Source organism: Gossypium hirsutum, chromosome A03 (genome assembly GCF_007990345.1).
Source record: "Gossypium hirsutum isolate 1008001.06 chromosome A03, Gossypium_hirsutum_v2.1, whole genome shotgun sequence".
NCBI classification, from domain to species: Eukaryota; Viridiplantae; Streptophyta; class Magnoliopsida; order Malvales; family Malvaceae; genus Gossypium; species Gossypium hirsutum.
The window spans coordinates 108,092,325-108,162,030 of NC_053426.1; the positions used below are offsets into that span (position 1 = coordinate 108,092,325).

The window sequence follows — 69,706 nt, forward strand, 5'->3', positions numbered from 1 at the left end:
CCAAATTCCGTAACTGTTCCTACTGTAGCAGCTCCAAAGAGGAGTTCTACGAAGGCTAGTGTGGCCATCAGTGTTCCAATTTTCAACAAGTCAGATGTCATACCTGTGATTGTGCCTAGAAATGATGCTAGGTTGGATCAGGCTGCTGAATCAAGAAAAGAAGTTGGAATATCTGGGAGAAGTGTGGAGCAGGCTGCTGATTCAAGAAACGAAGTTGGAATAACTGGGAGAAATTTAGAGCCAAGTCAACTTGCTGCTGAATCTAGAAAAGAAGTTGGAATAGCTGGGAAGAGTTTAGAGCCAAGCCAACCGGCTGCTGAATCTAGAAAAGAAGCTGGAATAGTTGGGAGAACTTTGGAGCAGGGAGCTGATTCCAGAAAAGAACTTGGTATTGTTGGAAGAACCATGCCATTTTCTTTGCAGTCAAAGACAAATAGTTTTCGGAAGTTTCAAAATTTCAAGGAAGACATGGACCAGCCAGCTATCTCTGCTGCCTCTGAAACTACAGGTTCTAAGGCTTCTGAATTCAACAGTGTGCTGGACAGGAGTATTTTTTCTGCTGTAAGAGGCCCTATTCAAGGAATATCTGCTGCTGAAAGGAATATGAGGGAAGATAGGTGCATTGGCTCTGGCAAGAGTGAACCAAACTCAGCAGCAGAGTTGCCTTCAAGCTACCGGGATGAAAATCGTATATTTCTAAAATTCTTAATTTACAGTTCTGCCTTTGATCATTTCTTGCGTAGTTAGCTGCTTGTTCTTCCTGAATTTTTAGATCTGCTATAGTGTTTGCTTCTGACCTGAAAACTTTTATCATTAGGTGGTCAATTAGATTTTAACTGAAAATATTTCTATTGAAATTCTCATTAAAGGACTGCTTAATAGCAACCTTGAGTTTTCTTGAGACTTAATAGGAACAACTGAAAGAGTGAGATGGAAGAACAATTAGCTGCCACTGGAGGGGGATAGAACAATGTAGTCTCATTGGTATTTAATATGAATATGAAAAGTAACCATCAGGTTATTTCTAGTTGTTCCAGCAGAATGTTTTTTAACTAAAGAATTTACCATTTAAGAGGAATCTCTCTCACAGTGGAAACCTGTTAACTGAAGAACTATACTTATATTTGTATTTCTTCAATTCTCTGGGTAACTATATTCATATTACATTTTTAAGGCTGACAAGGTGCAGTGATGGGGAAGTAGTCTTATGAGTCTATGTCTTAGGTTGTTTTACCCTTGGGATAGCATATTTGGCCTTGATGAACTTTAATTTGGCTTAGCTACGAGGCATGCTGACTTGAACTTCAGTTTCTGGTATGGAATAGATTGATCTTGACTTGGCTATTGGATAATTGTTGGGGTGTGTTGTCACATTACATTACGTTCATTCTTGACTTGTTTGGTTTTTAAATTGTCTGGCCTGGGCCGGCTGTTTTGCATTTCTCTAGTTAGAATGTTGAACTATTCATGCTGAAGTTTAATTCTTTGTTTCAGATGATGCACATGTGCAAAAAACACATAGAGATACATATCCTTTAGAAAGCCTAAAAGGAGGTATATCTATTGATTGCTCGTTGATATTATAAACAATTCTATGAAGGACTGAACTCATTGTACTTGGTCAATTCTTCAGGAAGAACACGTCCAGTAGTCTTAAATATTGAGAAAAGAGGGAGATCTTCTAATTATGATGGACCTATTATGAGTGTCTCTCCGAAGAATGCATCAATGGCAAACATGCCTTCTGTCAATGTGGTAAAAACAGATCAAATCTTGAATTTACTTTGGTTCCCTTTTCTAATATGTTCTCAAAGTTCCTGTCAATGGTAACTTATGCATTCATGTTATTACTTTTTAAAGTATAAACAAAGAGGATACGCTGCATCTGTGGAAAAAGAAATGCCTTCTGCCAGTGATGGGGATGCTGTTGCAGATCTAATGGAGCAACATGACCAATTCATTAGTTCCATGCAATCTCGTTTAGCTAAGTTACAGGTGATCCCTAAGAACATAGAAGGCATGCTAATGGTTTCTTTTTTTATGTGTTTGTTGTTCACTTTATAGTACAATGTCTGCAATATGGTCAACTTTTCATTGAAGATTTCTGAGCCTTGCTTTTATTGGTTATAGGCTGTTCATCGGTATTGGGAAAGAAAAGACATAAAGGGGGCAATTGGTGCAATTGAAAAGATGGCTGATCATGCTGTAAGCACTTTATGTTTGTTAATTCATCTATCCCGTGTTTAACTTTCATGTGACTGAAACATATTTAAGAGCCACTTCCTTCTCTTTATGATGGAAATTGCAGGTGCTTGCTGATGTGATGAGCATTGCCATTGAGAAAATGGACATCGTCACATTGGACATTTGCACTTGTCTTCTGCCACTTCTGTCTGGTCTTCTTGGTAGTGATATGGATAGGTAAGAACAGTATCATAATCTTTTCATTTTTGTAGTCAATAGGCTTGGGATTTTTGTTATACATTTGTTCAGGAAAAATCAATTGCTTTCAGTAGTATTTCGATTTACTTATGCTATTTTTGGTAGGAGTATTATTTTTTCAACCTTATTACATGAGTTAGTAATAAACTAACGCCACTTGGTAACTTTTAGCCAATCACATGAATTGTTTTGAGCAAAGGAAAGGAATTTTTTTTACTTATTTCGAAGAGGTTTTATTATTTACTGAGGTTTTACTCGTACTTCTAAGTTTAAGTTTACATTTACACTAATTATTCTTTATGTTATGACACTATTTTAATACTTATGTAATAATTAAGCTTTTCCTTGTGTTAATGTTATGTTTGGTAGGAGTATTATTTTTTCACTATTTTTTAGTATATGAGTTAGCAATAAACTAATTTCAATTTGTAGTTTTTAGCCATTCACCTGACTTGTTTTGGGAAAAAAGGAGGAAAATCTTTTGCATATTTTGAAAAGGTTTTAGTATTTACCAGAGTTTTTACTCATCTTTTTAATTTTAAGTTTAAATTTGTACTAACCATTTTTTTATGTGTATGTATTTTAATACATATATAATAAATAAGTTTTTTTTCTCATGTTATTACATGAGTAACTAAACAAGTCATAAATAACTAGACGAGGCATTAATGTGGTAAAAATGATATATTCCCTTTGTTCCACTAACTTTGTCATATTCTGATTTTTAGTGGTCAAAATGTTTTAACTTCGACCTCTTATTTTTTAAAATTTATTATGGATAATAAAAATTTTAAAAATATACTATATAAAATTTCAATAAAGTAGTTTTGAATATATTTTTGTATAAAATTTAATTAATTAAAATATTTAAAATAATTGAGGTCAAAGTTTAAAAAGTTTGGCCTAAAAAATGTCAACTTTGACTGGGACAAAGGGAGTAGCATTTTAGTTTCTTGGTTCCATAAACTTTTGATGGTGTTAGTTCCATCTACCTATAAAGTTTAACTGCGAGTCTTGCAGGCATTTGAGCATCTGTCTGGACATGCTGCTTAAGCTGGTCAGGGTATTTGGTTCCATGATATATTCAACCATATCTGCTTCTACACCTGTTGGTGTAGACATCGAGGCAGAACAGAGGTGTCTCTGCTTACTTCCTAACTTCAAATTTAATGTTTGAATATTCAGTTGTTGGACTATTAACCGAAATTGCATGCTGCTGATTGTCCTAGGTTTGAGCGTTGCAACCTCTGCTTTATAGAACTCGAAAAAGTAAAACGCTGTCTGCCCACTCTTTCCAGGTGACTACTATGGTGGTTAATTAATGGGGTTTAATCATATGCAACTGTTCTATACCGTTTGACTTATTTCCCGCGATATTTTCTTATTTGTTTGTTTGTTCTCCGTAGAAGAGGGGGATCAGTTGCAAAATCTGCCCAGGAATTGAACCTAGCACTTCAAGAAGTATCATGACTGAAATCAACATATTGAATACACGCACTAACTTATTCTGTGCTTTCAACGGGATCGAATTCTGTAAGTTGCCTTGGAAAGCACGATTCGGCATGTATGTGCCGGCCAAGCTGCAACCACTACTTAGATGCATCTAGTCTCATCAAGTCCTGCTGCACCTTGTACATGTTAAATACTGGTCTAAGTGGAGACCTTTTAACTGGTAAGTAAAGCTGATTCTACTCGCATTGATTGATTAAGTGGGAAGACTTGAAGGCTAATTGTGTTTGATTACTTTGCTGCTGGTTTCTGCAAAGTTTGTTTTTTTTTTTTTTTCAAACTCAGTGAATACCATTGCCAACCACTGTCTCACACATTCTAACCCAATATGATGAACATCAATTTGTACCTTATGACTCTCGTATGTAATATATATTTATATTGTTATGAATATACACGTGTCCAAAAGATGGGACTGCAGATATTTGGGTTATCTGAATTCTATTGAAAGCTTTTAGTTCGGTTAGGCTGTCATAATTTTGTCTTCAGACAAGGCTTGAGTTGTAATTTGCTTCAGATATTTGGGAAGGTCTTGAAAATGAAACCAGGTATAGTAAATCTAACCGCCTTTCTCAGTTTGTGTAATGCTTTTCATGTCAACGGAGTTTCTGTTTCCAACGTAAAAAAAATAACAGCTCTTCTCACCTCAAGTTGAGCTTAAGCAAAATTGACCGTCTCATCTCTGTATGGAAATCAAGTTGGTCCCTTTCAAAATTTGGTGCTTGTACTTAATGAATATTAAAAAGTTAGTACAACTGTTAATGGTTGATTTTTACTAATTTGTGGTATAAAAATTGTTAAGAGTTATTGAATTTTTGCTAATTATTTTCATATAAATTATTTAGCTGTTAAGAAAATAGGAGAGTCAAACTTAATAAATTTCTTTTAAGTCCCATTCAAGCACCTATGCAGGTCTGAATACCATTAAATAATTTGTTTTGCTATTTTTTAATTTTACTAAACATCCTTAAATATCTTTCTCAAATTCTAAAACAATTTCTAGACTATCAAGGTTATATCAATAAAGTTCTTTCATTACTAAATTTATTAATGTAACTATGACATGTCAAATTTTATATGGTATAATTTAAAATAAAAATTTGAAAGAAAAGTAGAATGCTACTGTGTAATTTTTATAAGTTAAAACTAAAAAAAAAAAAGAGTGAATAATAAAGCTTTTGTAAAAGCTGCGATAACTTTAAAATCAAGACTTTTAAGACGTCTATTTTTATGATATTCATTTTTTTTAATTTTTAATTTTAAATTACGCCACATAAGATTTAACATCACTAATCAGTTAACGATTTTAATAATGGAAAAACTTTATTTATATAATCTTAAAAGTTTAAGGATGTAATTAGAATTTTTTAAAATTTGAAGATTAATAATTTAGAATGAATGTTTATATGGTTGAGTTTAACTCTCAAAACTAAATGAAATATTTTATAATTATATTTAAATAAAATATATTTATTAAATGGTAAGTTAAATTTGAGTCAACTTGGTTTAGAGATTACCTTCTCCAAGACCAACCCAAACGAGCCGCACTTACTAACCGGACCATTGAATACATTTTAGGGTAAATTACCTCTAAGGTCATTAAATTTTTAGTAAATTTACGTTTTGATTATTCAACTTCAAAGAGTTAGAAAATGGTCATTGAACTATTCCAAAGTTTTCATATAAGTCACTAAACTATTTGAAACTTTTTATTTAAGTCAGCGAGATGTTAATTTTTTTAAAGAAAATTCAACTAGCGAGCTCCAAGCGATGATTCGACTATCGATATAGTGGATTAGTAACCATCAACAAGCAAAAGAATAAACCTTAGATCCAAGTCAATTTGACAACTAGTATCAAAGATCAGAGAATAAAACTATTTGGATTTTGGTTCAATGACTCGTGATGTTCAAAGTTGTTTTATAAAAGGAAAAAAAATTGAACTATAGAACAAAAAAGGAGTAAAAGCTTTTGATTGGTGCAGGCAATGCAAATAAAGAATGTTATACAATAACAGTTTTAACACCCCAGTGACTTAAATGAATACTTATGAATAGTTCTATAACAATTTTGTAATTTTTTAAAGTTGAGTGATTAAAACGTAAACTTGCTAATAATTTAGTAACCCTAGGTATACTTTATTCTAAAATTTATTAGATCAAAATATCATGTTAGGAAATATCTTTTTTTTTTTTAAATTGTTTAATTCAGATTGGTTGGCTTGAAAATTAACTAGGAACTAATTTAAAGAAAATTATTAAATTGATTGATTTAAAAATTGAATAAAAAATAGAATGAACCAAAATTTTAATATATTATTACTTTTTTATAAATTTAACCGACTAAATAAACCGATCGAATAATTTAAACCAATTAAATCGATAAATTAATATATTGAATTATTCGAATCTTCGATCGGATTCCACAAAACTTTATTATAAACAAGTGAAAATAGAAAGAGGGTCCAAGGATGGACCATAGACGGAGTGAAGAATCAGCCTCCAAATGGCACATACCTCTTAAGCCACAAGTCTCTTTCATCCTCATGATTTTAAGAGGCCAAGAGGGAACAACACTTCATACCGGCTTCCGTCATCATCAAAACAAACGCATATATGAACCTATTTAGTGATGTCAGCATTAGTAGAGCTGATTCTTATAGAGTTGTCCATGGATACTAATTCACCTAGCTTATTTTTTATTCAGGATTTGATATATTTTCTAAATAAATTTTATTTTTTATTTAAATTTATTTTTCGGATTTATATCTTTATTCAAATAGTTTCCGAGCTAGTGTTTAGCATTAATGGTGATGTAATAAATCTTTTTTTTTACAAATGGAAAGGAAATATATCAAAAATGGAAAAATAGCATTTCTGGATAAGGCTTTGGATTTTGAATATTTAATTTTCCATTTTATCTATTTCTATTTCAATTTTAAAATTCATTAATCCAAATAAAAAACAATACGTTAAATAACATGCTTATAAATAACCATAATTCCACCTTAAAATAAAATTTAAATTTTTCTTCAACCATTTTCATCAGGATCTGATTCAGGTGCTGTTTTTTTTATTTAAATTTTTTAAAGGCATCACGTTTTTTTTTTCTTTTTTAATCCGTGACTCTTTGTTTTTATGAATCAAAACTGAGTTTGTTTGTCTCTGTTTGCAAAAACCAGAACCGTCCAATTGCTAAATTCTAAAATCAGTAGGTTTCGAGTCACCTCGTTTAACTCAATTTTGTTGTCATCCATTAAAGCTCGATACAAGGTTAATTCGTGGATTAAAAGAGGAAAAAGTACAGATCGCAAAGGATCGAAGAGAGAAGGTGGAGAAGAAATCAAATGTTGTTTGTACGGTTTGGCATTAGAGAAATTTATATATGTTTTTAAGTGATATAATTAACGAGTTTGGCATATATACGAACAGCTGGTGTGTTTTCATTAACTAAACCCGTTATCGCTACTGCAAATTGAGCACATATTCATCGATTCGACAATGTCGGTGTTCTCTCCTTGGGATTTGCCGTTGCCGTATGCTTCAAACCACTCGAATCTTCAATGCTTTCTTCGTTGCATCACTCCCGTTGTTCCTACTCGATTGCTACCTAAGGTACTAAAATGCTTTCAATTTCCCTCTCTCTTATATGTATATTATTCTCACTAAATTCAAGAAAAAGTAATATAATAATCATCGTCAATGTATTTTAAATTCTTTTTAATTAAATAATTAAATTCTTGATTTTGACTGTTAATAGAATTTAATAATTAAATTAATGTAATACAAAAATATAATTCTTTTGGAAATTTGGTTGTTAATGTTAATCGACAGAAATGTAATGAAGATTCAAATGGTGGCTATTTGGAAACAAATGAGAAAGAAAGAGATGAAGAAGGGTACAGTTTGAGTGAGGTTTGGGAGTCATATAGGGAGTGGAGTGCTTATGGTGTTGATGTCCCGATTGTGTTGAACAATGGCGACTGTGTCGTTCAGTACTATTCTCCTTCATTATCAGCTATGCAAATATACACTTTCAAACCCTTTTCTTCCTCATTCAGGTCTCTCTTTTTTTTCTTTATTTTTTAGTTTTGTTATTATTCCTTGTTTGTTCCATGTGTAAATTTGCGAATTTAGTACTTATATTTTAATTGATCAATTTTAATTTTTATATTATTGAAATTCAATTCTAAGTTAAAATTAGGTCAAATTCTACTATTAGTCCTATATTATTAAGTATATGTTCTCTACCTTGATATTTTTAATCTTTAAATTTTTGTACTTTTCAAGTTTTAAAATGTCATTCAACTGTCAAAGGTAATTGTTAAATTTATTAACTCAATAATTTGTGAAATTATATAAAAATAGCAAATCAAACATTGTATTACACATGTAAATATGCTTGTTGTGTATGATTTTTGAAATATCATAATTTAATGGCTATTACTCCTGTAAATTTTAAATTTGGAAAACTACATGATTAAAAGTAGCGAAATTAGAGTAGTTACTAAATTCACAATTTATACAGAGTTCAGGGACTAATAGCAAATTTGACCTTTTATATGACTAATTTTGTTGCTTTTTTTCTTTCTCGCATCTCATCACTTTTGGCTAACTGTAGAGGGCTGGGAAACATGGTGAAACCTGAAAACGTCTCTTCTTGTAATGATGATGATGATGATGATGATGGCGGCAGCAGGAGCGAAATTTACAACTCCCCAGCTTCAAGCAATGACTCGTGTTTGAGTTCCGAGGCCGCTTGGGACGAGGATTCCACTCAAACAAATACAATGGATCAATGTGGCTACTTGTACTATCAATGCAATGAGATGGCGAGTCCTTATGATCGAGTTCCCCTTCAAGTAAAGGTGAGTCCGAAGTTTTTTTTCATTAACCAATTCCCATTTTTTTGAAATCAATGAAAGGTTAGTGTTGAGAGCTTCTTTGAAACAGATGAATGAGTTGGGCAAACATTATCCGGGTTTATTTGATCTTCGGAGCACCGAAATTTCACCTTATAGTTGGATGGCTATAGCTTGGTATGTTCCATTCTTCTCCTTTCCTTTTTGGATCATTGATTTAAGATATATGTTATTTTGATAATGTTAAAAGTATACCTTCAAAATATATTCGGTCATAAATATGAGCTATAATCTAATTACTAGACTTATTCGAAGGTATAGATAAATAATTATTGATCTTTGACCAATTCGATCCAACTTAAATTATTTTTATTTTTATTTAATTTTGAAAATAAATATATGAATTTTTATATAAAAAAACATTTTAATTTGTTTTTATATCAAATAAGCAATAAGTTCTAGTGGCAAAAAGGTGTTTGGAAAAAAAAAAGTTAAATCAAAATTGAATAGAGGCTTGCTTGTCCCATGTATAAGAGAGATTCCCATCTGATTTTATTAGACTAGATTTGTCTAAAGGTCAGGAAGTCCTCTTAATCCAGCTTAACCTAGCTTTGATCCATCTTAAATTACTATTTATTAATTAAAATTTTATATTTATTTGTAAAAATATTAGTAAAACAGTTTTTAAATTTTTTAATATAAAAGATGAATAATGAAATTAATTCAACAAGTTGAGCAAACTAAAAAAGGCCTAGGTGAAAAATTGAGATGTGGTTAACTTTATCCATGAACCGTCCAAGTTTTGAGTATATTCGAATGCGAGATATATACTCGTATTTATGAATCTAGTGAAGTCTAAAAATGGTTTGCTTATGTTTGATTAGGTATCCAGTGTATCAAATTCCAATGGCAACTAATGTGAAAGAACTGTCGGCATGTTTCCTTACTTACCATCCATTGTCAGGTATATATAATCAAAGCAACTGCTATATAATTAATCCAATATTTTTTGTTGTTGTTGTTAATTTCAATCTTGTCTGGTATGATTTTTTTTTTGATTTGGGGTTTTGATCAGGTTCAAGAACAGGCAGCAACAAAGAAGAAATTTCACTCCCTCCATTTGCAGTGGTTACTTTCAAGCTGTTTGGAACATTGTGGATCAACCCTGAAACATCAGACAAGGACACCATTATATGTCAACAAACAGCTGCTAGCAATTGGTTGAGACAACTTCAATTCCAGCACCATGACTTCAACTTCTTCATGTCTCGTCAGTTCCAAAATCCCTAATGTTAATCCTAGTCGTAGTTTTTTTTTTTTTTTTACAAAGGAGGCCACAGTTCGAGAGATCGATTAAGAATTGCATTTATCAGCATTTTAGGCATTTTCGCAGTTTTGTTTTACCAGTAATCTTGGGGTCAGTAACAATGGATAAATGGGGTTTGGATTCTGTATGTATAATATATATATATGCATATAGATGGTGAAAGGTTATTACTGTTTTAAGTGAAAAACATTTTCAGTTCAATACCAATGAAACAATATCTTTCTATTGAACTACAAGCATCCATTGATAGCAGCAGTACCAGTTTCATATAGGAATCATCACTTTAAAAGGTTGATAATGGAGGGAACAAAATGCAGGATTCATGATTTCACATCTACATCCTAGAGTCTATCAGTGTTTACATGAGTCGCAACCGAAGACGTATCTAACCTTCTAGATTTTTGACAAATCTGGATCGATGTTTGGTTCAGATTTTGAAGTACTTGTAGCCATAGTCAGGGTTTGTCATACCCTCTTCCCAATCACCCATCTGGCGACCACCGAAAACTATCTGTTGAATGCCTAAATAACTGTCATAAAAGAAAAAAAGGGACCAGTGTAAACGTATTCACCATGAAATTTGATATATATATTCTTTTACGTATTAGTATCATTTAAACTTACTCTGCACTTATCACTGTCATGCAGTTGAGGAGAACATCAATGGATAAGAAATCCGAGGTACCAAGGTCTACCCTGTAATGTCATCGTGTAAATTAGTCATATTATTCCATGAGAAAGAGCTATAAGAAGCTGAAATGAAAACTGCAGATTGAACATCAGAAATCATACCAAACACGGCCCCAGTTGTCTTGAAACTCCACGTCACTGATATCATGGAACGATGATGGCATCACATTAAAACCCTTATCTGCATCATAGAGGGGATCATACTCCATTGAAGCATTTCCCACCTGTCATCAATATGAATCAAGAAGCTTATTTTCTCTTATGCACAGTAAGACCCGGTCAAAGTTAAGAAAATGGAGAGCAAAGGCAACCATTGCCAAACCTGCAAATTAGAGGAATTAAAGGCACCCAAGCGTCCCATGACATACCATGACTGAATAACCTGCATGTATATCAAATTCAGTGAACATAAATTGTTTGTACGTAACAGATAATACACAAAACAAGAGCAAATACAAAAAGGATTCTTCTAAAATTAAATAAATTCAGCACCAATTTGCCAGAAGAAGGAATCAGAAGGAGAATGAGACTTTGCTTACACTGCCAATGAGATTGACTTCTCGGTCGGAAGGTGATCCATATAACTCGAACCATATATAGGAATCAAGTGGATTAAAACTGAAGAGCCGTCAAAATTGAAAGTTAGAGAAACATCAGCTACTTCATACAACTATGAAACTAAGGGGAAAATTAGTTTAATCATACAGCAAGAGCTTATTGCTCTAAGAAGTTCATTTCTAACTATATTTTACTATCATGGATAAACTAATAGTGTAGAAGGCATACTCTCGGAAGGTGACTTTAAAAGCAAGCAAAGAGCCCGTCTTTTTCTTGTTAAAATCTCTACCCTTTTTCCTAACACGCTCTTCAATCTACAAAACATAAACCAGAAAACTCATTAGAATATCAGATTATAGATGATTAAGCTGAGGAAATGAAAAAAGGGAATAGGAAAAGGGTGTTGACGGACTCGTTTCCTCATTTGCTCAGGGTCACCAATGCTATCACCAAGAACCGCTCGTAGTTCCTCATCGTCTTTGCAAGCGTTTTCGAGTACCCTGTTTTTAATGCCAAAAAAGAGAAAACAAAAAAAATAAATTCACAGAGGCAATAAGTCGAACAGGTAGAATGCATGGTATATGTAAATAAAAGAAGACGAGAGAGACGAGTACTTGGCCCATGATGGATAATTGTGAAGCCTGTCGAACTCTCGTTTCCTCTTCTCTTCACGTATCTTGAGAAGTCTCCTCCCTCTCGCTGTCGTTCCCGACCCTTTAACGTCGCTTGTGCTTGAAACGCTAACAGTCGAATTGCTATCCTCAGCTTCTGCAGCAGCTCGGGTTCGAAGAATGGGTGTTTTGTTTTTGTCGTCGTCGTTGTTTAGAATCGGATATGAAGGAAAAGAAGAAATAGGAAATGACTGCCTGGCTAAAACTTGACGAAGAAGATGATGATGGGTTTCAAATTTACTTGCATTTGGATTGCAAAAAAACCCTTTCACTGCCACGCTCATCTTTCAATCACCGTTGCAAAGTTTCTCCAGTGTTAATCGATCATTGCGGATAATGAAAAAGATTTTCGGCCTTTTCACTGTAAATATAATAAAATCAGCATATTTTCGTGATTTTACGAAACAAAGGCGCAGCCCAATGAGATTTCATTAAAAGAATCTGACCCGCTTAACCAGGCCCGTCTATTCATTTTACTTTTTTACTTCATAAATAGGTTCATTATAGGTTAAATTCTGCTATTAGTGTATATACTTTGTGAAAGTTGTTGATTTAGTCCCTTTACTTTTCTAATTTGTCAATATTAGTCCCTATACTTTGAAAATTTTGAAAATTTAGTCCTAACCCCAATATTAGCAGTTAAATCCTTTTGGTTAAATTCAATTACTGGTATTATACTATGTGTACAATTGTAGATTTAATACATATTTTTTAATTGAATCATTCTAAGTCCCTATACTTTTCGAATTTTAAAACTTTAGTTTTAACGCAAACGACTACCGTTAATCCATTAATTAAATTTTTAGTGAATAATATAAATAAATAACAAGCCGATATGACATTACACATATAATATGTTTGTCACATCATATTTTGAAAATAGCAATATTTAACGAATTTAATAGTTATTTTTTGGTGAGAACTAAAATTTAAAATTTAAGAAGTACAAAAACTAAAAACTACCAAATTAAAATACAAAGATTAAATCTTCAACTTTTCATAAAGTATAAGGACTAATAACAAATTTTAACCTAATTATATTACATACATCAACTTTTAAGTTTAACTATATGTAAAAATAATTTAATCATTAAATATATTAAAAATAAAAAACATATTCAGTACACTGCAAGGGCTAAGGTGATGACAAGTGTGCAATAGGATAGATTAAAATATTTAAAAATATATCTATAATATATATAAGCACGAGTTTAGAAATTTTTTGGACTTGACGAGAGTATCTTCTTTTTCCATCATATTACTAAATTAATTTTAAAAATAACTATAATTTAATTTAGACTTGTTAGTACAAAAGTTGTTCTAATTTTAAAATTAAAATAGAGTTATTAATTAAATAAAGTTCTAAGCATAAAATATAGGAAAATTTGTGATAATTATAATTTATATTACAATTATTAGTAACAAATTTTGAGGAAAAAATTGGATTAATTTATTTTTTTTTAAAAATTGTGCTAATTTTATTTATATAAAATAGTGTTATTACTTAAGAATTCTAAGCATCTTAATTATCATTTAACTAATATAAGGGTAATTAATTAATATTACGGTGTGTTTGATAAACCATTTCATTCCATTGAAAATGAAAATGAAAAAAAAATTCAACATTTAATATTTTAAATGTGTTTGGTAATTGTTTTAATTTTTTACATAATACAAAATTTTCAACAAAAAAATGTTGAATTAAAAAAGTAGTAAGGCAACTACTTATCACTTAATCTAGAAAATATTAAATTGATTTTATTTCATTAAAAATTGAAATAATTTTTTTTTTAAAAATAAGATATTAAATTACCATAATTATTTTAATAATATTAACATTAGACATAAATATTTTTTAAAAAATCAATATTTACTTTTAACAAACAACATAATTATATTTTCTACTTATATTTTTTATTTATTATGAAATTGTGATAGCAGAGGGTCAACCTTTAGGTGACAAGGACTCTGTCAGTCCCCAAAGAAGATGAGAAAACCCGGTTGGATTATGCCTTCTAATTCAATCTCAAGGCATTAGATTAGTTCCCAGTGTTCTTATATGTAACATTTAACAACATTTAATAATTATCAAAAGATCAATGGACACTTATGAGTTCCAAAATCCTGTAGATTTATCCCCAATATGAGTACATAAAGCTAGGGTGAACCACAGTCTAAATGTTCAGCTTAGAACAGATACATATAATAACACAAAAAGCTGGCCAACGATACAAGAGAGAGGAAGAAACAAGAAAAGGATGATAATTGATCCCGAGTGCCTAATCACGAGCCTCGAAGTTGACAAAAGTCGAAGAAGCCGGAACCAAGTGCTCCTCCACTACAAATTAAGAGTAAACAAATTAACATGCAAAGTGGCAATGATATTCAACAGGTTTACAGAAAGCAAAAGAGTCAGGCATCCGTAGGTGCCAGTCAGAGTAATATAGATTGCAAGTTTTGAGTGTTATGTAAGGTCTCAGCAGATGCCTAATCTGGTCAATTAGGACACACAAAGCACTCATGATAAGCATCCAGAATAATAATAATAAACCAATCGATGACTTTAATCACGTCACATTTCTGTTTCTTATCTTTACTCGAGGCAATAGACTATGGTAAAACAATCTACTAAAAACGTGGTCTAGTAGCAAGATAATAAAACCCTGGGTTGAGATTCGATAGTACCATTTTCTGAACTTGCTCTATATGCATGCAACAAGTACGTATTTTTCCGTATTTTGAATTCACATCATAGAATGCCTCGGAAAACAAAATGGTATATACAAGGGCTCAAAGACATACCTGGATTTTAGTTTGACTGAGATGGAATCATTCCTGTTTTTCTTGCATACGCAAAGATTCCTCCAGCTTCAATGACTGGCCCTGCGTCCCCAATGGACTTCAATTTATACTCTTTCCCTGTGGAATGGTTGATCAAACGACTCTCCCCCAACTCGATTGTCACCACATCCCCAGTCTTGCATTCCTCGCATATTCTTGCTTCTGATTCTAATGGATAAACTTCCCCGGTTGCAACAGAATTCCTAAAAAATATCCTAGCATAAGATTCAGCCACGACCGCCTTTGCCCCTGCAGCCCCAAGTGCAACCGGTGCATGCTCACGAGAGGACCCGCAGCCAAAGTTAGCACCACCGATCACGATCTAGTATTTTGTTTTAGTCTCATTTGGTTCAATAAAACGAGTAGTATATGATGAAGGGAGGCCGATAAGAGCGTATGAGCCCAATTTCTCATACTCAGCCGGGTTTGAGGGAACCAATGTAAGGTATTCAGCAGGGATTATTTGATCAGTGTCGATATTATCCCCGACCACATAACAAAGGCCATGGAAGGTTTTTGTTGAGGTGTCCAGAACAGAAGCAGGTGTTGAGGTGGCATGTCTTGTGAAACTGATCGCATGTGCCGCATGTGGGGCGAAAGTGGAACAGAGGGGTTTGACAGTCAAAGGGGAAAAGGTGGGGACTTTGATGGAGGAAGCGAATAGAGAAGGAGATAAAACTGAGGTTTTTGATGCTGAGAAAGTGAAGGCAGATGAGTACGAAATGCGAGTCAAAGAGGCAGCCATTACTTGAATGAGTGGTGTTAATACAGTCTAATTCTAATTGCGTTTTTTCCTGAGAGCTATGCGTGATCCCAACTTCAAATTTCACCAAGTAACATAAAGCAATTTGTAAAGTATTCTGCAAGGCAATGAGATCGTGTAACAACTTAAAGCATACATACATACGTACAAATGTATAAATACCCAAAAGCATGCTCATGCAGTCATATCTACATATATATTCAAAAAGTTTCGCATCTAAAAAAATATCAACAAAATATTGTACTGGAATAATAAACCGGAATAGTTTAGCATTTATCTTCATTTTGCGAAAGGAAAAGCTACGATAATCACTTAAAAGATCAAGTGACATTAAAACAGTGAGGTTCTTCCCAATCATACTCTCTAGTGCGGTCGTGCTCGAAAGAGAACAGGCCTAAATGGCACCCTGAATAAAAGTGGACGCAACGACATAGCCTAAGGCTAAGGATTGATCATCCAAGAGATTCAGACAACTCCAGAGACAGAACATAAGAAACAGGAAATGGAATTATGTTAAACCAGAAATCATGAAAATTGTCTTCAAAACGCAAATTCAAACAAGCTATTTACTATCCGGAGTTCCAAACGCAGAATTCATGTTATATTATCATTACCCAAATTGCTCAAACAACCCAAATCTTCATATAACGCTAACCCTAGTAAAACTACCCAAACTTGAAAAAAAAAACCATTTTAACAAAGATTTCAACGATATTAAACCACCAGAAAAGAAGGGGAAAAGAAAAAGGAGATATAGCAAAGTGAAAGAGAAGGGAGAGTAAAGGAAATACCTATGATCAGGCGGTAATGCCGAGGGTAGCTTGACGGCAGATATGAGTTCAGCGGTGAAGTCTGTAAATGGCGGCTCTCATCAATGTTCCCGTTGAGTTTTTTTTTTTTTCCTGACGAGTGAGTGGATGCTTGCTGTATAGTAAAAACCACCACATAGAGGTGGGTAAAATAGGAAAAACAACTTCGTTTTACGGTTACGGAAATTTTAAAAGGTCAAATGCGACATTAGTCCTTTTATTATGCGTTATTTGTGGATTTATCTGTAATATTCTAATTTTATCAATTTTAGTCCTTTACTTTTATTTTTTTAATTTTCAAGTTTCAATCTTCAATCAAATAGTAGTTTTTAAATTTGTTAGGTCAAATTTTACTATTACTTTCTTACTAGGGGTAAGTTGTGGACTTAGTCAATACTCTCCAATTTGATTATTTTTAGTTTTGAATATTAAGTGAAAATAGCAAGCAACATGACACTAGATATGATAATACGTTTGCAGTATAAATTTTGAAAATAACATAATTTGACAGTTATCATTTGACTTAAGATTGAAATTTCAAAATTCTAAAAAATACAAAAATAAAAAATATCAAATTAAAGTACATGAGCTAAACCAGTAACCTGTGGCAAAACTAGGGGGCTGGTAGGGGCCTTGGCCCCCTAAAATGAATTTTTTTCATACTGCCCCTTTAAAATTTTAAAAATTTTAAATTATTAAAGATAAAATTACAATTCAGCCCCATTAAGAATATAAAAAATTGATTTAATCCTTTGGCAATTATAAAGATATAATTTATTAAAATGGTGAAATTATATTTTTTTCTATTGTAAAAATTACAATTTAAATTCGACCCTACAAAAATATTCTAATTTCGTCCCTGCTCACAACTTATAGATAATACAATAACTACCAACATGAGAATTTGACCTTTAAAAAACAAAACAGTCCAAATTAAAAGAAAAAGGAAACCTTCAATGATCTTCTAGTTTAACTAATATTATCAATGTTATTAGAACTGGATTGAATCAACCATTCGAACTGAGAATTGGTGGGTGTACTAATCTGAACAGGAACATTAAATCCGATTCTGAGCAAGCTGTTCAGAATCGATATTGAAACAGGAACAAGTATTAATTGAACCAATCAAAAAATTGATTTTTTAATCCAATTTATTAACTCAAACTCATCAAAACTAACCAAAACCAATAAAATCTAATTAAAATACAATTCAAAAAAAAATATTGCCCAAATAAATAAAACCCAACCTAAAAAGTATAAATAAAAGTTAAATATATATTAAAATTGTTATTTATTTGTTTTATATTTTTCTAGAATTTCTTTTTTTTAAATGTATAATTTTGAATTATCATATACTTCTCTCTCATTCTTTCGCCTCTCATTATTTCAATTTAAACAGAATTATTTTTATGTTTTAAGATAGAAAATAATGATCTTTTTTATTTTCTTTCTTATCATTTTCTTTTCTACTAAGTACATCCAAATTTTTTTTCCCACTTTTCACTCTCTCTCTCTTAACTTTTATACAAAACTCTAATTTTTTTACTCAACTTCAAATAATTATACCAAATCTTAAACCCTAAATTTAAGTGGAACTTTTAAATTTCAAAATGAATTTATTGTGATTACAATAAAAATATAAATCTTTAAATGCAACTAACATAAATCAAGCAGGTAATTCAGCTATAAAATCGAAACAATATTTTATTATAACAACTAAATTTGTAGTATAACTGATTTTTTTAAGTTTTATTTTTATATTTTAAAATAAAATTTCCTTTATAAAAAAGTGTGGATCATACCGATTATATGAGGGATCTTATTTGGATTCTATCGTAAACCAATCAATATGAATATGGATGGGTAATTTGTCAGTAAATTTGTATTTAGTTAATATAATTACTATCATAAACGAATTTAACTTAAATATTTTGAATTGTTGACAATCTGTGTAGATGTCATATTGGTATGATGCTATTACTATTGTATCATCGCAAAGGCACACACAAGCATGCAAATGTGTGGAGCGCGTGCACGATACTTACATGCTTTTATATCTATAAGTGGCATTAACTTGATCGAGTTTTATGATAATTTAAGTTGCTTCAGGATATTTTAGGAGAGCCAAATAATCCTGTTACGCTTGATATAATTGATTTACGTAAGAAGAAAGAATACTATTGACTCGAGGTTTGTCGAGAATAGATCGAATTAGGACGCACATCTTAAACATATCGTTAGGGGTGCTAAATGAAATTTTCTTTAGCCACAGTGACCAAATTAAAAGAATTTTTTTTTATGACCAAAACGAAAACCTCTTGAAAATTGGACGATCAACTTATAAATAAATAAATAAAATGAAAAACGTCACGCCCAGAGTCTCGTAGCGACTCCTCCAGCAACAGCAGAAAATGAGATGAGATGAGATGAGGATTGAGATGGCCCACTAACTCATCCATAACACAATCTCTAGTTTCCATTTGTAGCCATTATTATCCCTTTTTCCCCATTCATATTCGTACTGTTACTACTACTGCTATTTCACTCGCTCTATTAATTATCCAACCCAGCATCCAAAGCAACCCTTCTTTGCTCCTTTGCTCGCCTCACTGGGTTTTAAGGATTCCACCCTCCAATCAAGGTTTTAAATCTAATTTTACTAATTTTTTTCTTCACTCTTTTTTTTTTTTTGTAAATACTAATTTCTAACACTTTCTTTTTTTTGGTTTGGTGCTAATTCAGCTATTTCCCTATGGCTTCCAATTTGCAGAAGGAATCCACTTCTTCCGGTGAGCTTAATTATTACTATTATGATGATGATGATTTGGCTTGGAATCTGTTCTGAGATTCAGTACTAATTTGGGTTTTTTATTGATTGGGCTTTTGAGTTAAAACTAAAATAGTCGCTACTCTCATCGTTATCGTCAATACTGCCTTCTGATTGCATTTTTTTTTTGTTTCTTTTTTAGTACTTAATTTAGGTCTTGAATTTATTGAGTTATCAAATCAAATATGAAATAGCTACCTGCCTTTCCTCGTTATTGTCAACGCTGCCTTTTTAATTGTGTTATTCCTGTTGAGTACTATGCTTAGGTCTTGTAACTGAATTAAGGATTGCTTAATTTCGTTTTGTTGGAGTTCAATTTCTGGATTTCTGTATGACTTCATTTAAGAGTTAGTACTTTATATTTCTTTTTTGTCTTTGTTAGACGAGAAATCGACTTTGACAACGGAGAGCAAAAGTTCTAACCCAGAAACATCCACCGCCGAGAACAAAACTTCTTCCACTGGGGCGTCCCAACCAGCACAGGCTGGAGCTTCCCCTACCACTATGCCTGGGTTTGTGCCACCCAATCCTTTTGATTTCTCAGCCATGAGTGGCCTTCTTAATGTAAGCTTCTCTCTGTTTTTATTTCAATTCTTATTTGCATTATTATGAACTGTTTATTTGAATGAATTAATCCAATAGGCTTTCATTTGATTGCCTTTTGATTATCATAGCTCATCTTACAGTTTATGGCCGTGGAAATACTGCAGTAGTAGTCCAGTCCAGCATCTCTGTAGTGTATTAAGGCTGGCAGCTGGAAGAATAGAACAGTGTCCACTGATAAATTTAGGAACTTCCATAAATCTTTTGAATTAATCTATAATTTCACTTGTACAAGGGATGTTAAACTTTGTTGGATCTTCCTTTATCGGCCTCAACACAATTGCACCATCACATGTTCAAGTCATTTTGGGTAATTTTGAGTTTTGGTTGTTTTAGTTTCATGTAATTTTGGGGCAGATTAAGATGAGAATAAAATTCACAATTAAATTTTAATGAAAAAGTTGGTAATTACTATTTTATAGTATTAAGTTAGTATTAATGTTGGTTCAGATCAAGTTTTGTTGGTTTTATGGGCTGAATGCAATATATCTAGAATGGAGTGTAAGGAAGAGGTGGCAAACAGGCAGGCTTAAGTTGGGCCATCTGGCTTTGAGTAATTTCGGGCTTAGGTTTCTTTAGTTTGTCTGGTTTGGATTCAAACAAATTGATTATTAATTTTTTATCAAAATGCCATTAATTTAACTTTTTGCATTGAATTTAGATTAATGCAGGTTTGGATTATGTTAGTTCGGGCTTTGGTTTGTTCAAGGCTCAGATTTCTTTGGATTCAGTTTTTTACTGTTTGGTCAATTTGGGTCTAGGCAGGTTCTGAAGTTTGTTATTCTTGTGATTGATTCGGGTTGATATTAATCTCATGCATATGTGTGTTTGTGTGTGTGTTTGTGTAATATATCATATACATTCCAATTTGGTTCCCTAATAACTTTTCTTTAAGCCTCAACCTCAACACATTTTAATTTTATGGCTTATGCATGTTAATTATCTTGGTTTGTTACTTTGTTAGGATCCAAGCATCAAGGAACTAGCTGAGCAGATAGCTAAAGATCCTTCATTCACCCAAATGGCAGAACAGCTCACTAAGACATTTCAAGGGGCAGCAACTGAAGATAGTATGCCGCAGTTTGATCCACAGCAGTACTATTCAACTATGCAACAGGTTATGCAGAACCCCCAGTTTATGACCATGGCTGAGCGCCTTGGTAATGCACTAATGCAGGTGCGGGTTTGGTTGCAACTTTAAGCGGATTCACAGTTCTTTTAGTGTTTTGCCCTTGTATTAGATTACATGAAATCACATTGAAAGACGAAGCTTTTGTTTTGTCTTTCTTTAGGATCCAGCTATGTCTAGCATGCTTGACAGTTTCACTAATCCTCAAGACAAAGACCAGATTGAGCAAAGGATGGCACTTATCAAAGAAGATCCATCACTGAAGCATATTCTAGATGAAATAGAGACTGGTGGTCCTGCAGCAATGATGAAGTGGGTGATTAGTAGCCTCATAATTTTATTAGCTTATGAGCATAACATTTTCATCATTAGAATGAGTGTAGGATGCGTGTCTTAAACAATTTGTTCACTAAAAGTTTTCTTATTTAGGTACTGGAATGATAAAGATGTTCTGAAGAAGTTGGGTGAAGCAATGGGTCTTGCAGTTTCAGGGGATGCAGCCACTTCTGCCGACAACTCTGCAGCAGATGAAGGTGATGAAGTAGGAAATGAGGATGAATCGATTGTACACAATTGTGCTAGTGTTGGTGATGTTGAGGTATGGCAAAAATGAATTGTTTGTATGGCAAAAATGAATTGTTTGTATGTTTGTTCTTGCCCTTTGACTGATAATCTAAAAAGTTTGATTCTATTCATGATTTAGGGTCTGAAAGCTGCACTAGCCTCTGATGCAGACAAGGATGAAGAAGATTCAGAGGGAAGAACAGCATTGCATTTTGCATGTGGATATGGCGAGGTATAATCATTTTATAACTGCATCTCTCTTTTCCTCCCCTGCTCTCTCTACTGTTGCATTACCCAAGAATTGGAAAGTTGGATTAGATTTAATCACTAATTACCTAAAAGCATGCGTCCCTAACGCTTATTATTGTCTTGTTATATCATAATTCATAAATAATAACCTCAGTCCTCTATGCACTAAGGACCTTGTCTTAATTGCCTCGTTGAAGGCAAGTTTTGGGATGGACAAATATTGAAAGTTGAAACAGATCTTGGATGGCCTACTTATAGAATGTTGAAAGCAGTTGGAAATAGTAGGGCTTGGATCCTTAAAGCATATTCTTTTGCCTATAGCATCCCATCTTGGGATCCATGTGGTGGAAAAAAAGGTTTATATTGTTATTAAACATCAATATCAGGAATTAGCGTATAATGGAATATGCCATAGCTACTAAGGTATACGCTTGCTTCTTGGTTCAGCGTTTACTAATGACCATCTACTGGGCATATCGATTTCGCTTTTTGTGTAACAATAATCCCTTTATTAAAACAATAGGAGTATCATGTTTTTGATATAATTTCAGGTGAAATGTGCCCAAGTCCTTATTGAAGCTGGAGCAAAAGTGGATGCTTTGGACAAGAATAAGAATACTGCACTTCATTATGCAGCTGGTTATGGAAGGAAAGACTGTGTGGCCCTTTTACTTGAGAACGGTGCTGCTGTGTAAGTAAACAACTTGTTGGCTAACCATCGATGCTGACTCTTATAGGGTATTTTTGCCTTTCAATGAAAGTAATTTCTTGTTTCATTGCTGCAGCACACTCCAAAACATGGATGGAAAGACTGCCATAGATGTGGCCAAGCTCAACAACCAGCATGAGGTGCTTAAGTTACTGGAGAAGGATGCTTTCCTGTGAGTTGGAGTGTCGGCAACAGCCATGTGTATTGTTTGGGTCCTAGCATGTGATAGACCATTAGACAAAAACAAATTTGCTTTCATTTCGTATGCGGGTTATGATCACACAGTCACAGCTCGACTAGTTGTCCATGCTGTCTGGTTGCTACATATAGCATTTTTTTTCCTCTCTAAATATTAGTGTTATAATTGATTTCTAAAATAGTTTATATGTGGGAATGTTTCATGTGGACCACCGATCTCACTTTTCCATTTATCACCATTGACAGCTGTGCAGTCTTTTTAATGATTAAAGAAAAGATTGTTAACGGTAACCTTTGTTTCTGCCAAATGTCTAATTCGTTTAAAAACTTAGTATTAACAATAAATCCAAAATAATTCTGATTAATATTCAATTAATCCAACAGATTTGACATTTCAACCGTTTTCTTAATTATTATGTAATTTTTAAAAATTTAATCAAAATACAAAACACAAGTATTTATAATTTTAGTCAATTAATTAAACTGAATTAAAATTTAATAAATTAATCGTTAAAAAAAAAAGAGAAAGGTTTAGGTAGTTGATATAATAATTATGTAAAAGGAATGTATTGGGCTAAATTTAACACACAATAATAGTCATGAGTTAATTGTGGTAATTACATTAATGTATGTATTAGTGGGTGTTTAATTATAATAAGCCACCGACTGACCGACATGTTGTGTGGCTAGCTAGCCACGTGCTTGGGTGTTATAGTATCTCTTAGATTGGGCTGCGCCCACGAATTTGTACAATTAAAAGGTAAGTGTTGACTATTTGGGATGAAAGCCAGGTAATAGAAAAACCATAAAAATAGAAATTGTGGTTCTCTTAGTTGCCTCGCTTTTGCCGTGTCCAACTTTATAAGGATTTTCATTTTTAAATTTCGAAGAAGATTACTTTAATAATAATTTATAAGATTTTTAAAGTAAAATCTCGAGTTACAACTTTATAAATAAATAAAAAATTATTATTTGAAGAATTTTGCCTTTTCTTTAAATATCAATCAATGTAAATGTAAATAGAGTTAGAAATATTATTGAAGTAAAGTAGACTTCATCATAAGTTGAGTTATCTGTTTGATTTTTAAGGTTCGTTTGAAAAGTAGAGGACTTTTAGTAAAAATATATAGACAAAAAATAAGACTTGTTTGGACAATAGGTTTACCCTCGAGTAAGATCTTTTTGACCCGACTCAACCCAAATTTGATAAAAATTCTGTTGTTATTTACTGTCGTTTTTTTACTATTATGTTGTTGATTGTTACAATTTTGCTATTATAAAATTATTATTTTGCTATTATTTTAGATGTATTTATTTGTTAAGTTATAACAATATTAGTGTTATTTAAATATAAAAAAATTATATGTATTTTTAATTTGTTAAGAAACATTTATTTTAATATTTTTAATCTATTTGATATATTATATTTTTAAATTTATTGTTTTATAAAAATAATTTAAAAAATTAATATGAATTAGTCAGACTTGAGTTTAGCATTTTTATCTAACTAAATTTAGATAAAATTTTAAATTCATTTTTCGAGATAGTTCTAAAAAATGAGTTTAATTTTTTGCACTAATCCAATCGAATTCCGACCTGACTTATGATAAGCTTTCCTTAACCCACTTAATTTTGAGAAATTATTATTCCAACCCTTACAAATTTTTAAACGTAATCCTTAGTCTTTCTTTATATATATTTAAAATTTTAAAAAGAATTTAATTCCAAGACTTATTACTGGTTACTGTAAAATAAAAAAGGTAAAGAAAGGGACAAAGAGCGGGAGTTATAGAAAGACCAATTCACATTAAAAAATTGGCATTGACTGGCTAGCTGGCTTTTTCATTTCAATGAAGTGCATATCAAGTTTAGGATGAGAAATTGTGCTCTTTGCCTCGCTTAAATATTCTTTATATATGTTTGCACGTGTAAACCACTCCCCATGCCTTACCATACGCGCTTTTAACCTTTTTTTTTTAATTATAATAACAGATAAAATTCAAATAATATATACTATTAATATGATTCAAATTTAAATTACATTTAAAATAATAAATACCCTTAATCATTAAACCATCACATTAAATACGAGCTATAACTATTTCACTTAACATCTCGTACACAACCACACAAAACTCTCCGTCCATACGTCCAATTAATTCAACATTAAATTAAAAGTAAAAAACTATAAAATTCATTTATTTATATATTATTTAACCACTAAAACTACACCTTTTGTTAATAAAGAAAGGTGATTTGAACCGGTTTGTGGTCCCCTCTCTTTCTTAATGATTATTGAACTAAAAAGAAAGAGAGAATAATAAATAATTTAAGGATAAATTACACTAATAGTTATTTTTGTTTGATTCAGAGTACATTTTAGTTATTTATATTTAAAATGTTCTGTTTTAGCCACTTACGTTATCGTTTTATTACGAAGTAGTCACTCTACCATTAAACTCCGTTATCTCTCTAACGGCAGTGTTACGTGGCAATCCAAATGGGTTTTAAATACCAACTTGGATGTCTTATGTGGCAATCCAAATTAAATTTGTTTAATTAAAAACATATTTTCATCCCAGCAACTAGAAATTCAAGTTAGTATTTAAAACTCATTTGGACTGTCACGTAAAACTGTCGTTAGGGAGATAACAGAGATTAGCGGTAGAGTAATCACTTTATAACAAAACGATAACATAAGTGACTAAATCATAACATTTTAAACATAAATGACTAAAATGTAATTTGAGTCAAACAAAAATAACTATTTTTGTAGTTTAACCATAATTTAATTATTTTAATTTATTTTGCCGTATGTTGCAATAGCATTACCTTACCCTCATGAATTTCATGAACGGTGCCGTTGTTGTCGTTATCTCACCTTTAATAAAAACATTTTGTCTTCTTAACGTAAATCGTTGAAATTTCCTTTTTTCTCTCCATTTTATATATTTTCCATTTCAAAAACTAAAATATTAGTAAATTAAAAATTATATATATATTTAATTTTGTAAAGGTATAATAATAAATTTAACCCTAGTTATTTATATATTTTATAATTTAACTTTTTCACTAAATTTCATTATTAATCTTTTACAAAGATTTAAATTTTTTTTTATAAAAATGAAAGTAGTAACTAAAGTATTAAATTTTAACAATATTGACGTGACAATCTGCGTGGTAATTTTATATGTTACGTTAATAAATAATTTAAAAACTAAAAGAAATTTTAGAAAAAATAGAAAGCTCGTAAAAATTTTAAAAAATATAATATTTAAAAAAACAATATTTTAGTTGATATTTCTATTTTAAAAAATAATAGTCAACTCTCTTTAAAATATTAATGGTTAAAATTGACTCATTTACGAGGTTGAGAGTCAAATTTAAATTAAAAAAATAAAGATAAAATTAATAAAATATATAAACATTATGGGCTAAATCTAACATTACACCTTTTTCAAAATTTTGTGCTTATTCCAATTTGAATTTTTGGATACACTTTAACCTTTTTTCACCGGTTAAATTAAGTTACTATTTTGTGTAAATATACAAATAAATTGAAGTTTTAGATTTGTAAATAATATATATAGAGTGTAGGACTTTATTTATATATCAGTTTGGGATCGGTGTTGTGCCGGAGGAGTGAGAGAGTGCTCGGTGGAGTTTTGAGATCTGTTCTTGGAATCCATCCGAGCGCGAAGCTTCAGTTTTTGAACTCAGAAAATGGATTCACTGAAGAAACAATCATCAGCCGTATCCGATGTGGGAGCTTGGGCTATGAACGTTGTCAGTTCCGTTGGCCTTATTATGGCCAACAAGCAGCTCATGTCCCCTGCCGGTTATGCCTTCGTCTTTGGTCAGTTCCGCTTCTTCTTCTTCAACTTCCTTTACTTTTCAACCCAATTGTTGTTATATCCTTAACATTTTGCCTTTGTTCGTCTCAGATCTGGAATCTTTTCTACTTTCTCAGCCTCAATTTCCCCCCTTCTTCTCACCATTCACTGCTTTCGGAGTTTTCTTTTTCTTGTTGTTTTAAATCTCTGGCAGATCCCTTGGAATTTCTCAATTTTTGATTCTGGGTAAAAATGGATTTGTTGTTTACTGGAAAGAAAAAAAAAAGTAGCTGAAGTTCAATTTTGCTTGCATTTCAAGGTTCTTGAAATTTAATTACTTCAGATTGGCTCCATTGATCTTTTTTTTCTTTTGTTTTCTAGCGTTGGTTTGTTTTAACTTCGGCCATGGATTATAGGACTGTAAATGCAGATCTTCCCATACTTTGCTGCCTTAGTATGTAGGAACTAGTGGGTTGCTTATTGTTAACCTACTCCATCTCCTTTCATCACGATTGTGCATCCAGATCTTACAATCTTACATGTTTAAATTCCAGATCAATATGTTTTTTAAGTAATTCACGGAGAATCAAGTCCATGTTTCTGCTTTTTTAATCTTCTTTAGTTTGATCCCTTAAAATGGTTTGAAAGTTTGATGGGTGATGAGAACTTGAAAGTTATCTCTTTGTATTCTACCTCAAAGTTCAAATTTGATCTCTCACATTGAAATTAATTGATATGCTTCACCCAAATTTACCAAAAATATCCGGGAGTTCCATTTGTTTTCTTTTTTTATATTTGGCAAACTGGACTGGTTTAAATCTGAAAATATTTCTTGCATTTACAGCGACTACATTAACTGGATTCCACTTTTCTATGACTGCCTTAATTGGTTTGGTATCAAATGCCACGGGTAACTCAACAAGAAAAAAAGTTCCTTTATGGGAGCTTCTTTGGTTCTCAGTCGTTGCCAATACTTCAATCACCGGGATGAACTTGAGCCTTATGCTGAATTCAGTTGGATTTTATCAGGTAAATGAAATGCATTGCGATATAGATTTCATATATTCTGGCCTGTCATTGTCATTGTCATTGTCATTGCGATATAGGTTTCGAAGCTAATCCTAATGTTTATCACTATGATACAGATTTCAAAGCTAAGTATGATTCCAGTTGTTTGTGTGATGGAATGGATACTACACAGCAAACACTATTCGGACAAAGTCAAGATTTCTGTCCTTGTCGTGGTGGTTGGTGTTGGTGTTTGTACAGTCACTGATGTAAAAGTTAATGCTCAAGGATTTATTTGTGCCTGTGTCGCTGTCCTGTCTACCTCCTTACAGCAAATTGTAAGCATTCCTCAATTCTCCAATTTTTTTTTTTTCGGCTTGAGAGCTTTTTTAGTTTGTTCCTTCAGTCACCTTACGATGCATAAGCCTTCAAATCATCATTACAATTTATGTCTAATAAATGCAGATATTTGGAAACCTTGTTTTTCATTTTAGTTTGGTTATTTAAAACATCGATAGCATGCGTCAACTGCTCTTATGCCATCATGTCTGTTTCCTGCTGCAGCTGTAGCGATCTAGATTCTAGACCCTTCTATGTAACTCATATGAGAAGAACATTAGATGCTTAAGTTCATTCCAATCTACAACCTCCAAGGGTCTGGCTAGCATGCATGCCATTTGAGCTAACATTCAATTGGCAGTTGAGTGATTATGTTAGAGACCTGTAGGCTATGGCTTGAACAATAAGTAGCAACTTACAGAGAATTGGATTATATTTATCAAGCATTTAGTTAATTTGATTCGTACCCTTTAAGGTTTTATCAATTTAGATATATTTAATAACCAGTTTCAGATCCTTTCTAGCCATTTATCAACCATGCTTTTGTTGGAACAGTCAATTGGCTCCCTACAAACGAAGTACTCGATAGGCTCATTTGAATTGCTCAGTCAAACAGCTCCAATCCAAGCTCTGTCTCTTTTGTTGTTCGGTCCCTTTGTTGATTACTACCTCACTGGCAAATTACTAGCAAGTTACAAGTTCTCCTCAGCTGCATTTGTAAGTACCTCGTCTCACCAAAGCACTGCAAAGCCATTTTTGCACAAACACACACATATATATATGCAGAAACACTTTATGGTACTAAAGACTTGTGAGGAAAAATACTGATGGTTGGGTACAATGTGCAGTTTTTCATACTACTATCGTGCTCGTTAGCGGTATTTTGCAATATAAGTCAGTATCTTTGCATCGGACGATTCTCCGCCACATCTTTCCAAGTCCTAGGCCACATGAAAACGGTTTGTGTATTGATATTGGGATGGCTACTCTTTGATTCGGAGCTGACACTGAAAAATATACTCGGGATGGCGATTGCCATCCTCGGCATGGTAGTCTACAGTTGGGCTGTTGAAGCTGATAAACAAACGGAATCCAAGGTTTCACCACTCCCCAAGGAAGCTTCTGAAGAAAATGTTGAATTGTTAAAACAACAGCAGCAATCGGACGGTTCTCCGCTCAAGGACGTTGAGCTTGGCAAATATCAGCCTTAGATTTGTATGTTCTTCATTTTTTTGTTTCTTTTTTAAATATTGATTTGTTTAATGTTTTAAGCACTTGGAATTGGCTGTACAAATTTTAAAAGTTTACTAATTTTTTTCCTACTTTTTTTTTTATAATATTTCATTGTAGTAAAGTCATTCCAGGATAAGATATTTTCTGATTGAAAAAAGAAAGAAAAGAAATTGTTATCTTGTGTGATGATTTATTAGTTTATATTTAATTCTAAATTAAATTAAATTATAAATTGTTAATAAAAATGGTAAGATAAGCGGGGAAAAAAAGTAATTAAAGGTTTTTTGATGACGTCAGTATCGTGGGGTGACAAAACTCGTATTACGTGATAAAACTGTAATGAAGTAGCCATTCTTTTTCTTTTTTTCACCTCATCTGTATGGATCACGTGATCTTTAAATGAGTGGAAGCATCAGTTATTTACTTGTACCCAATGATGGATGGCCAGTTCAAAGAAAACCGAATAAAAAAATCAAATTAATCGAATAGAATTATTCGATTTTTTTATTTTATTTGAATAAATAGTTTTAATTTTGAGTTTGAGCTAAATTTTATAATTTAAATAACTCAAATAATATAAGTAACAGGTTTGTGTAAATATCTCTTCGGTTCTTATTAATTTTGAAAATTAGTAAATTTATTTCCTCAACCAAAAATTTTTAAAAAATCAAAATCATTTTAAAATTTCAAAATTTATCTTTTTAAAAAAATTAATCTAAAGAATATATAAAGAAATTTCAAATTTTTTTCTAAAATAATAATTTTGGATACTTAAATAAGTTAATTTATGATTCAAGTTTATCATACTAAAATATTTTTTTCTTCTTCTTTTTTTACTTATTCTGCTTCGAAATTTATTTTAAATATATATAGTTTTAAATTTATGTGCTCCTACATAGAATTAGTTATACTGTAACAAGATTTTAATTTGATATGTTTACTTTTTTAATTTAACTCGAATAATTTCACTCGAATCGATTAAAAAAATCAAATAGAGTTAAGATGATAAAATAAAATTCGTCAACTCGATTAACTCGAAATTTTTTCACTCGATTCAATTTGATTAAACATTCATCCCTAATGACGAGATTAATTATTGTTACCGACAGTTAATAACTTAATTTTAACTATTTTTATTAACTAATTGTATGCATATATAGATTAGGGTTTTGTCAACTTTCCAAAAATAAATAAACGCCAAAATGATTCCATCCTTCTAGAAAAGCATTTTAGCATTTGCTCAAATACCATGCCTTTTAAATTCCTTCTACAACATGTCTATATCACGGATGATGATAAAACCATTTAGCAATCTTTGTATCATCTTATGGTTTATTTGTTGGGAAATGTAAAATTAATCCTTATACATTAAATAAAACATTAAAATAGTTCTATTAAAACTGCCTTTAAAGGTTTGCTTTGGATTTATATAGATAAGTAATAATAATAAATTTAATTCTTATTATTTAAATTTTTATTCAATTTGGTCCTTACTCTTTTATTTGTAGATTAACTAAACTAACCCTCAACTTTTCATTGTATGCATGGCAATATTTTTTCTTATATGCCATATTCGAAAATAATTAATTAATTAGAAAATTATAAAAATTACTAGAATAAAAAAATTTCAAAAATTATAAAGAATTGTAAAAGTTAAAAAATTAAATTGAAAAAAAAAAACAACAACAACAGCTCTTATATCCTCTCTTTTTAAAGCTCTATAAAGAGTAGAGGTGGCAATCAGGGGAGTAAGAGTGAGTTAGGATCAGGTTATTTCGAGTTTGAGTTTTTTTGGGTTCGAATCCTTTTGGGTTCAAGATTCTTTATGTTTAGGTTTTTTTAGGTTTGGATTTTTTTCAAGTTTGAGCTTTTCTGAATTCAGGTTATCTTAAGTTCAATTTCGGGTTTGTTTTACATTCAATATAATTATACGTTTTAAGTATAAAAATTCTAAAATACATCAAACTTTCATGTATTCATATTTCATGACATAAATGATATGTTTTAAGTACAAAAATTTAAATTTAAAATTTTTTAACTATAAAAAATTTATTTGTTCGAACTAACAAACTCTAATTTTTTCCTTTTGATAACATAAAAGTTTAAACTCTAATGTAGGTTGTCCATGGGTTGGGCTAACCGCCCAGGTTCTAAGGCTCGCTCAAAAATGTAAAATGGTTTGGATAAAAATTTTATGCCTGAAAAATTGGCATAAGTAAAAAATAAGTCCGTTTAAAATATGAGTTGGACTTGGGGTTGAACATTCAAAGCTCGAACCCAACCTATTTTTAAGTTTACAATACTTTATATTACGTTATTTTTATATATTATGTAATTTATAAGAATAAACATATACTAAATATATAATACAATTCTAATGTAAACATTAAAATAACGTTAAGATGAATATAAAAAAATTTCATTAAATAAAAAATTATTAAATATTAAAAAAATAAAATATAAATATTTTTAAAAAAAAATTAAAATATATAGGTGGACCTAAAATGGGCTTGGATTAGTCTTTTGTAAGTATAGACAAATTTAGATAAAATTTTAAGCCCATATCAAGCTGGACTTAGACAAATATAAAGTATATCAATATCATGCTTAAATTCGACCCATCCATAAACACCTCTAAATACAGCCTTTAATTTTTATAATTTCTCTAATAGTTTCATTAATAGTTGAAACAAAATATGTTAGTTGATGATATATAAATATATCTTAGATGTAAATCATCTGAATTAATAATTAAATTATTAAATATAAGTTTATATTCCAAAAATTAGAAGCTAAATACAACCCGAAGTAATTAAAGAAAAGAACATCAAAATTATTTACTAATATCACAGAGCTTTTGGTGTTTGTGTAACAGTGGTAATTTCATTTTCTTAAAAAATCATTTCATTTGGGTAAGTATTTGGTACACTAGTAGTATATTTTTTTTATTTGAAAAATATTTTTAAAAAATTTACATGTGTCTTTTTTTAAATATTTATTTTTTTAATACTTTAATATACTCCTATAAAACACTTATCAATTCCTAATCCTATTTGTAGAATTTAAAAACTTTACTTGACAATTTACTAATAATTAAAGCTTTTATAAAAATATTTAATTGTTTAATTATTTTTTATTACTAAATTCAAATTTTTTTTTTAAGTCGTGTTGTTGAGCTCAGACCTATTTTGCCTCTGGAAAATGCCGACACCCAAAACTATTTGAACCCAATTTCTTTTTGGCCATTGTATTTGCACCATGTTTAATGTATTCAATATTATGAACATAAGTTTTTTTATTCTCAACGTACAACTTATTGACAAAAAAAAAAGGAAAATAAAAAATAAAAAGAATATCATACTAAAATTGGTAAAAATGTCAAGAGAGATATTTATACTAAGTGTTAAATTGTATTTTATTTTTTATTAAAAATAAATAAATTAATCTCCATATATTATATCAAAGAGTAAATTGATCATTTTTTTTAAATTTCATTTATTTTTACCCTTAAAAATCGGTATGGTTGATAAAATAGCTAAATAGTAACACCTATTATGTCACGTGTACTTTATACTAACATACATTGACTATTTTTAAACTATAAAAATATATAAAATTTTTAACAAAAAAAATCAATTTATTCTTTGATCTAATGTATAAAAATTATTTTACTCATTTTTTTAATAAAAGGACAAAATGTAATCTAATACAAGAACCTTTATGATACGCTTACCTACTAAAATGTAAATTTTAATATGAAAAATTAAGATGATAGTAAAAATTAATATGATTATTTAAAAAATGAATTTCTATTATTTTATAATTATTTCTTGAATTTTATAAAAAAATAATTTTATTTATATTTTCTTTATAAAATTTGAATTATTTACTCATGTCTGTGACTTTCCCAATGAATTGTTGAAGGCCCAATAAATTAAATAAAAGTGTAAAAATAATTTATTAGTAGATTTTAAATGTAAAACATTAAATGATAATTTAATGGGTAAGATATTAACAAAAAAATTATTTTGCTCTTTTAACGTATAAAGATCAAATTGTTCATCTTTTTAATATAAAAACCGAGATATAATTTAAAATCCGCTATAGTACTTTAACCTGCATTTACCATAATAGTAAATAGCAAACCAACAAGGTAGTATACATAAACTGTCAAATTCAGGATATATTTCTAACACAAGTATGTTACAATTTTCTTTTCTTTGTTTTTTATGTTCACTAGGAGACCTTTAAATATGTACTTTCAACAAAAATAGAAAAGAAAAAAAAGTAAGCCAAAGCAACAGAGTGCTGCTACTAATCTAAAACCTTTTTGATACAGCTTAAAAGAGGCTTAGAATATATATATAAATCAAAATCGTTTTGGGTTTTCATAGACTTGTATAAAATTGGACTGATCCATTAACATAATATCTTATAATGTTTGATAAAATGCAAATGCAGAGATGATTTTTGCTTAGGACTTTGGATAGTTTTCTCACTCAACTTTCACAGTTGGTACATCAATAGGCATTGGACTGACATCTACACCCTGCAAAAAACACAGAACCAAGACAACTTTTCAAAGCTGTAATATCGGTTTCTGAATGTGGTTGTGCTATATATGACGTGCTTGGACTCAGACTCGGACTCGGGTATGCCTCAAGTATGAGTATGTGTGATATAGGTACAATCAATATTCTTTTCTAAGTTTTGTCATATGATATATGGGTGTTACAGGCGGACACTACATAGGATACAAGGGAAAAAGAGTGTTTTCATCCTGGTGCTATTATGTTTTTAGAAAGTTCGTATTTGTACTTACAGTTTCATTGGTTGCAGTATCAAATCCTCTAGTTTGTTCAATAGTTCCTATTTGAACCTCCTAAGAGAATATAAGCAATAATAAATATTTTTTTCGCAAAATAAATGAATCACGTCATAAATGCCCTAAATCACACAATAAAAAAAGATAGCCAATATCATACCATAGAGCATACTGGATCTTTCGTCTCTGGTTCGATCACTTCTCTCTTTACTCTACTTGGAATGATGAGCTTACTGAATAATTGTGATGAGTGAACCGCAAAGACGAAAATAGAACATAATCAGAACCAGTAAGGGGTGCAAAACATGGAGAGAAAAAAGAAAGGAAAGATAAATACCGGTCCTCATCAATATCCATGTCCGAATCAGAGTTCCATCTCTCATCTCCATCATCCTGATCTTCATCAGCCTGAATATTATATTATGATTCAAAAAGTAAACAAGTATAAGAACAAAGTTGATACGAGACTAATATGTAGCTTCGGGTAAATGCAAGAAATGTATCAATGCAAACTACCACCAGTTGCATTACACGGGGAGAATATGATTTCTGCTCCAAAAATACGTATAGCACATAATTTTTCCTCTTATCTATCTTTAGGATAAGATTAATCCGTAATAGATATTTATTATTTAACAATCAAGGAACCAAAAGGGAAAAAAAGATTTACCGAGTAAAATGTGCAATGCCAACCATGGACACATAAAAGCACATGCAATTATGGAAAAAAAAAAAAACAAAAATGAAAGCTTGAACGGAAAATGTTGTAAATTTCCGGGGTAGATACTGGATGCAAAAAAAAGGTAGGGCAAAATTCAAGAAGTAGCGGCAGAACACACCTCAGTAAGCTCGGTGTCAGGTTGTCGTTCTTGAAACTGGACACTTGGTGCATGCTCAAGCTTTGAGAGATTGTCAAGTAGTTTCTTGCGTATTTCTAGGAGTAACTGGCGTGAATTCTTGTTTTCCATGTTACTAGGGGAAACGTGAAGAGTATAATCAGGACCAAAATACTCGTAATACTCGTGTTGAGGCATCTTGTCGTCAACTTCAACTCCAAGTGCAACTCCTGTCTGCTCACATTGACATTGATATAAATAAAGTAGTCCATCACAAACAAATTACAAATAGTTCTTCCGTGTTTCAAAAAGCATAATATGGTCAAAGGAGAAAAAATGAACCAATTTAAGTACCGTGTCATGAAATATACAATAAAGTTCTTTAGAAATGTGTATATGACTTGAGAAGCAGAAAGGACGGTTGGCATACAATAAATTTAACACTGGTGTCTTATACCTTCCAAAGAAATAATTACCCCTTATCATTTCAAAATCCGAAAACTATAAAGGTTTTCTTTTTAAAAACAGGGATTAAGAAGAATAAAAACAATTAAGCACTATGATTTGGACATCTTTGAACTTAAACAGCATGGAGAAGGGAAGAAAGTAAAGGGTAAGGGGAGGGGGAGAGACATGTTGATTGTTGACCTAAAGGTCACCTTTACTGTGTATTAATATTTGATAAAAATCAGCAGACCAATCCTTTAAACCGATTAGTATATACTAATCACTTGAAAATGTGATAGGTCAGCTACCTCATAGCACCAACAGCGAGCAACATTCCGAATGGTATAGCCACCACCGCCTAGAAGCAACAATGGAACGTTGAATGATCTCATAAATTTAACGCACTCTGCATGGCCCTTGATTGAAAGATTGAAACACCCCAACCGATCTCCAGAAAGCGAGTCAGCACCACATTGAAGGACCACAGCCCCAGGCCTAAAAACTTCCATAACTTTACTGATAATTGGCTTAAACAAGTACTGATAACCCTCATCATCAATTCCATCATCCAAAGGAACGTTGAGGGAATAGTATTTCCCTTTGGAATATCCAATATCACGTATATCACCTGTACCAGGAAAATAATCCCCAAATTTATGAAATGAAACGGTCATGACCCTGTCAGTTGTATAGAATGCTTCCTCCACACCATCTCCATGGTGGATATCAATATCAACGTATAGAACACGCTGTAACAAAGAGAAAGGAAAAGCATTATCAATGACAGACAATTTGACATAAAATTGTTACTAGTGCAAAAACATAAATCTGTAAACCCTAGGAGGAAATGCAAGAAATGAATAATTAAGCATTTATATTTATTATTCTGTGCCTACTATAGCATCCCTCTTCAATGGTTGCCAGTTATCAACAGCAAATCTAAGTTGCAATTAATACAATATTGCAAGACAAATTGCAAAAAAGGCAACACATATCACATTGGCCTGGATAAGATTGGTACAAGCGGATTGTTTTCACGCATGAAGAGTTCACTCATGTACCAAAAGAAAAAGCCTAAATCAGTGAAGAAAAGCTAGATAGATAATAAGGAATTACGGTACTGAATACGTACCTGATGCTGCTTAAGAAGTTCCAGAATTGCAAGGACAATATCATTGACATAGCAAAACCCTGAAGCCTCGCACTTCTTTGCATGATGCAAGCCACCAGCCCAATTAATGGCAATGTCACAGAAACCATGGTTTAGTTTAACAGCACCACCAATAGACCCACCTGCATATGTTTGACAGAAAGAGAAAAGGCCATCGAAGACAGGACAATCCTCACCAACATTAAAGCGCTTGAGCTGCCTGAGCTGATCCTGTTGTGTTTCAGGGGTTACATTGTGGAGAAAGTTCACATAATCATCAGCATGGAAGCGGCAAAGATCCCGATCCCTGGCAGGGACAGGCTTGTGAACTTGCATATGCTGAAGCAGCCCATAGTGTGCTAAAAGGGCATGAGTCATTCGAATCCTGTGAGGCTTCATAGGATGACCTTGTCCATAATAGTAGTTCCCCACCTCAGGGTCATAGAAATAGAGCACCTTCCTCTTCACCCCATCAGGCCCCGAAGGTAACGAATTCCCTCCAGTTTCCATCAAATAATGAGGCTTCGAATGTTTGATTGAATCTAAGTTTACTCTCTTATATTCTTTTTCTTCTGCTCTCATGAAAAATCCTAATTAGATTTACTGATAAATCCACAAACTACACTCAATTGACATCTCAAAGACAAAGAATTGAAGAAGAACTAGGCTCATTCAACTCCATTCAAGCATATAAACATGTAAAGGGTCACAAAATAAGAACCCAAACAATTACGAGATATACCAGGGAAGAATAAAAGAAAACTAAATTTACTAACTTTTCACCAAAAACAATTAAAATGAACAACGAATTACAGAACAACGAAACAAAGTTTGCTTCGTAAATCACAATCCAATCGGATTAAACTCACATATATAATCATCACGATGAACATTGATGAACGAAACAAGCATATTTACAAACTGAACAAAGAGCAGAACAAAGCCATCCAAAGTTTCAAACAAACAAAAGCACATCAAGGAAGGGAAAAAAAAAGCAAACTGGGAAATAAATTACAGTTACAAAAAATAAACAAAATCGATAGGCTTTCACAATATAACTTGGAACCAAAGAAATCAACCATTTTTAAAACGAAACCCAGAACGTAAAGAACGTTATTTTTACCTGCAAAATAGAAATTAAAAGGGTTTTTTTCTTTACCTACGTTGATTCAGAACAACGTTTGCGGTTTATGAATGGTTTAAGCACAAAGAAAATGAAAAGCAAATCAATGTGCAGCAGTAGGGAGATTTTGACGAAGGCAGCAATGGCTGTTTAAAGTTAGATGGTTTTTATTTATTTCATGCTGAACGGTCCAAGATAAAACGGTTCGAAAAGGATTAGGATGTAATTTCTAGAAAGTTGGAACCAAAAAATATCAAGGATTATTTTTGTTTCATTTATTGGTCCTTCCCATATTCTCTCTCTAGGGCTAACCAGATTTTTAAATAAAAATGCATATATTAGGTTTCTTTTTCTAATAATTTAATTATAAGTTCTGATAATATCTATTTTTGACATAATATCTAGAATTATACTCATAAATAGATATAAGTAGTAATATTTGGGGATCTATGAGGATAAAGGTCAAGGGTCGAAGGCCCGTATAGAAGTTTACTTTCTTTATTTGATTATAATAATATATTTAAACTTATAAATAGACGTATTCGTCTCTCCTCTTGTATTCATTCGAATTCGATATAATGAATTTTCTCAAAAAAGTTTTCACATAAAATTTTGTGTATTCTATTTTTCTCTCTTTCTTTGCGATTCATTATCATTTTCAACATTATAATTTTTACAATAACAATATACAATTTTAGTATATGCTTTTTTTTGAACTTTTTATATTCGTTTTATGGTGTATGTTTAGGGCTCATAATTGCCCCTCCCAACAATATAATCTCAAAAGTAAAAGAAGTATCAAATTCAAGTTGTTTGACTCAAAAAGAAAAGATTTAGATATGACCTCAAAGGAAGAAACTAAATAAATTTAAAAAATAACAAAGGAAATAAGAAAAAATTTTAAAAACAAAAAATTCAAAATTCAAAATAATAACTAAATAGCGAAAAGATAAATTAAAGCAAAGTGAAAGATAAAACGAAAAATTAAGAAACAAACTCCTTGAGTTAAAAACTTTATTAATAAAAACAATTGTATCCTTAATAAACAAACAATTAAGAAGCCTTTATATAGGCTAGCTAAGTACATTTAAATAAAACTCTAAAATATATTAAAACTCTAATTACTATGAACAACAAGTAATTGTAAACAAAAGTTTATTGTTAACATAAAATTCCTAAATAACTTAAATTACTTAATAATTGTAAAAAATTCATAATAAAATAATAAAATAATAAGAGCTGATAAATGCAATATTGAACTCATATATAATAAAAATTAAACCCAAAACTCGAACCCAATATGATTTAACTTGAGTTAAAAGCCCGAAACTCGTAATTCTCGTCATAATTTTGTCCAAAAATTCTGCTCGCGCACTCTTCACTAAAACAGTCATAACATGAGTTCCCGAATTTAAAATCAAGTGATTCAAAGTTCGTTTAGAAGATAAAAGATAGATCTTCAAACTCCATGAAGACATATCAACCCAGAAATGCCTAAATTCTATCTAAAAAGTTGTCGCAAGTTTGTTGATTTCTCAAACTTGAAAAATGGAATTTAATAAATATCACCCAATTCGTGCATGTATCACTATATGCCTTACCATTACACTCAACACTTATCACTATATATTAAATTTCTTTTTTTTTAAAAAAAAATTGATTTGATTTTACCACCAAAATTTCAATTGAAAAATAAAAAATGTCAAAAAAAAGATGTTCATTTATACATAAGTTGATTTATTTGAAAAAAATATATGGTTAATTTGATTCAATTACCGATTTGTATATATGTGGTATATTTAAATGAGAAAAAAATATTTAGTACATTATCGATAAAATTTTTAAACTCTAGAAGTAGAATTAATGGGTTGATAAGTGTCTTATAGGGGTAGTAATTTATTAAAAATATATATTTAAAAAGACACATGTCAATCTTTAAAAACTCTTGTAGAATAAAAGAAAGTACAGTATCAGTGTACCAAATATATAACAACTATAATGTATATAAATTTTATTATTGGTTTTAGTTTTTCTTTTCTCTTTTTTTTTTTTGTCGTGGTTGTTCGTTTTATAGTTTATGTTTAGAGTTTTTAAGTTTTTAGTTATCTCTCCCAACAATGTCGTCTTCAAAATTCGAATTTAATTTACGGTAGTGTTACACCCAACACTTGTTAGGAATTTGATTTTATTTTTTTTAAAATTTTTTAAATGCAAATATGTGAAGTAATAAGAGGTACCACTATTCAAGGCATGACACCTAGGAACATGTATATAGGCTGATAACTGGATTGTGAACACTTTGTGCATCCACTCTGATAGCTGGTACTGCACTAATGATGTCGGAGTAGGCATAAAATGAAAACCAATAACCCTCCTGTTGTGCTCTCAATAGCCCTGTCACGTTTCATAAATTTGTTTGGTTTATTCTATTCTCATCTTTCTTGTTTCCACGCTATGCATATCAAATATGGCAATGCCCGATGGCTTCAATTAAATAACGACAACCATAGCATGTGCTTATTTGCAGTACACAAAAAGGAAAAAAAAACAATGGTCTCTGTTGATAGCGCAAGTGAGCTCATGGTCTCTGTGTTTTTTTTTTGTTCAAATTTTGGAAACTTAAAAAGGAAAAATGAAAAACATAGAGAATTAACGATATATACATAGAGAACAGTTATATCCTACCATGCCTATTATCTCTTGTTTTTCCCCACTCATGCATGCAAAGGTGAAGCTTCTTACTTGCTACAAGAAAATCCACGCCCTGCAATGGAGTCAATATGCTAAGTAATTCCTTCAAAGTGCTTAGCCTCAACTTATCAGCCTCCTGCAATATATTCGCCATAGAGCTCTCGTGTTCATCCAATGCATGATCTACTTCCCCACTAGTTTCACCCACTCGGCTCATTCTTTTAGCAACAATGGCAATCGGCTGGTCTGCAATGTTCTCTTGCAGCCCCGCCAACTTATTCGAAAGCTTCTCTTCTTCCTTAATCGTCTTCATGTGCAAATCGTTTATCATTCTCAGCTGTGTAGCCGAAATCTGCCCAAGGTTTCCTCTAGCTAAGCCTTGGATGATTTCACTGAGCTGAAACTCCACTTGTGATCCACAGAGAGCATAAGTGAGTCGAATGTACATTGAAGGTCTACAACCAGCTACCCAGAGCAACGCTTTCTCCAAGGCAGTGTTCCATGAAGGTGAAAACAAGCCAGAAATATCCAGGCGAGATAGTTGAGCTCTCTTGTCGATATACTCTTGGAAACTGTTGATAGACTTCTCGGTTAGTTGAGTACAACTGGTCTCCGTTAAATCGTCTCCACCATTTTCTTTCTGGTTAAGAGCTTGGAGAAGTTGGTTGAGTTCTTGTTCTTGAATAGCCATCCATTCGTGAAAACAACGTTGCAGGATTTGATCATCGCTAGCCATATCTCAACGCTAAATTGAAGCATATGAAGCAGCTTTTTTGGGTTTGTAGCTAATATGTTTAAGCGGTGAGCATATAACAACACAATTAACATGTGAAAGGGATCCAAAAGCTTACAAAAGAATGAACAGAGGGGATGTAAGTGTAGATTTCTGTGTGTTTCTTTAGAATCTCTTTTTTTTTTCCTTTTCTTTTTCACATGGTGAAAAAAGACAAAGTTTTCATTCCTGTTTTTTATTATTATATTTTGCATTTTGCGTCGGTTATTCATTGTATTTGATACTTGGAGGTTTTTGTGGTAGTGATGGTCCAATGTGCGTTTCAAAATGTAGCAAGATTCCACGATGAACCAAATGGTTGTCATCGCTATAAAAAAAATACTAGTAATTGACGAGCTGTTCCATGTGATGTGAGTGAACCGGGAAACCTTTAATCACCCTCTACCCATATAACATCATTAACTTAATTATGATATATATGACGATTTTAACTAAGCTATTATAGCCACGAAGACGTAAATTTGAAAGCGTATAAATTTTTTTTTTCTTTAATGGTAGTAGATTTTAAAATCAGCATATTTAATTTTTAACACGTGTAAGGGTACACATATATAATTAAATATGATTATGAATTAGGCTAGAATAATACAAAATTTTAGAATAATTTTTTAAGCTCAAATTCAGCTCAAAAAATAAGTTTATAATCTTACCCAAACCTGATTTAAATTAAAAATGTTAAACTCAAACCTAACCTAACCAATCTATATTAAACTTTCTAAAATTATTTTTTATACAAAAATAAATTTAAAAAATAATACATAAAAATATAACAAAAGAATGAATCAAAACTCAGTTTGCATCCTCCATTATAGACTAGGATCATGAATATCATTTCTATTTATATTTATTTCAATTTCTCTTCCTCGAAAAAATGGATTAAATTTCTAAATTTACTTCTCTTAAAACCATCATATAGAACCATCATATAGAAACCTGTAGATGTGAGTTTCAAAAGCTAGGCAATTAAGGAAAGAAAAAGTATAGGCATATAATTCAAGTTGAGCCGGGTTTAGCCTCAAATCAAAAAAAATTTACTCAAGATCTAATCTATTTAAAAAAACAAACATTATCCTTTTATTCAAACTTATTTTTTAAGTTTATATTTTTGTTCAAACCCTTAAACTTTTCAGACAAGCTTTCAAACTTGAGGAGATCACTTGGCCCTAAGATCATTCCTACAAGCATAAGTTTCAGAGGGAAAAATTAGTAAAAATGAAACCGACCCGAACTAAAAAGCGGAATCAAGCATCATAATTAATATTACCTCTTAGCCACTGTCAATATGAGAGACCAATAAAAATATTAACTTCAAAATGAAGAAAATTAACAATGCCTGTTGCATGTTACAGCCAACAAATGAACTGCTGAAACCGAAATGCATGACTGTATACATAATTAATATGATGATTATATGTGATCATTTCTACAAAAGGCTCCCGAATCTACATTCATAAACATACAATTAAGTTCTCAAACTAAAATCCAGAAAGAGTTTTCACAACAGATGAGATACCAAAACCAACCCCAATACAAATGGCAATCCGCAACCACTCTTGGTCATAACCTACTTTGTGGCCTGTGCAATTATATTGCTAATGGAACTGGCCTGCTCTTTCGCGGTCTCCACCAGTGAATCCTACAGTTCAACGAAACAATTCTCTCAGAAAATTGGAAGTTATGATACACGATATGGAGGACGTTTTAACAATGAAAAAATAAAAATTCTACCTGTGCAGCTATTAAACGTGCAACAGTTTTCTTGCTCGACTCTTGAAGTTCACCAGCAAGTAAGAGTTCATCCAATATATAATAGGCCTTCAATGTCAAATAGCAGCAAAGAGTTAAGCAAAGACCTCATTTTAACATCTATGATCTCCTTTTGACAACAATACTATTTACTTCCAAATACATTTGGAATGACCATTTATCATATAAGTCATCTATAAAGCGAAAAAAAGAGATGAGCTACAAAATGGTACACTCAAGTCTACATCAAAATTGCACATGTACCTCCTATTTTCAGAAACCACATTTTGTTCTAAAAATTTAAGCAATTATCAGAGTTCACAAGCAGACATAACACAAACAACTTGTGTTGATGACCAAAAAGACTCTGATGCAAATGCTAGTTCCTTGAATCATGGAGAAAACAGGTTCCATAACAAAAATGTATTAAATTTTTTGGGAAAAAAGGAAATGTTAAAAAAAGAAAAGAAAAGAAAAAGCCTTTTCTCAGAGATATCAGATCCAGCAGTTCCCAATGGAAGAAGGCAAATGCCGACCAATAGAAATCTCAACTACATAATTCCTTTCCTCAAGCACATGGTTAACTTGCCACCATAAGGTTCATATTTTTGGGGGATTTGTTTGGCAAGTACCCAAAATGAAAAATTATGGTGCCATGCTGGAAGAAGATGCACCCGAATCAATCAAATGATGGGCATCAATCAGAGAGATGCACATTAGGTGCTTCCTAAGGATACTTGAGAATAGAGAAAATCAAGAGACACACTGGTATGGGAGCAAGTATGGAGAATTTAAAGTTTACCGTTTACAATTTAAATAAATGCAAGAGGATATAGAATGGTATGTTAAAGAATGAGAAGAATGGAGCAGTAACGGAGTTGGAGGATAACTGCTGCTAAGGATTACATGAATAAGAGCACTTTCAACATAAACTCAAGGATTAAGATGTAAATTGTTCTGAAAAAAAAAAGAGGAAAGATAATCCTAACAACAGGTACATGAAAAGCACAGTAACTGTACCTTATGGAAGTTGAAGATTAAATCCAATTCACAGACCTGCATAAAAAATTATTTCACAATCAGATAAAATATAGTGGAACAATAAGAAACCCATGAAAAGTAAAGTTTTACTTCACTCACACTGCCAAAGTATCGATCAAGTATCTCAACATAGTGATGAATGATTTCTAGAACCTCTAATTCGTTGTCATCCTGATCAATGCACATGCAGAAGTAAAGACTAGCATATCTGTGCATAATTTATCCAAACTCACTTGATTAATCTCTGAAACAGTCAAATACATTATTAATAAAACAAGTCTCACAGGCTTATTGTAGTATTACCTTTTATAAACAACTTTAAATCCTCTCCAATCCACAAAATTACAAAGTTTTGGCCCTCTATTGAGAATCACCCCACCGAGCTCACGGATAACCTTCTCAAAATGCATTGTTATAAAGCATTAATACAATGAAGACAAAACCTGCTTCAAAAAAAGCACTAACAAAATACTAAAGACAGAAAAGTGCACAAGATTCTTGTAATTTATAAAGAAATTTTCCTTTAACCGCAAATTATACAAAAATAATCAATGAAGTTATTCGAGTGTGCTAGCCATACCTTTGTTCTTTCCTTCTGAGAATAAGGAGAATACCATTTTGTCAACCTAACTTTCCCTTGTCGACTAATTAAAAGTACAAAGTGAATCTGAAACACAAATGAGGCTCATAGGTTATAGATAATAGCAATACAATAAGTCAACAACCTAAAGATGAAGATTGATTCTAGGTTTCTAAGGTGAAATTAAACAATTGTAGACGATAAAAAAAAGGAATATATGTCACTGGGACAATCGGGTCTCGAAATTAATACAATTTCATTTACTATGAGGGCCGGGAGTCATCTTACAATCAGAAACCATAAATGTAAGCTCCTTTTGTAATCTATATGAATTTCTAGTTATAGAGCTCGATTAGTAAAATGAAGCTTTTGCCATCCTCTTAGCATGCTTCTTCATGGAAAATCTTTCAACAGCTAAAGTATAAAAGATGACATTTCCTTTGTATTGAAAATAACTTAACAGTTTCCATCCAATCCTCTAAAAAGGGGAGGAGGGGGGAGAAATACGATATCTTTAATATGAATAATGTTACCCTGAAAATAAGGTTTTATCAAACAGAAAAATTGAACAATTATAGCATAGTAAAACTAGAAAAAAAGGTCTTACTGTGACAACTAGAACCCAAAATTAATACAAATTCATGGTTTGCTAGCACTATGGGAGCCAGGAATCACCCTATAAAAAATGAGCTAAATCAACATTAACGCCTGCAGTCATAGCCAATCTTCAAGAAACTATAACTTCAAGCACCTTATGTGATCTATATGATTTTCTAGTTATAGCTTATAGAGTCCGATTAGTAACATGCAGCAGTGGCCATCTTCTAAGCATGCTTCTTTATGGAGATATGTTCAACATCTAAGTATAAAGCATGACATTTTCTTCATATAAAAAAATAACTCTATCCGATGCCCTAAGAAAGAGGGAAAAGGCAATATGCTATCTTCAATCTGATTAATGTCTCACAGAAATGTGAAACCCTTAGAAAATAAGGTTCTATCAAACAGAAAATTTATAGAAACAGCCACATTAAGCAATCAAACTCGAATATCCCAAAATGCAAAGTATTCATTAAACAGAAATGCTTAAGTACGAATTAATATGATTAAAAATCAGAAGAAAAAAAAAAAGAGAAATAAGTTAGATCTAATAATTAAGTCAGACGAACTATCAAAATGAATCAATTAAAGTGAACTAAAACAGAAGATAAGCTAACGATAAAAAAAAATTCAGCAGAAACAAGTTGCAGATCCAAAGAGAAACGAGAAGGCGCAAAGCTTAGACTCAAACAACAACAGCATGACGAGGAATTTCATGATCATAACACAATAATAAAATTCATGAACCGAAAAATTCAAAACCTAAACAGCGTCAATAAGCAAGAAAAAGCAGATCCATGTTTAGCGTTGTAAAGAAAGAAAAAGAAAAGAAAAGATCAAAATAAGATCCTAACCAATTCACCGAATAATCATTAATAAAAGGAGCAAAAATATGAAAGAGAGAGATAGTTACCATCCTTGATAATAGCCGAAAGAAAAAGTCCAAACGAAAATCTGAATTCTCCGAAAGCACCGAAGCCAGGATCCCGATTCGGATTTCTGCTGCCGTTGCTGTGCTGCGATTTCTATATTTATATTTGGACAATTTAAATCCTTCATTAACAAAAAGTTCAATCGATTCGAAGCGGATCTGGTAAATTTGGGTTTGGGCTGGCTTAGATAAAGGCTAAACCCAATTTGAGAAGCAATGAGCGGCCTAACTTTTCACTGTGAAAAAAGTAGACCAGTCCACTGTCCAGGCCGGTCCACAAGCCGATTTCTTTTTTGTCAGACTCTTTTATGTCTTTCAAGACGATCTGAATTATTCTTTCAATATTAAAAGTTATTTATTTTTTATTGTCTAGATGGTTTTATTTAAATATTATTTTGGTTAAAAAAATATTAGTTTTTTTTATCTTAAATAGATGACTACATAAGTTATTATATAAAAAATTTTATTTATTTTCAAAAATAAATTTTAATTATATTTTTTATAACTAAATTTAAATTACAAATGTTTTGATATGTACTCAATTTAAGTTGTAAATTTTTTAGTAAATTACTTCAAATTAAGTATGGGATATATAGGCCTATTCATGGTTCAGATTACTTGTTCAGACTCAAAAGCCCGCCTAAAATTTGGGAGGATTTGGACAAAAATATTATGCCTATTTAAAATATGGGTCGGGTTAGTCTTGAACATTTAAGGCTTGAGATCGGCCCATTTTAAACTTATAATACTTTATATTATGTTGTTTTTATATATTATGTAATTGTTTAACACATCAAAAAAATAAACCTATACTAAACACATAATACTACTTTAATGTAAACATTAAAATAATGTTAAAATGACTATATAAAAATTTTCAATAAATAGAAAATGTATAAAATTATTAAATGTTAAGATAAAAATAATATAAATATTTTTTAAAAAATATAGACAGACTTGAAATGGGTTTAGGTTAAATCTTTTGCAAACATAGGCAGGTTTGAGCAAAATTTTAGGCTTAGGTTTTGGGTCGGGCCAGACTTGAGCAACATGTCTAGGCCCAATTTGAACCCGACCCGGCCCATGAGCATCTCTAGAGATATAATTATTTTCAAATATAAAATACTAAATATAATTAAATTCATGAGTAAATGCAAATTTTTTAATTACGAAAGTTTTATATGTTTTTATCATGAGTAAATATATTATGTTATTTTAAACAAAGTAAAATTTTAAATGACTTTGGATATAAATAGGAAATTTATGATAAAATATATTATTAAATATAAAATGTTTTAAATCTAAAAAAAATACATTATATTGAGAACAATATGAAAATCAAGTTCAAACTCTTAAAAGAAATAATTAATTGAATGATCAATAATAATAACAACTTTCTTTTTAATTTTTCTAGCATTATTATTCTATTGAATGATCAATATATTTTACAGATATATGTGAATATTTTTTTCATCTTCTTGAATAGAATAATAATGGTAGAAAAATAAAAATAAAAAACAATTTACAAAAATAGTGGGATTAAATGCCCAATATAAACTCAAATACTAGAATAAAAAATTAAAAAAAAATCAACTCAAATTGATGAATAGAAGAAGAGACTGAAATGAAGAAGTAAATGTAGAGTGATTAAAGGATAATAAATTTAATTAAATATGATAAATAATTGTTTATAATTTTCAAAAAATATATAAATTATTAAATATGTTTAAAAAATTATCAAATAAAATTATACTTTGTCCATTGAGTCTTCTTTATTATTGCAACATGTAGGAATATATGAGTTTGAGTGCGTTTAAATACGTACTATTTTCTGATTTAAGAGTTTGAAAATTATGGATAATTAATAGAAATTGTACCAACAAAAAAAAGCCCATCGTCCAAAAGATTGTGGATAAGTATCCCAAGTCTTAAGTAAAAAAAGGGGAAAAAAATGAAAAACACCTTTAGAGTGTGCTTGGGTGAAAAAGTAGAATGATGGAGGAAGGTTGTCAAAAAGTAGAAAGATTATTGAGGAAAGAAAAATAGAAGAGATGATCATTTTTTATCTTGATGCATAAAAATCAATTCTTTTAAAATTGAATGATAAAAGGAGAGAGTGTGTATATTAGTTCAAAGTTACATATTTTTCAAAGGTTTAATTTTTTTCTCTCTTATTTTTCAACCCTACCAAACAATGACGGAAAAAAAATTATTTTCTCTTTCAAATTTTCCATCTTTCCTATTAAACATATCTATGGAAAGAAAAAATATATTTTTCATATTTCTTTTTTTCTACCCCTTCAATTTTTTATCTTTCCAATTTCCTTGCCACCCAACCAAGTAAAGCATTAAGGTGTGCTTGGTTGGGCAGAAGAGTAGAGAGGCGGAAGGAATGAGTGAAAAAATGAAAAGAAAATAAATAGAGTTAAAAGAAAAGTGAGAGGAAAAATTAATCATTTTTTATCCTAATGTAAAAACACCAATCTTTTCAAATTGGAATGATAATAAGAGAAAAGTGCATGTTAGTTTAAAATTATACATTTTTCAAAAGTTTTGTTTTTCCTTTATTTTCGTTTTTCAACTTTACCATATAATAAATGAAAAAATATTTTTTTATTCAATTTTTCCAACTTTATGATCATGCACAACTATGGGAATATTTTTTTTTTATATTTTTCATATTTCTATTTTTTCTACCCTCTCAATTGTTCATCTTTCCTGCATAGCCCAAATTTTGCCCGGGCCCAACAAGTAGAGCCCAAAACACCAAATAAATTAACACCCCACTAAACCACTCCACTAACTCCATCACCCCACTTGCTTGCAAAAAGAAAGAGGCAATCAGTTATAAAATTTGGTTATGAAAGCCATTCAAAACTATTGTAAATGGGGTTCGTTTTTTTGGAGAAAAAAGGAGAGAGATTCGAATAGAGACTTTCAATACAAGAAATACACGAGATTTATAAAAAATCAAAGCAAAAGAGGTGTTTTTTCGTCTATTCTCGTTTTAAGTTATTTGTTTAATTTATTTTATCTTTCAATTTTATTTTGTTTATTTTACATACTAAAGTAAAAATAAAGGGGAAGAAGCTTACCCATTTTGAAATTGCCAAAAAAAGAGTTTTTTTTGAGGTTCGGCCGCAGTGTACAGTGGCGCAGACGGCGGCGAGTGGAGGTCCGGTGATTAGAGCAAGGCCGGACCGATGATTTAGAAGGGAGGGGGAGAGTGTTATTATTATTATTATTATTATTATTATTATTATTTTATTACTTTTACTATTATTCTATTTAATATTACTGTTTTCTTTTATTATTATTATTATTAGTAGTAACGTAATAGTGTTTTTATTATTTTATTATTATTTTTTTACCTTTTTATTACTATTATTATTATTACTATTATTATTATTATTATAAATATTATAATTATTTTTTTTTAAAACCATTTTACTTTGTTATTCAGCCTACTTTAAATTTTTAATTAAATTTTTATTAGTATTTTTTGTTATTTCATTTACTATCCCCTTTTATTATTTTGTTTAGTTCATTTTTATTTTTTTGGCCCTCATTATTATTATTCCGTTATATATATTTATTTATTTATTTTTAATACTTTTGCATGTTATATATTACATCATTTTTTTTTGTGTTTACTTAATTACTTATTATCATTATCCTTACTTTTAGACATTTTTATGATTATCTTATTATTCATTTACCTAATCCTTTTAAGCTTTAGATTACTTATTATTTATATTAATATTATCATTATCATTATTATTATTATTTAGGTTATTTTACATAGTATCTATTTATTGGTTTATTTCCAGTTCTATTATTCTTTTGGGTTTTTTTAGTTTTTACCTATTATTTTTTTTCTTTTTATAGTTTCTATGTTTTATTTCTTTATTTCATTTTATTTTCGCCATTGTTATTACCATTCGCATTACGCATTTGTTATTCTGGTATGCATCTTAGTACCATAAATTTTTTTCATCAAATTGCATTACATTAACCTTCACCCGATTCATGGAATTTTGTTTTAAAATAAAGGCAATATTTTGTATTTGAAAATTCGAGAAATTGTGCCCTAACGTACTGGGTTTTGGTTTCTTCGTTTGATATAAATAACCGGATACCCTTTTGAAATTGAAACACATGAATTTCAAATAAAAAGCTTATTCTCGAGAATTCGAGATGTTGTGTCCTAACTTGCTGGATGTGACATTTTGTTGTCTCGAGGTAAGAATTTCTAAGAAACAAAAGACAATCTTATTCTCAAAGATTTCAAATGTCGTGTCCTAACTCACTGGGTGTGACATTTTATTTATTCGAAATAAGAAGTCTTAGCATAATCCAATTTGATTTATTCAAGTTTTCTTTTAAATAAAAAGGATCGTATTTTAAAATCTTTTCAAATTTTCGAAATTAAGACATAAGTTAATCAATTAGATGCCAATTTTGGGCGTTACGAGAGTGCTAATCCTTTCTCGTACGTAACCGACTCCTGAACCTGTTGTCTTAAATTTCTTAGGCCAAAATTGATGTTTTAATAAAACAAAATGTTTTACAAGGTGATCCGATCACACCTAAATAAAAAAGATTGGTGACGACTCTATTTTTCATTTTAAAGTCGACCCCTATTTTTTAAAATAAAAAAATGGTTTCGACATTTCCAATTTCCTTTCCACTCTAAATCCAAAAAGAAACCATTGAACTTAAAAAATTATTTGCCTTCTCTCTAGGCTTTCAAAGCAAACTTCTTTGCCTTCATTGTCGGCATGGTCAACCTTGTTCTAGCCGTCGTTTGGCTTCTTACTTTTACCTTTTGGTTTTTCTCTTCTTTCTCTTCCGACAAAATAAGTATTGGCCCTTGACTGGTAATTAGTAGAGCCTTTTATTTGGCAGCTTTACTGCGGCATTGGGCTTGGTTCCTCTAGCTTCCCGATGCTTTTAGATAGCGCCTCTTCTTTGTTGGCCTCCTTGGGTTTACAACACAAAGGACAATAGAATCTAATGGCTGAAGGTGAATGTGCTTTTTTCGGGTTGTCACGACATGGCCTCCTTCCAGAGGTATTACATGTCAAAGATCGATACTCTCACCTCATTTTCGATTTTTTCTCCCTTTTGTGACAACATTCTCCACTAGTAACAACGACTCTATATATTGTGTGGTAAGGTTTATATTATATCTGTTCTTTTCGACATAATATTTAGAACTACCCATAGCCCTTCTTCAACCTATAAATAGGAGGATAATGCGCTTCAATGCACTTAACTCACGTCTTCCTACATTAACAACAATATCCATACCAATTGAGTCAAGACTCAATCGGCTGCTATTATATTTTTTATTAGATTTTTTGTTTATTGGATTTTTTTTTTGTATTTGTATCTGTACCTTTTTCTTTCATCTAATAAAATACAGATGTTTAAAAAAGATAAAATTGCAAGCCATGCACGTGCACACCAAATGATCCCGGAGAAATTAGATTCAGAAGCCCAAATCAAATGTGGATGATCAACCAACACCATCAGATATTTTCCAAGTCAACGTGAACTTTTCTCTTTTCTTCTTTTGGGGATAATATATAACAAATTTAAAGACAAATAGTCTTATTATTTAGTGATGTATCACATCAAATTTAATTAGATGTTTTATTATAATAAATAAATTTAATTAAAAAAATATATAAATGAAAAGTTAAAATTATATTACAAATTTATTTAATTCACAACTAAACTTACAGGGTTTTTATTTAAATAGGGTAAATTGTAAAAATAATCACTTTTGTTTACCTCAAGTTACATTTTAGTCACTTATGTTTGAAATGTTATGTTTTAGTGACTGTTAAATTGTCATTAAAGGTGTAATGGTAAGTTGACGTGACACGTTAAATCATCATTTCAAACAAAAATTTTAGATTAATTTATACAATCGGTCCCCATATTTTTTCGTTTTTAGTAAATTTTTTATTTATGTTCTTTTAACTTTTTTTTGTTCTTTATTTTACATTCTCTTCTGCTTCTCCCTTTGTTTTCTTCCTTTCTCCATTTTTTTTAACGTACTTTTTTTTATGTTTTCCATTTGTTAAAATTAGTCCCTATACTTTTATTTTTTAAACAATTTAATTTTTTTCAATTTAGGCGAGCTTGTGGACTAGTTTTAACAAATGAAAAACCTAGAAAACTACATTAAAAGAAATGAAGAAGAGAGGAAAACAGAGGGAGAAGTACAAGAGAATAGAAAAAAAAGGAAAGCTAAAAGAACATAAAATAAAAAAATTAAATTGCTCAAAATGAAAAAATATAGGGATCAATTTTATAAATTAACCTAAAATTTTCATTTGAAATGATGATTTAGTGTGCTCTGCCATGTCAATTTCTCGTTACACAATTAACGACAATTAATGGCTCAATGACTAAAATACTACAACGCAATAACATAAGTAACTAAAATATAACTTGAGACAAATAAAAGTGACTATTTTAATAATTTACCTATTTATATATATATATAAAAGTTTGGCTTACCGTTTGTCACAATTAAAGATAATATTATATATGTTGACTTACGAATAATGAATTGAATCATTATTATTATTTTATATTTTTTAGTACATTAGTCATCATAATTTATATGTATAAAATTCATTCATTAATTTTTAAAATCTTATATTAAATAAAAATAATAATAATGAAAGGGGAGCTTCACCCATCATAGAATCTAATCTAATGTGAAAAAACTAATTGGATGGATGGGCCCTCCAACATTTTCGCATATAGATCTAGCAGCCCATCGATTATTAGAACTAATTTGATGTATATTTATTTTAAGTGCTTCATTCAAATAATATTAAATAATTATATTTTGGATTTTTAATTCTTATAAATTCTTTAAAATTTTCAAATATTAGTACTAATATTATTATATCCAATTCCCTTCCGTTGACTTTGATATTTAGCTGCCCCTCAGTTATCATCATTAACACATTTCTGCAAGTAATTAGAATTTGATCCTTGTATTTTATAAAAATTGATAATTTTGTACAATTGGTTAATAATATTGTTAAACATTATCCTTAAATCACTGACTTAAAAATCAACAGTTCAGTCGTTTCATAGACAAAGAGAAACAAAATGGATTAACGATTTATATGCAACAAATTAGTAAAAATCATTTGTTAAAGTTGATGTGTTTACCAACTTCATAAAATGTGAGGATAGAATTTTAACAAATTAAAGTAGATGGACTAAAATTTCATATTTCATAAACTAGAGAGATTAAATTTAGAATTAAACCTTAAACTTAACTTATCTACAACATAATTAGAAAAAAGGGTAAACTACACCATTAGTCATTAAACTATGGGTAAGTTTTTGTTTCGGTCATTTAACTAAAAAAGTTACAATTTGGTCACTGAATTATTCGAAAATTTTCAATTAAGTCACTAGGCTATTCAAAAGTTTTTATTTAAGTCATTGGGCTGTTAAGTTTTTTTTTTTTTTAAGTTCTGCTAGTGAACTCTAGGCGAAAATTTGAGGTTGATACAATAAATTAGTACCCATCTACGAGTAAAAGAAAATACCTTAGATCCAAGTCGATATGACAATCAATGTCAAAGTTCAGAGAAAAAAGATGGAATTTTGATTCGCAAATTCTTGATGCCTAAAGTTGTTTCATAAAAAAATTTGAATTGTAGGAGAGAAAGAATGTAACAACCCGGTTTGACCCTAATCGGACATAGTGGTTTCGGGACCACAAGTCCGAGACAAAAAAATATTTTAATATTATTTTGTGTGTTTATTTTGTGTGCATTTGATTGTGTGAAATTTTCGTGTTTTAATTTTGTTGTTTGAGTGTCCGATTAAACAAAAGGATTAAATCGCGAAAAATGGAAATTTAGGGGTTAATTATAAAAGCACCTAATTGTTGTTGTCTTTTTAAATGGAAGGATTTATGATGCAATAAGACCATAAAGTAGATAGTGGGTGATATATGACATAATTGACCTTAATATATATGTTATAAAAATTTATTATAATAAGGTTAATTTAGTCAAATGTTAAATTAAACATTAAATTAAAATAATTGATGAAAAGATGAATGTTTTCATCTTAACTTAGCCGAATTCATGCAAAAGAAAAAAAGAAAGGAAGTCAAGTATTATTCGGCCATTTTAAAGCTTGATTAAGGTTAGTTCTTTGTTCGGTTTTTGATAATTTTTACGTTTTTGAGATCGTTGCTTCGAATACTATCCAACCCATGTCTTAATTTTGTGAATTGATGAATATTTTGAATTATGCCATTGATGAATATTTGTGTTTTGGGATGTTTGATGATGAATAATGAAAGATATGTCTTAGATTAACATGTTTTGTCTTGGGATTTTTGATGAATTTGAGTATTTAGGGCTAGATTGTGAAAATAAATTTTTGAGGGACTAAAATGTGAAATAAATGAAATGTATGGACTTGTATGAATACAAGGAAGATTCGGCCTAACTATAGTGTTGTGAGATTTTGTGTATTTTGTGTTTTATGCAATAGGGACTAAATTGCAAAAAGTGTAAAATGTCTGGGGCAAAATGGTAATTTGCCCATTTAAGTGTTTTTTGGATAAAATTGAATGATTTGATGAATAAAAGGGTTAAATTTGACTATGTTTAGATCAAGGAACGAAGAAAACGAATTTGGATCGGGGGAAATCGAAGGTAATCGAATAGTCGATCGTGTTTGCTGATATCCGAGGTAAGTCTATTAGCAACTAAAAGTTATTAAGTTAATATTTATACATGCATACTAATTTTATCTTATGATTGAGCTATAATTTAAAGTATAATAGTTGAATAAACTTTGGACTATAGATATTGTATATAACATGTTCGAATATACAAGTATGATCTTGTATAAATTATTGGATTAATCAAAGGTATGTATAAGATATAGGTATATATATATATGGTTTGAATGATTATATAAGTATGTATATATATATATATATAAAGTCGAATAAGCATGCAAATATACATGTATGTGTTGTGTATTGAATTTAGTTATGTCATTATATAAGTATGCGAGGATTGATTGTGCATTTATATATGTACAAGTTTTTGTTTTGAAATTGAGTATGAAATTATACATTCATATGGTAGATTCGAATATGTATAAATGCACATGTATAAATTCTTGAATCGAAATTTGGTATGGAATTATATATGTATGTGAAAGTTTCGATTTTGTATGTATATTCACGTAAAAGTTTTTGAATGGTAGTGAAGATATGAAATTGTTAGTTTGAATTATTATAAAGTGATTGAATGTAATACGGACGTTACGTCTAGCAGGCTTAATGCCGGTGAAGTAATTCAGACTTTAAGTCTAGCAGGCTTAATGCCGGTGATACATTTCAGACTTTAAGTCTAGCAGGCTTAATGCCGGTGATACATTTCAGACTATATGTCTAGCAGGCTTAATGCCGGTGATACATTTCAGACTATATGTCTAGCAGGCTAAGTGCCGGTGTACTGAATCAGGCTTTAAGCCTAGCAGGCAAAATGCCGGTGAATCTGTTTAAATTGTGTTAGAATATGCAATGGATATATCTATGATTTGTGATTATATGAAATCGATGAATACATATGTACATTAGATATATGTGATTGCTGAATTTATAAATGCATATGGTGATATGTGGTAGCTAAACATATATATGTTGAGCCTATGTGTTTGATAATTAATCATGTATGCATTTGAGATATATATATATATGTGTGTGTATTTCGAATGAATGTGTTACCTAGGTATTCAGGTATACATTCATAATGAGTATATTTATATACAAACAAATATAAGATGTGATTGATGTATATATATTTGTGTTAGATTTAAATTGATTTAGATCTTACCATGAGTGTACATATACAATCGGTTTGATATGTATATAATATGTATATATATATGCTCGGTGGTATACATTCAATTGTAATGTTGTTTTGTGTAATATATATATTAAACTGAATTCATCCGACAGGTATACATATCTGACTATAAATGAAATGGTCTGAGTAGAATAATGTATGAATGTTAGTTGGTTGTGTTAGTTGAAATTTCAGTAGAATAGATTAAAAAGGTTATAATAATTATGTGTTTATAATTATACATTTAGTTATGCTGGAGACTTACTAAGCTATAAAAGCTTACTTCGTTTGCTTTCGTTCATTCGTTTTTATAGATTTGGAGACGCGTTACGAGCTCGGGGATCATCAGCACAGTCCATCACACTATCGACTTCTTTTGGTATTTTGTTAAATATTTGAACTCGATCTTATGGCATGTATAGGCTTGATAATGTTTTGGTTAGTTTTGAATCCTATTGTGTAAATAGCAATGTGAAAAGAGTTTAGTTTCCATGCTTGAATTTGATTATATATGTTCATGAATTGGACTTGCATTTGGAATTAGATATTAAAGTTATGTTTATGTGAGCTTGGTTTCGTAATGCCTCGTAACCCTGATTTGGCGACGGAGACGGGTTAGGGGTGTTACAAAGAAAAAGTAAGCTTTCAATTAGTGCATGTAGTGCAAACAAAAAAAGCCACAGCCCAATTACTTAAATGAAAATTTTTGAATAATTTAATGACCAAATTGTAATTTTTTTTAGTTAAAAGTATCAAAATGAAAAATTGAAGAGAAAAAAGAAAGAAAGAATTGCAGCTATTTTGATATATGGAAAAAATTGGTCTTTTTCTCTAGACATGAACGAATTCGTTATTGAAATGTACAAATATCTACTCTGAATTTCGATTTAAAAAAGAAAAAAGTCAAAACGAAAGCCATGAAGAAACCAAATCGGCCGCTGTATATGAAGCAATGTCTCCACATTTTGTATGAGCAGAAATTACATTATTAAACAAGACAGATCTGCAAAGTGGGCAAGTGAAGTGACAGCGTTCCATCCATTTCTCAATGCAATTCATATGAAAAACATGTTTGCATTTCTGGATTTGGCTCACTGCATCGTCGTTATCGAACTCCACCAAGCATATGGAACACACTTCCTCTTCCGCCGCGTTGCAGCATCCGGCGGAAAACTTCAAATCTTCAAACCTCGCCACCGGAAGAGAAACATTGATCGTCCCGCACCTCTGTGGGAAAACAAAACCAAGCAGGCTTAAAACAAATCTCTTTAACTGAATAAACGGGATCCATACACAAGTGTAGAAGATCAAGGCCGCCGTGCATGAACCCGAGTTAGAACACACTAAAGAAATCATTTTCTTCTTCTTTAGAACAAACCAATTCAGCAATGAGTAGTTTGGAGTTTGATGTGGAAAATGAAAGCAAGCATATGTTTATATAGGCACAGTGGGGAACTTGAAAATAACATGCGACTGTTCCCCCAAATACTCCAATTGGAGCAAAGATTTTGACTTTTTTCCTTTGGAGGGATTTCATCATTGTTTAAGGATTATTAAAATGTTTGAAAGAAATTATTTTTATTGACCCCAAGAAAATATAATTAAAAAATTGATTATAATATTCAAGTCGTACTGTTTTTTTATTTTTTGGGTGGTTATCGAACTCTGAAATCGGCGAGTGTGCAGGGCCGGCGCCGACCCCACATCCTCTGAGTCGCCCCTTTTTATTTTATTTGGATTGAGGGAAATAAAAACACTTTCATTTTTAGAAGCCATGCTTCCAGCCGAAGCAATAACCGGGCATGCTATTTTAGTAACACATTATTATTCCATTAAACATTAATTAAGTCGTTTAACCCTAAACTGCCAAAGCCACCCAAATATATATATAATTTAGCCTAGATGTATGGAGCATTTTTAATATTTACGTGTCCTGCCTCGCCCTAATATTTTATTTCTTATATTTTTTAATTTTAAAAATTAATTTTTAAGCGTTTAAGTCTTAATTCGATTGACATGAACATTATTGTTAATGTAGGAGGACGTAAATTCGAATGTGTAAAAACACATTATCCTCCTATTCAGGGCAAATCTAGAGGGGGCTGGTAGGGACCCCGATTTTCTTAAAAATTTTAAAATTTAAATTAGTAAAGTTAAATTGTACTTTGATTCCCTAAAAATGATACAAATTTGATTTAACTCTTTAAAAATTATAATTTAATTTCAGCTCCCTAAATAAATTTCCTACCCTCGCCACTGTTTCTATTTATGGGTTGTGGAGGGTCTATGTCTAGTTCTAAGCATTATATATATATAAAAGAAGAACAAATATGATCAGAATCTATAATAAAATTGTTAAAAAAATAAATTCTTTAATCATTTAATCAATTTTAAATCCATTTGTTTTGAATATTTTTTCCCTCTTTTCTTGAATAGGGAAGTAGCACAAAACAAAATAAATTATAAGTTTAACTTTTAGAAGTATAAATATATAAAAATTATACTATACAATAATAGGATTAGGTAAAAAAAAAAGAGACCTAAACTAAAGTACTTAAACGATTTATGGAATGTAACTCGAAATTGAATTGAATTTTGTTTTTATTTAATATATAATTAATTTAAATTTTTATGATATAAAAAAATTATATTTAAAAGAGTGAAAATATTTTAAAAGTTCATGAAAATTTAAAATTATTATTTTTTCGAAATATTTGTGAAAATGACCTTGAAATTTTGTCAAACGATATTTCAAACTCATAAGACAAAACTCATTTTATCAAAATAATTAAGTCTAAAAAATTTAATGTGAAAAATCGAATTAAGATGAACGGTTTAAAAAATTTTAAAAGTTCTACCAAACTGAACTGATATCACTCCTATATAATAAACTCTAAAATATTTGAATTATATTTATATTTTTTTTGTCTACATGCCAAATGTACAAATAAAAATATTAAAAATTACTAATAAATATCAAATGGGATGAGGGGAGATAAGATGAGACAGAATTATCATGGACGTATTTAATGTTTATGAAACGGTGATGAATTTGGTCGTATTTACCTGCTCTACTTCATTATCATCTCTTAACTTACGGTTTATAATAAATATTTATTATGACCCAAATTACAATAAATGTGAGATAATTAGAAATGTATAATTTAAAATTTTGCTTCGCAGAACTCGTTTTGAACTGGATTCTAGGAATTAAGATTAATAAAGAAGATCAAGTTGGTTTAATTAGAGAATTTAATAGGTAAATTCCAACTGAGTTTAAAGAGAGTTCGGTTGTTTAATGTATAGTTGCTGGCACCAAGGTCAAATTTCTCTATAATCAACTTGCTAACGAAAAATGGACAGTCATATTTTGTCCTATCTATAACCTGACCTTGGTTGACCTTAGCCGGTAATAGATCCACCCTGAATTGCCTCCTTAATTCCTGTTTTGCATTTTCATGATAAAAGTATGATAGTGGAAATTGTATTAAGAGTCGGATTATATTTTAATTTTTTTATTTAAAAAATAATAAAATATTCTTTATACGTTAATATGAGATACACGTGTCATTATATAGTTTTTTTCTTAGTTATGTTAAATTTTAACAGTATAAATGAATGCAGTTTTTAACCGTCTTTAATCTAATATATATGAACTAATTTATTTATTTTTGAAGTAAAAAGACTGGATTGACCCATAATTTTAAAACTTCTATAATATTTTTATCTATTTTCGTTTTTTTTTAAATTTATTGAATTGCTTAAATCGGAAAAGAAGATTCATTAAAAGAGTGTACTTATTTTATCATTTATAATGTAATTTATTCGTCAATTATCATAAATTAATAAAAGAGAAGAAGTCATCGCCACCACTTATCACACATTAACATATCAAAACCGGCTAATGTGATGGTTTAAATATATGAAGTTTAATATTAACATTATTTTTTTAATATTAAAATAAATAATCAACCCAAAGAGGAAGCTGCACAGAGCACAAAGTTATCAAGATGCAATGCCATAATTTTAAATTTTAAATACAACATAAAATATTATATCTCACCAAAAATTATGGGTTTTAAGATTTTTTTTACCACATATTTGAATTTTATTATTTGTAAAATTTATTTTATGATAATTTTTTATTTAATAATTATTTAGATAATTATAATTTTTTTAAGGTGCAATGTCACATGCATGTTATCCTTCCCGAGTTTATCTTGGGGGAAGGCAATGTTTAAAGGCAATATATACGTGGGTTGGTTTCCTGGACGAAGAGAAGGCAGGCAGGCGGGCAAACAGCAGCACGTGGCGTTTTATCGAAGTCACGCAAAAACATTTTCGTATGTTTATGAAAACCCATAAACATTAATGAAGAGGAAAACCAGAAGCAGGGAAAGGGAAAACCCACAGGTTTTCTTCCAAATCCTGGTGACAGCCTGCCCTAGTTTAGACAATGTTTTGTAATATACGAGGATAATTAAATAAGCATGGATGACCGACCAAATCCCAAACATCTCTTAACGGATTTCTTGTGAATACCATCGATGAGTTGTTCTTTACCAGCACCGAATTTAGGGGCTCGCGTACACTATAATAGAAGTGATTCATTTATGATTTTTTTTAACTCAATTTTATAAAATTATTATTTAATTATTAGTAAATTTTTTTAGTCATTTAATTAATTATTTATTTGTTGTCATTAGTTAACTAATATAAAATAAAAACACTAAAAAATTTAATATAATTGATTGACTAAAAAAGATAAAATTAAATAACTGAAAGATAATTTTGTAACTTTTTCATAATAAAAATTAGCATTTTTTTTCATTTTAGTTCCAAAATTTGGATTTTGTTAAGGTATAATGTAAAGTTTAGCTCTCAATATTTATATTATTTGTCAATTTAACTCTTATTATATTTTTGAATTAAAATTGGTCATTTTATCTTTTAAAAAGAGTTAATTTTTTTAACGAAAATACTAAATAACACATTACTTTTTTTAACAATGTTGGCGCGGTAACGTGCGTGGAAGTCCATGTGTCTTTCATTCTAATATGATGCTATTTGTCTCATATGTTACATCGACAGATAATTTAAAAGTTATAAAAATATTCAAAAATTTAAAATTAAAAGAAAAATAAGTTCATAAAATTCAAATAAATTAGCATGAAGTACAAGTAAATTGCCATTCGAGCTGCCATATTTAAAATCTTAATGTTTTTGTTAAAAAATAGAATTTGCCGTTGCAATAACTTGATAGTAACCTAAATTTTTATATAGAATTTTTTAACTTAAATTTTTAAACATGCCTGATAACCTACAATGAAAACTACTTGAAAAAAAGTGTAGAAATTGATAGGTAGATGGAGACCTACTCGATTCAACGGTGATTTTATTTTATTTCTTTTAAGATTATATTATCCTTTATTAATCAAATAATCTAATTATATTCACTATTTAATATTAAATAAAATGCTAAACATATTTTAAAACTTAAATTCAACACTTAATTTTTCAGTACTTATTTTTAATACTCATTTTTTCACCACTTAATTTTTTTAATCTAACATAGACTAATTTTCAGGCTATATTTTTAACCAAAAATCTCTCACTTTTCGGGCGGGTGACCCGACCCATGATCAGGTTTATCACCAAGTGAGTAGTTTATTATTATTATTATTGTTATTATTATTATTTATAAATGTCATAGCAACCAATTTTAAAAAAAAATAAACAGTGTTAAGAGTTAGACTTAAATTTTAAAATCTGAAAAATAAATAAACTAAATTCTTAGAAATACAAGTACAAAAATTAAATTTCTAACTTTTGAAAAGTAACGGGATTGTAGGCATATTTTAACCGTATTTTAAAGTAAAAAAAAAATCTTACATTAGGGCTCTTGCAAAATTATAATTTTTATTAAAAACCCTTAAAATTGAATTATTAAATTTTTTTGAATGCTTAAAATTTTTTAAATATTTATTTTATTATAACCAGGTTACTAGGGTATTAGTGCTCGCAACAGTGAGTAATTGCAGGTGTTCCTTAAAAACATAGACGGTTAGCTTTGAAATATACTCTATTCGGATTAAACCCCATCACATGATTAAAAGAAGAAAATATACTTAAAATTATTATGTTTACAAATGAGCCCAAATTGGGAATTTTGTATTTAGCCTCCGGCCCTGCTAAAAATTGTTAACAATCAAAATCAGATTTTGATAATCAAAATGGGAATCAAAACAGACGGATTAACTTGTCTAGATGAATCTGAAACGTATCTGGAGTAGTTTGAGAAGTGCGTTGGAATGAAACAATGCCTGGTCACGTGTTGTAATTGCAGAGGTAGCAAACGGATACGCCAGCAGAGTATATTCCATTCGATGAGTCTTGGAAGTCCGTCAAATTTTTTATCCTTTGAAGCGAAAGTTCTTGGATGAAATGGAAGATGTTGGTGATTGGTGGGCGGTGGGCTGAATCTTGGTTCCTGACAGGACAGAACAGGGCAGATCGGATTTCACTGCAATTAGATACGATTTGTTCTTCTTCAACCTTCCCAGATACATCCTATTCATTTCAAGCTCAACATTTTAATATTATGAAGGCGGGGAGAGCTGGCACCATTTTTAAATGCTTTGACCAAATGTTTTGAGCCTCGCAGAAGAAAACAAGCCCGAAAATGCTGAGAGGCTTTCAGTTTTTCTTCCCAAATATGGCTACAGCATTGGTTATTAGCTTTCCTCCGAGATTTAGGAATTTGGTTCAATATGTTCACCCAATGTAAGTGGTGCTATAGAAGAGACATGCTTGAGATGTTGGACGTCTTCGCCATTTCTCCCATCTGATCCATAAGCCAAGAAATCATCAACATCATATGGCATTATTTATTATTTTCAGACCACTGTTATCTCCAAATATTTCTTTAAATTGATTAATTTATTCTTTCCTCCTTAACAACTTAACACATATGAACTTCTGAAGATCAATACTAAGGATATATGTTACCTCCCAAACCACTAAAAAGTTTAAAAGAACATCCCAAATATCTAATAGATTTGTAGTACGGGGTTGCAAAATCATAACATGTTATCAGCACAGGTGAAGCTAAAATTGTTGATAAGTGGCTGAGATATTTTTATAAAATATACATTTTCAAAGGGGACAAATCTAGAAATGTTAAAATTTGAGTCAACTTTATTACCAAAATTTAGAAAAAATAAAATAAGTTAAATGCTCAAATTGTATTTTATACTTATTTAACTTTAATTTTTACCTAATTAATATTTAGGGTAAATTACAAAAATAGTCATTTTTGTTTGTCTTAGATTATATTTTAGTCACTTATGTTTGAAATGTTACGTTTTAGTCACTTACGTTATCATTTTTGTTACGAAGTGGTCACTCTACCGTTAAACTCTATTACCTCCCTAACAACAATCTTACGTGACAGTCCAAATAAGTTTTCAATGCCAACTTGAATATTCAATTGTTGGGATAAAAATAAGTTTTTAATTAAATAAATTTAATTTGGATTGCCACATAGGACATCCAAGTTGGCATTTTAAACCTATTTGGACTGCCACGTAGGACCGTTGTTATGAAGGTAATGGAACTTAACGGTAAAGTGGCCATTTCGTAACAGAACGATAACGTAAGTGACGAAAACGTAATGTTTCAAACATAAGTGACTAAAATGTAATCTAAGGCAAACAAAAGTGACTATTTTTGTACTTTACCCTAATATTTATATACCATTTACGTTTGGATATGGCAATTATTAAAATTTATTTTTACCAAATTAATATTTAGATACTATTTTGTATTAGTTTACCAAATTAAATTAAAAATGTTATTAAATTTATCATAAAAGAATATAAATTTTATAAAAGAAACCAAATTTAAAAGTTTTTGAAAAATTTTGGGATCAAACACAAATTTACTCTTTTTTTAAATACTAATTATAATATCCAAAATAATAAATTTAAATTTAAAAATATTTAAAATATTTTTTTTATAAAATTTAGGGATCGGTCCCTCTATAAAACCTTAAATTTATTACAACAAATATAATGATTCTATTTGTAATTGGAAGCTAGATTAGTAAGTCCTAAATTAGTAAAATTTATTCCATGCCCATTTTTTAGATGAAGTTTATGAGATTGGCCAGTTGTTTGAGAGCCTATAAAAGGGAGTATAACCCTCCTTGTGATATACGGATTGAGAGCATCAAAAACTTCTTAAAAGAAGTCTCCTTTCTTCATTCATTTCTGAGATTAATCTAAAGTGTTTGTTGGCTTCAAAAGGGAAAATGTTTGAGAGTATGGATTGATTGGGGTTAAATGTAAATGTATAACATCGAATTGTGTAAATAATTATTGTGAGCTTATGTTTATTCTTTTATCTTAAGGTTTCATAAGACGAGTTACAATATTTCGTATATTACACTTTTAGCATATAGAAGAAATATGATAGTTGAAGGTAAAAGTATCATGGAAGTCCTTATATTAGAAGTTAGATTGTATTTTATCCTTTTTCCTCAAAAAATATGTAAATTAGTCACTGTACGTTAGATCAAGATCAAAGAATAAATTGATCATTTTTGTTAAAAAATCTTATCCTTTTGTACTGTTAAAAACTGATGTGGATGACAAATTAATCAGCCAGTGACATGTGGCATGCCACCTGTCCCTCATGCTAGCGTACAAGGGCTAGTTTTTAACAGTAGAAATGAATGTAATTTTTAACAAAAGGACCAGTTTGCTCTTTGATCTAACATATATAGACTAATTTACCTATTTTTAAATAAAAAGACCAAAATATAATTGAACTCCTAATACAAAGGCCTCTACAATACTTTTACCGTTATAATATATATATATAGAATTAAATATAATTTTATCACCCTCATTTAATTCAGAAAAGAAAATTAAATTAATGTAAACAAATAATAGAACATTGAAGATATAAAACCGAGTGATTAATAGAAATATATTATATCAAAAGCAAACAAAATAAGGCAAAGTTCCAAAGAAACATCAAAAACCCAATTATACTTTCCCCATTTTCAATGTTTGTAAAGTCCCAAAACTAAGCTAATCTCATCTTCTCCCACTTTTCGAAATTAGGGTTTTCTCATGCCAACCATGAACTACCACCATACCTCAACAACAATTATTGAGCAGAAAAACATAAAGACAACATAGTTTAATATTTATTCTATATCTGATCATAAAACATAGAGTAAGAGTTAAAAAAACTTTGTTCAAAGATGGTCGAAGTTAGTGTCAAATAAAGATTTCCAGTACAAGTCTTTTACCATTCCACCATTCTAGTTTTTGATAAACAATTGTTTTAGGGTATGAACCTTCAAGTGTAATCCATTTAGTTATGTGATTGGTTTCCGATTCAAATCCCGACCATGTGATACAAAAAATGCACACATGCAAGCAAAGAATATGATCGATAGAAATGCAGTTGTATGTAGTACTTTAGAGTAATATGTAACAATTGGATGGGATCAATTTGAAACTTTTAAAAATTAACCCTAGAACTCTCTATATATGCATTAGGTTTAGTTTCTTTCATAAAATCTCTACTGTTCATATATAAATTAACCATGTTTTGAAGGAGAAAGAAAATTCCCACAAAAGGGAAACAAAAAAGAAGATATATATATATATAGAATATGATATCAGAATTAATGTTTTGTACAAAGAACTCAAACTTACCGAGAGTGCGAAACTTAGGCTAGAAGGTAGGCCTTGTTGCAGTACCGCTCCACCCGAATACATCACCTGGAAAAGGATAGCTTCCCAAATTATAGAAAGGAACACCTCCACCACCGCCAGTTCCAGTAGCGCCGCCGCTGTTGCTGGTGGTGCCATTGCCTCCATCACCCAACTGCCCTCCACCACCACTGCCGGTCACTCCAGATGTCTGTGAAGCTGCTGGTTGAAGCTGAACTGCTGGCTCTTCCTCTTGGTTGTCAAGAGGTAACCTATCATAAACTGCATTGGCAAATGATGCAGCCATTAATACAACCGGACCCGAAGCCATCAATGGACCCGCCACGCTGCCTCCCACCACTTGGCCCTGACCACCGGCGAGATATATAGTCAAGCCACCGGCTCCAGGAGGCGCCGGTGGTGGAAGAGAAGTACCGGTTAAAGATAAAACCTCGAACCGTCCATGTAGTGTTATGACACTCCCGGATGGGGCAGCCGGTTGCCGCAATGTGACATTAGTGACAGCCCCGGTTCCACTGAGCACACAAACACCCCTACCGCGCCGCCGTGCGTAGTTTGCTACTGAGTCAACTATGTCCGAACCAGAAGATATTTCAAGCACATGGGATCTTAGTGAATTTGGACTGTCGCGAGTGACGATGATCGGTGGTTTAGGTTTATTCTTGGAGCCAGCTGGACGACCTCGAGGCCTTCTTTCTCCACCACCAGAACAGGTGGTGGTATCGCCATGATCGGTTCCTTCTTTCTCCGGTGAGTGCCTGGTGTCCCTCAGTTGGGGTTGCAGCTGAAGCTCTGGTCCGAGTAGCTGATGAACATACCGAGAACCTGAACCTGATTCCAGCCCTGACATTGCTAAATTCCACCTCTTCGATCTGATCACTTATTAAAAAGCAAATTTAAGAGAATAATCTGTAAAAATAAATGAAAAAAGAGAAACAAAAAATTTCCCAATTTATGAAGCTACCTGCTCTACGTGTTGAAAGCTAGGTTTTCTTCATAAACCAACATGATTGTGTGCTGAACAGAGATTAGCCAAAGCATAATATGGAAACAATTGTGTATTTTATTTTCAACTTTACTGATTAAATGTCTTTTTTTTTCTTTTTTTTTTTCAAATTTAAGTTCTGCAAGAATTCAACAAGAACCCAAAGTCATGATCAAATTAACAACACTGAAAATTAAAACTCCAAAAAGATCTATTAAAAGCTGAAAATCAGATTAATTAAGTTTGCCTTCACACCCAGATCCAGATCATTGCAAGGAAGAAAAGGATATAATTAAGGAGAAGAAAAAGAGAGAGCAAAACCCACTTGATGAATGATAGTGTGTGTATATATATACATATATAAAACTAAATCAAATGAGATTTTTTATTATTAAGAAACTGTGTATTATTTTATATAAACTAATAAAAATCATTTTATCTTGATTACCTCAAAATTTACGAGTTTGAATGTCTGAGAACCAAGCTTTGAAGAGATTGGATTCAAGGGGGAGACTTGAGAACTTTTTAAGGGGGCAAAATGGAAAGCAAAGTGAGTGATTTGTTTCATTTAATATATAGCTAATATCCACAATATATAATGATAAAGCTAAAGATAAAGAGATGCTTTGAAAAAAAATTAATTAAAAATTTAAAAAAAAGGAGGCTTTGTTGACAAGCAAGAAATGTAAATATACAAGTGTTTCTTTTTACCTTATTAATTATTTAGTTAGGAATTTAGGGTTGAAATTAACCATTTTTTTTCCTTGCTAAATGGATACAAATTAAGTTTAAAAGATGAACCTGTGTATTGACCTGATAGTCAGAGTGTTTACTATCTCAAATGTGACTTAAGTTTAAATCACACTAATCATGTTAGTGTTAAGATTCTAAGCTATTACCTTCTTAGGTGAACCCAGTGTATTAATCTAATTGAGAGTGGGTTTAGATGGGTGGTTGGGTGCGACATAGTGCACTTAGTTTACTTTTTTGTCTCACGCTACAATATTTAATTTTACGGCCACAACTGTTTTTACATTAATCGCAGGTAAACACACCGCCATCTAAACCCACCCTAAGTTATGTCTACTCAAAGTCCAGTATATATCATAAGTGTGATAAAATCTAGTATATATCAAGAGTTTGATTGAGTTGCTGTTCTTCATCAACCGGCTCTCAACTCAGTTGTGAAATCATTAAAAATCTATTATTTTTACAAAGCAACAAGTATTATTTTAAAAGTATATATAATGAAATTTGAACCCAAAACATTGTAACATTTACTTCCTCAATTTTACTACTTTAATCAAAATCATATTTATTTTTATATATTTTTTTAAATTTATTATATAATTATTTTCGTCCATAATCTTTTTATTATTATTTAGGAAAACCTATTTTTAGATCCCATTTATCAATAAAAGGTGTAAAAAGAATAGTTTAATTCTTACATTTGAATAAAAGATGATAATGCATAAACAAATCCACTATGAGCTTGATAATTAATTAATTAACTTTGGGAATATAATAATTAATTATTACTACGGTGTTTAAATTTAAGTTAAAACTGAATTAATCGACTAGATTGGTTTAATTTGGTCGAAGGTTAGTTAATAATTTTTTTGAAGTTCAATTATCAGTTAATTCAATTCGAAATCGGGTAATTAACCAAACGTATATAGTGTTTCTAATTATGTAGTATTTCAAGATTTATAACTTGATTAATTCTGTTAATTTGGACAATTCAATCAAATGAACATTATCAATTTATTTTTATATGTTTTATATTTGTTTTAACAAAAAATTAAAAACATATAAAATTCGATTAACCGACCGAATTACTTGAAATATTTTAATTCGATTAATATTTTAAAAAATTAATTCGATTAACAATTAAAAAATAAAAAAAAACTTAATTAATATTAATTCAATTTAGTTAACCTTTTCAAGGTTCTACTTATAAGGTTTGCTGTAGAAGTGGTTGACCTCCCATAAACAAAGATGATATAAAACAAAAACCATTAATTTTTGTGATAAAAAACAAATGATGATTAAAAAAATGAAAACCTTAATTTAAACACATAAAAAAGAAATAGTAACCACAATGCAAAGCTACCTTAAAAATAATCCCACGAAATAAAAGTATTCATTCATTCGATATTCTAACCTTTGACCAAACAAAAATGGTGGCAGTGGCTAGAAAGTGAACGGCAGAGAGAAGGGAAAGACTGTAAAGACAAAGAGAAGAAGAGTCTTGAAATGCAGCGTGGAGCAGACCAGACACGATAACTCTCCCCAAACGTGTCAGTCACGTGAGAACTGTCGGGTACGTTGAAACTTCCCTTCCCACTTCATGCCTCCCCAGTAGCATCTAATGCTAATCTTATTTAATTCTTCCAAGCAGGTTAAATATATATATATATATATGTTTTTAAATTCTGCATAATTATGATTACTATTAAGGCTGAAGTGAAAATCTTTTTAAGGTCATAATTTCATTTTTGGAAGATGAAAATATAATTTTATATTTTTAAGGGATTAAACATAAAATAAAATTTTATAATGTTTTAATATATAATTTCATTATTTATAAGGGAATAAACATTTTTTTTCAATTTTGGGAGATTTAGGGTTAATTGCACTTTCTTTTATAGGCATCGGTTGATTATCCTCAATTTTCTTAGAAAATGTTATGAATGTTTGTTATGGTCATAGTGCATGATTTGATTTGGCTTTTGGCAACAAAAAAAATCATTTAGTCTTGGGTCATTCCCAATTTCTTTTTAAATATTTTTTTTATAATTTTATGCTTTTTTATATTTAAAAAAAATTAATATTTAGATTCTTTTGGAATTTTTCATTTTTTTAGAATTTTAATAAATTTTAAATTTTTAGATTTTAGATTTCAAGATAGTTTTAAAATTTGTTGGATTTATTGTTTAAAATATTATAAAAGATATTTTAATTTCTGTTTAAAGGGCCAAACTAAGTACTAACCCTATATAAAACGTGTTACATCATTGTTTCTTTAAAGGGTTAGCAACAGTTAACTTGTGAATAATCAAAACATTATTGTCGTAACTATTTTTTTGAAAAAAAGGAATCGACTTGAATTTTGAAAAAGAAAAA

General features: G+C 30.6%; 9 protein-coding genes and 1 pseudogene across 19 annotated transcripts in view; 4 read left to right on the forward strand and 6 right to left on the reverse strand.

The window, feature by feature from the left end:
* The window catches only part of LOC107886930 (katanin p80 WD40 repeat-containing subunit B1 homolog KTN80.4), a 22,752-nt gene extending 18,368 nt beyond the window's left edge, over positions 1-4,384 (forward strand). Inside the window, exons 9-17 of the mRNA XM_041095576.1 lie at positions 1-688; positions 1,495-1,554; positions 1,634-1,755; positions 1,861-1,995; positions 2,131-2,205; positions 2,309-2,421; positions 3,463-3,579; positions 3,672-3,740; positions 3,849-4,384. The exon at positions 1-688 is cut by the window's left edge and continues 65 nt beyond it. Of these exons, the coding sequence (XP_040951510.1) occupies positions 1-688; positions 1,495-1,554; positions 1,634-1,755; positions 1,861-1,995; positions 2,131-2,205; positions 2,309-2,421; positions 3,463-3,579; positions 3,672-3,740; positions 3,849-3,912 (1,443 nt within the window). The 3' untranslated portion in view covers positions 3,913-4,384. The remainder of the gene's footprint in view (positions 689-1,494; positions 1,555-1,633; positions 1,756-1,860; positions 1,996-2,130; positions 2,206-2,308; positions 2,422-3,462; positions 3,580-3,671; positions 3,741-3,848) is intronic.
* A 2,617-nt stretch (positions 4,385-7,001) lies between these two features.
* LOC107886928 (uncharacterized) lies at positions 7,002-10,129 on the forward strand. The gene is made up of 7 exons (XM_016811029.2): positions 7,002-7,281; positions 7,383-7,565; positions 7,785-8,011; positions 8,572-8,818; positions 8,904-8,989; positions 9,697-9,776; positions 9,888-10,129. The coding sequence occupies exons 2-7, from the start codon at positions 7,452-7,454 to the stop codon at positions 10,100-10,102; spliced, it is 969 nt and encodes a 322-aa protein (XP_016666518.1). The 5' UTR covers positions 7,002-7,281; positions 7,383-7,451; the 3' UTR covers positions 10,103-10,129.
* Positions 9,667-12,520, reverse strand: LOC107886929 (uncharacterized). Of its 4 annotated transcripts, none has more exons than XR_005918361.1 (9): positions 12,002-12,496; positions 11,800-11,887; positions 11,616-11,701; positions 11,369-11,447; positions 11,152-11,211; positions 10,932-11,053; positions 10,764-10,835; positions 10,530-10,650; positions 9,667-9,977 (listed from the first exon to the last, which is right to left on the reverse strand). XR_005918361.1 is itself a non-coding variant. In XM_016811032.2 (9 exons), exons 1-8 carry the CDS (start codon positions 12,340-12,342, stop codon positions 10,567-10,569), a joined length of 951 nt encoding a protein of 316 aa, XP_016666521.1. In that variant the 5' UTR covers positions 12,343-12,496; the 3' UTR covers positions 9,667-9,977; positions 10,530-10,566. The 4 variants fall into 4 exon arrangements, 3 of the variants coding, with proteins under 3 accessions (XP_016666521.1, XP_016666519.1, XP_016666522.1); XM_016811032.2 differs by having other exon boundaries at positions 10,530-10,669; XM_016811030.2 differs by lacking the exon at positions 9,667-9,977 and having other exon boundaries at positions 10,336-10,669; positions 12,002-12,520.
* Positions 12,521-14,171: 1,651 nt separating this feature from the next.
* LOC107886927 (3-isopropylmalate dehydratase small subunit 1-like) lies at positions 14,172-16,596 on the reverse strand (annotated as a pseudogene).
* Positions 16,597-18,844: 2,248 nt separating this feature from the next.
* LOC121221079 (ankyrin repeat domain-containing protein 2A) lies at positions 18,845-22,959 on the forward strand. Its single transcript, XM_041101529.1, has 9 exons — positions 18,845-19,112; positions 19,214-19,260; positions 19,681-19,862; positions 20,866-21,078; positions 21,194-21,342; positions 21,460-21,628; positions 21,734-21,826; positions 22,395-22,534; positions 22,629-22,959. Exons 2-9 carry the CDS (start codon positions 19,224-19,226, stop codon positions 22,726-22,728), a joined length of 1,083 nt encoding a protein of 360 aa, XP_040957463.1. The 5' UTR covers positions 18,845-19,112; positions 19,214-19,223; the 3' UTR covers positions 22,729-22,959.
* Positions 22,960-26,198: 3,239 nt separating this feature from the next.
* On the forward strand, positions 26,199-29,339 carry LOC107908989 (UDP-rhamnose/UDP-galactose transporter 2). 2 transcript variants are annotated; one of them, XM_016836324.2, is made up of 5 exons: positions 26,199-26,606; positions 27,428-27,612; positions 27,729-27,929; positions 28,486-28,647; positions 28,779-29,339. In XM_016836324.2, exons 1-5 carry the CDS (start codon positions 26,474-26,476, stop codon positions 29,139-29,141), a joined length of 1,044 nt encoding a protein of 347 aa, XP_016691813.2. In that variant the 5' UTR covers positions 26,199-26,473; the 3' UTR covers positions 29,142-29,339. The 2 variants fall into 2 exon arrangements, with proteins under 2 accessions (XP_016691813.2, XP_040957470.1); XM_041101536.1 differs by lacking the exon at positions 26,199-26,606 and adding an exon at positions 26,695-26,829.
* Positions 29,340-33,299: 3,960 nt separating this feature from the next.
* Positions 33,300-37,761, reverse strand: LOC107908991 (histone deacetylase 19). Of its 6 annotated transcripts, none has more exons than XM_016836326.2 (8): positions 37,581-37,732; positions 36,404-36,993; positions 35,580-36,020; positions 34,828-35,058; positions 34,326-34,396; positions 34,149-34,221; positions 33,986-34,045; positions 33,300-33,712 (listed from the first exon to the last, which is right to left on the reverse strand). In XM_016836326.2, the coding sequence occupies exons 2-8, from the start codon at positions 36,929-36,931 to the stop codon at positions 33,659-33,661; spliced, it is 1,458 nt and encodes a 485-aa protein (XP_016691815.2). In that variant the 5' UTR covers positions 36,932-36,993; positions 37,581-37,732; the 3' UTR covers positions 33,300-33,658. The 6 variants fall into 6 exon arrangements, with proteins under 6 accessions (XP_016691815.2, XP_016691814.2, XP_016691816.2 ...); XM_016836325.2 differs by having other exon boundaries at positions 37,545-37,731; XM_016836327.2 differs by having other exon boundaries at positions 37,585-37,714.
* Positions 37,762-40,015: 2,254 nt separating this feature from the next.
* Positions 40,016-41,117, reverse strand: LOC107907738 (protein DELAY OF GERMINATION 1). Its single transcript, XM_016835063.2, has one exon. It carries the CDS (start codon positions 40,969-40,971, stop codon positions 40,219-40,221), a length of 753 nt encoding a protein of 250 aa, XP_016690552.2. The 5' UTR covers positions 40,972-41,117; the 3' UTR covers positions 40,016-40,218.
* A 1,194-nt stretch (positions 41,118-42,311) lies between these two features.
* LOC121221089 (AP-1 complex subunit sigma-1) lies at positions 42,312-46,117 on the reverse strand. The gene is made up of 7 exons (XM_041101559.1): positions 45,909-46,117; positions 44,396-44,482; positions 44,119-44,210; positions 43,915-44,023; positions 43,795-43,830; positions 42,757-42,843; positions 42,312-42,664 (listed from the first exon to the last, which is right to left on the reverse strand). Exons 1-7 carry the CDS (start codon positions 45,909-45,911, stop codon positions 42,593-42,595), a joined length of 486 nt encoding a protein of 161 aa, XP_040957493.1. The 5' UTR covers positions 45,912-46,117; the 3' UTR covers positions 42,312-42,592.
* Positions 46,118-65,428: 19,311 nt separating this feature from the next.
* On the reverse strand, positions 65,429-67,131 carry LOC121203415 (AT-hook motif nuclear-localized protein 25). Of its 2 annotated transcripts, none has more exons than XM_041101570.1 (2): positions 67,029-67,131; positions 65,429-66,467 (listed from the first exon to the last, which is right to left on the reverse strand). In XM_041101570.1, the coding sequence occupies exon 2, from the start codon at positions 66,443-66,445 to the stop codon at positions 65,597-65,599; it is 849 nt and encodes a 282-aa protein (XP_040957504.1). In that variant the 5' UTR covers positions 66,446-66,467; positions 67,029-67,131; the 3' UTR covers positions 65,429-65,596. The 2 variants fall into 2 exon arrangements, with proteins under 2 accessions (XP_040957504.1, XP_040957497.1); XM_041101563.1 differs by lacking the exon at positions 67,029-67,131 and adding an exon at positions 66,560-67,001.
* Between the last annotated feature and the right edge of the window lie 2,575 nt (positions 67,132-69,706).

What these genes read in the sequence shown, in the direction of transcription:
- LOC107886928 (XM_016811029.2), top strand. Translation starts at nt 7,452, where the DNA reads ATGTCGGTGTTCTCTCCTTGGGATTTGCCGTTGCCGTATGCTTCAAAC. An exon ending in CTACTCGATTGCTACCTAAG is followed by an intron (nt 7,566 to 7,784) that starts GTACTAAAATGC and finishes GTTAATCGACAG; the next exon opens with AAATGTAATGAAGATTCAAA. An exon ending in TACTTACCATCCATTGTCAG is followed by an intron (nt 9,777 to 9,887) that starts GTATATATAATC and finishes GGTTTTGATCAG; the next exon opens with GTTCAAGAACAGGCAGCAAC.
- LOC107886929 (XM_016811032.2), bottom strand. Translation starts at nt 12,342, where the DNA reads ATGAGCGTGGCAGTGAAAGGGTTTTTTTGCAATCCAAATGCAAGTAAA. An exon ending in CTGAGCAAATGAGGAAACGA is followed by an intron (nt 11,702 to 11,799) that starts GTCCGTCAACAC and finishes TATGTTTTGTAG; the next exon opens with ATTGAAGAGCGTGTTAGGAA. An exon ending in ATGACAGTGATAAGTGCAGA is followed by an intron (nt 10,670 to 10,763) that starts GTAAGTTTAAAT and finishes CTTTTATGACAG; the next exon opens with TTATTTAGGCATTCAACAGA.
- LOC121221079 (XM_041101529.1), top strand. Translation starts at nt 19,224, where the DNA reads ATGGCTTCCAATTTGCAGAAGGAATCCACTTCTTCCG. An exon ending in CCATGAGTGGCCTTCTTAAT is followed by an intron (nt 19,863 to 20,865) that starts GTAAGCTTCTCT and finishes TTACTTTGTTAG; the next exon opens with GATCCAAGCATCAAGGAACT. An exon ending in TTGCATGTGGATATGGCGAG is followed by an intron (nt 21,827 to 22,394) that starts GTATAATCATTT and finishes ATATAATTTCAG; the next exon opens with GTGAAATGTGCCCAAGTCCT.
- LOC107908989 (XM_016836324.2), top strand. Translation starts at nt 26,474, where the DNA reads ATGGATTCACTGAAGAAACAATCATCAGCCGTATCCGATGTGGGAGCT. An exon ending in CGGTTATGCCTTCGTCTTTG is followed by an intron (nt 26,607 to 27,427) that starts GTCAGTTCCGCT and finishes TTGCATTTACAG; the next exon opens with CGACTACATTAACTGGATTC. An exon ending in CTACCTCCTTACAGCAAATT is followed by an intron (nt 27,930 to 28,485) that starts GTAAGCATTCCT and finishes TTGTTGGAACAG; the next exon opens with TCAATTGGCTCCCTACAAAC.
- LOC107908991 (XM_016836326.2), bottom strand. Translation starts at nt 36,931, where the DNA reads ATGGAAACTGGAGGGAATTCGTTACCTTCGGGGCCTGATGGGGTGAAG. An exon ending in CTGACACCGAGCTTACTGAG is followed by an intron (nt 34,397 to 34,827) that starts GTGTGTTCTGCC and finishes TATAATATTCAG; the next exon opens with GCTGATGAAGATCAGGATGA. An exon ending in ATACTGCAACCAATGAAACT is followed by an intron (nt 33,713 to 33,985) that starts GTAAGTACAAAT and finishes TGTTTTTTGCAG; the next exon opens with GGTGTAGATGTCAGTCCAAT.
- LOC107907738 (XM_016835063.2), bottom strand. Translation starts at nt 40,971, where the DNA reads ATGGCTAGCGATGATCAAATCCTGCAACGTTGTTTTCACGAATGGATG.
- LOC121221089 (XM_041101559.1), bottom strand. An exon ending in CTCAGAAGGAAAGAACAAAG is followed by an intron (nt 44,211 to 44,395) that starts GTATGGCTAGCA and finishes CATTTTGAGAAG; the next exon opens with GTTATCCGTGAGCTCGGTGG. An exon ending in CACGTTTAATAGCTGCACAG is followed by an intron (nt 42,665 to 42,756) that starts GTAGAATTTTTA and finishes GTTGAACTGTAG; the next exon opens with GATTCACTGGTGGAGACCGC.
- LOC121203415 (XM_041101570.1), bottom strand. Translation starts at nt 66,445, where the DNA reads ATGTCAGGGCTGGAATCAGGTTCAGGTTCTCGGTATGTTCATCAGCTA.